The sequence below is a fragment of the Chlorocebus sabaeus genome, chromosome 7, assembly GCF_047675955.1.
Source record: "Chlorocebus sabaeus isolate Y175 chromosome 7, mChlSab1.0.hap1, whole genome shotgun sequence".
Classification (NCBI taxonomy): domain Eukaryota; kingdom Metazoa; phylum Chordata; class Mammalia; order Primates; family Cercopithecidae; genus Chlorocebus; species Chlorocebus sabaeus.
In genome coordinates, this window is record NC_132910.1 from 56,022,431 (window position 1) to 56,094,519 (window position 72,089).

Genomic DNA, 72,089 nt, shown 5'->3' on the forward strand with positions numbered 1-72,089 from the left:
ATTTATTATTATACTTTAAGTTCTAGGGTACATGTGCACAACATGCAAGTTTGTTACATATGTATACATGTGCCATGTTGGTGTGCTGCACCTATTAACTCGTCATTTACATTAGGTATATCTCCTAATGCTGTCCCTCCCCTCTCCCCTCTCCCCACAATAGGACCCGGTGTGTGATGTTCCCCTTCCTGTGTCCAAGTGATCTCATTGTTCAGTTCCCACCTATGAGTGAGAACATGCGGTATTTGGTTTTCTGTTCTTGCGATAGTTTGCTGAGAATGATGGTTTCCAGCTGCATCCATGTTCCTACAAAGGACACAAACTCATCCTTTTTTTATGGCTGCATAGTATTCCATGGTGCATATGTGCCACATTTTCTTTAAATGGAGTCTCACTCTGTCACCCAGGCTGGAGTGCAGTCTTACCATCTCCGCTCACTGCAAACTACGCCTCCCGGGTTCACGCCAATCTCCTGCCTCAGCCTCCGGAGTAGTTGGGACTACAGGTGCCTGCCACCACGTTGGCTATTTTTTTTGTATTTTTAGTAGAGACGGGGTTTCCCCGTGTTAGCCAGGATGGTCTCGATCTCCTGACCTCGTGATCTGCCCGCCTCGGCCTCCCAAAGTGCTGGGATTACAGGTGTGAGCCACGGCGCTCGGCCTGAGGCAGCTCTTTCTTGGAACTTTGTTATAATCCAAAACTCATCCTACCCAGCCTTCCATGGTAACCTGTTTCCTTACACAGGTGTCAGACATCCGTTATGTCCTGAAAGCTTCTCACAAACTTTTATGCTCCTTCGTGCAATAAATCTCTTGCATCTCTTATCCTTTCCTATTATCTGCTTCTAGGTGGACTTATACTAACAGAAAAAGTAAATACAGCCATAGTTTCCATAGAAGAAAAATGGGAAATGAGGCTGGAAACTACGCTCTGGAACTGGTTTCGCACCTTAAAACCCAGGCTGAGGAATCGTGTCTTAACCTACTGAGAAAACTGGTGAGATTTATAGTTAACATTTAACATAAACAAAATTTGTTGTCAGTATCATAATTTGGGCTCAAGGGCAGGGAAATTAAAAAAAAAGGGTTGTAAATCAAACATTTGAAAGTTGCTTAACATTTCAAAAATGTGAGGTATTGATGCAAGTGTTTAGTGTGGGTGTATGAGATAGTTATATTAAAAAGTTTGACTAAGCAATGGCAAGTAAAGGAGCTCAATAAGTCAATAAGTCTCTCTCTCTCTCTCTCTCTCTCTCTCTTTTTTTTTTTTTTTTTTTTTTTTTCCTTTGCTTTGGACCTGTTTGAGAAATGTGAAGGCCCAGTTAGGAGGCTTTTCCATTTACTTCAATTAGCAGTGCTCTGGTAAAATAAGAGATTGGACAAGAGTTCATTTAAGTTAAAGAAATGTTACCAGATTGTACATGAAAAGTTAACACATTTGCAAATGAATATCCTGTCACCACAGTTCTGTTGATGCCTGACAAAATACGATTAAGTAACAATTAAAGGAATACTATTTGCCATTGGATAAAAAATATTTCCAGGGCTGAAGTTGGGGTGAAAAGGATATCTCAACAGGGTAGGCTTCTTTCAAAGTTGTTAAAGTTTGTTCAGTTTAGTTTAGTTTTTTTTTTAACCCTCAGTACTTTCCATTACTTGAAATTCTTTTTTTCTTTTTTACAAAATGCATAATTTATAAATACATCAATTATTTTTTTAAAGCAAAATAAATTGAAATTAAGTCATGCTGATATCATCAACCTTTAACATTGATGAGGCTTATTCAGACGTATGCTTGTTTGGTGTCCACTTTCTTTAGAGTAATATTTTGAGAAAAATCATATTTTATGTAGTTACCTAAGTTTGTGACACTTGCTTTTTGTGATATGAACTCTAAAAGGTTACCTTTTCTGGGATAAATAATGTAGTTGACCCACTTAGGTGACTTTTCATCCTAAAGAGGAGGTGTACAAGTAAGTGACTGAGTATTAAATTAAATATTATGGACCAAAAAAAACAGCAGTAGCTATATTTGAACTATCCACTATGAAATGTTATAAGAATCCTTTCTGTCAATTAATCAGTTAGGCTTTTAAGATGTACATGTTTTAATGTTATCAATGCTATAAACATAAAGTCTTTATTTTAGGATGCCACTTCTTTTTAAAAATCAGTGTTTATGTAATGTATGCATGTGTGCCTGTATGTGTATTATACTAATGAGTCAGGAATTAACAATTTGAAAATTGTAAATATGAATATAGATCCATTAAGTCTAAACTTTAAAAAAAATTAATCTGTTTTATTTAGTTTGAAAGCTTTCATTATCACAAATAAAAGAAACCATGAATTTCTTACAGGTATATTTAAATGTTATACTTCTTACATTTCATGACAATGTCCATTGGATCAAACTTTTCATTTTATCTGTAACAAAGGTCTGCCTATTTTAATCCAAAAAAAATTCTCCTAACTGTTTGAATATAAAGAGAAACCTAACTCAGAATTCAATAAATTATTCTTTCTTTGCATTACCTATTTTAGGTGTTTTATTTTTACTCATACATTTATAATTTATTTGTCTGTATTAATATAAAAGGCCAAATTATCTTAGATTATACAGTTATTTTCTCCATTCTAAATTGGAGAGCAAGAAGGAACAGTCTTTATGTGTTCACAAGAGTCAAATATAAGCCGTATCTTTATAAAGTGAGCATCTTCCTTTAGTTATTTTTTTCTATGTTAAATACTGACATGTTGGGCAACAATTAAAGTATGGATTCAAACACTTGAGAATACTGCTTTATTGCTCCAACAGTATCATAGGCTCCAGTTGCTGTGTAGTTACTTCCTCTTTCTCTACTTAATAAATTAAAAAAAAAATAAAATAAAATAAAAAATAATTAATAAATAAATAATTTTTTTTTTTAAAGAAATTTAAGTGCCAGGCACATTATGAGTTTCTATTTCCCCATGTAGTGGACAGTGAACTATGTTTCCCTGCCCTGTGTATATTCTTCCTTATTATGGTAACAACTTTCCACTTTTTCTCCTTACACTGGCCCTCCTCTCTTCCCAATCCTGTTGGGTCAGGTGGGCTGGTTTCACACCCGTAGCCGTGCGGGGAGGGAGGGACTGAGCACATTCCCCTCACCTGTCCTGCTTGAAGACTGCATTCTGTCTCCTTGATCAGTGATTCAGGGATAGGTAAAAACATTTATGATGAGCCAAATGAGGATTTTTTTTTCTCTCTCTCTCTCTCAGAAACATTTTGCTGAGTTGCAACTGAAATATGGTATGACTGGAACTGCTGGTGACCATGTTGTCACTGAGAGTGAGACTCTGCCTGAAAATGATACTAAAAAGAGTGAAGCACAGATGAGGGACAGAGGGAAAGACATCTGACAATATCTCCTAAGCACCCAGACTTAGCCTTGCTGATTACTGGACTTTTCAGTTACATAGGTCAGTAAGTTCTTATTTTTCTTTAAGCCAACTTACTTAAAAGTGTCATTTACTGCTTAAATAGGCCATTTTAATTAGGTTCCTCTATAGAGAGTAAGATAAAAAAAGACAAGGAAATGATACTTAAACCAACCTCAGTGGAACTACAGCCATCTCTGTTAAAACTCTTCAGGGTAGGGATTTTTTCATATGGTAGAGTGGCATGAAGTCAAATGCTTTCCTTGCTGCCTTATGCCCAGTGGAAGCTGACATCTGTCAGTCAAACAAGCCACATATGCCTGAATGACCAAACATTATGTAAAAGGGACCTGAACTGCTAAACAAATTGTTGTCTTTATTTTCTAAGGATCTTCTGACATTTGCTTTTTAAATTAGAACCAAGTCTTTCAAAAACTTAGTTTTCCATTTTATGCATGTGAATTTGCTACACCCATTCTTTCACATCAAATATTATGTGGCATTACTTCAAAGTACCTTTTGTATACTGGATTTTCTCTTTTTTCCCATCCTATTTCAGTTTGGGGGATTTCTAGAGACATTTCTTCATGGTCATGGATTCTTCTTTCCTCGGCTGCGTCACTGAAGGCATTTTTAATCTGTTACTGTGTGTTTCATTTCTAATATTCCTATTTGAGCTTTCCTCATCGTCTCCATCTCTCTACCAAAGTCACCAATCAGGTCTTGCATGTTGTTCCCCTTTTCAATTTTCTAAAAAAATTAGAGCCAATGTTTAGGTACATCTTTTCTTGGTAAGTTGGGGCACAACACGTCTCTTCTCTGTAGATGCCTCTTCTTAGGCTTGGGGCCAGTTGGTGTCATGTGACATCAGCACTCCCATAGCTCAAGAAAAGTCACGAATTTGCTGTTTGTCTAGGTTTTTTTCATTGTAAAGTTGGTAGTGATACTCTAACCCCTTATATGCCTAAGTGGAAGCAAGACTTGTGTGTGCGGGATTTAGACTTTGACCTTTTCAACAACAGAAAAAAACAAACATATTAAGCCAGCTAGCACTATCAGCCATGGTTTACTTCCTCCAATTCTGCCATCTTTGTCTTCATAGCAATGTTGGTATAACTATTTACATATTGGGTTACATATAGTTTTATTATCTGATAAAATAATAGCATAAAATAGGAAAATAATTTTGCTGTCCCAGAAATAAGAAATAAGAATTTTCTCATGAGCATAATGTAATTGAGTTAAAGATGAACAACATTAAAGTATGCTGAAACTGGTACACCTTTGGCTTCAATCATTCTCATTGGGTCGAATCAAGCAAAGTGTAGGTTCAATCATGAGGCAGCAAATACAATTAAAGAATCTGTGTAAAATGCATGTTAAAGTTGGTGGCTAAAATTTGATTTGTATTTTAGGATGTTTGATCTTGTCTTAGTTCTCTGGAAAAAAAAACCTTTCATATGTAAACCTACTGCTCATCTTCTATACAATCAACATTTGGACACATTTCTATAAGGAATAGTGTGATCATAATGGATAGAATTTTGCCAAAAAGGCTATCAAACTCATCATAAATTGTTTTCTTCATCCCAGAAATAGTGTTGTGTTCATGTAGACTCAATCATAGACATAATGGTATTGTGTATGCCTGTGGGTTGTGTGTGTGTGTTTATGCATATACATGACTAATTAATAAAAATAGATCTTTCAAGTTAACCAAATAGAGTTATCATACAATTATACAGAAATTAATGATCCTATTAGAATTCCAGCTAAGATCTCAGTTCTCCGCTTCCTCCCTCCTGCTGCGTCCTTGTCTATTAACCCTTCAATATAACGTGATATAGGAGCCACATATTATTTCTCTTTCCTTCCTTCTGTTTTTTCTTCCCTCCTGCTCTCTCTCCTTCTCTCTTCCTTCTCTTTCCTTTGTTTTCTCTTTCTTCTGTTTATCCCTTTTAGTTCTTTCTTCCTTCTTTGCTTCATTTCATTCATTTTTTCCTGCCCACTATCAATTTTTATTTCTGTTTCTAATAAACAAACCCTGGTTTTCCCTGGAGAACTACTTTTCTTTCATTCTCAGTAAATGTCATAGGAAGAGGCAGTACCCTCTGGCCCAATTTTAGGGATAGGCTAAGATTAACCAAATCTTTGCTTAGCCTCCTTTGCAGCTAGTTATGGGTTGAGCACATGATCCAATTCAGCCAAATGGATCCATCCAGTATTAATTCTGAGATTTTTTTCTGAACTTGTCAGGAACAAAAATTGTTCCCTATACAGAAATCATTAGCAATGGAAAATAAACTGTCAAAGTGCTAATGGCCACAAAAGACATAGATAAAGCCTCAGAATAAAGCCAACTGAGAGTACTGAAAAGACAAAGAAAATAGGATAAAATAATATGAGTTTTACTTTAGTCTTTCCTCAGGACATTTCAGTCATCTGAGATGCAGTCCCCTTTGTTGTTTCATCCATTGTGAGTAGTTACACTTTCTACCTTTTTAACAGAATAACTTAGTATGAAATAAGATATTCTAAACAGCTTCATTCTCATAGAAACCATTTACTCTTCTAGACACCAGGAAGGCTGGATATATGGAGTTGAACCATCTGATTTAGTGGTTCTATTTTAGCACATCAACAAAAGACCGGTAAAGTTAGGAATAAGGTTATAAAGATAAGGAAAAATTCGCTTTCTATATTATCTGTTTTTTCTTTCATTCTTTCACTACATAACTCTGATGTAAATTGTAATCTGACTATAAACCTCAAAGTAATGAGTGACACACTTTATTTCCTTTTAAATACTTTAGGACCTGTAGTGAAATGCCTTTTCAAACTATAGCCCATCATTTAAAAACCTATTTACTCACTCACTATTCTCTAAACAAACCTTTAAGTACTCTACTAAATTAGGTTCACCTGGAAGTCATATGTTACTTCTCTATTTAAAAGTAAGTAGATGGAATACTCACCTACAATATACGCATCAAAATGATCCAAAAGGTCTGTTCAAGGGACTCTCCAGTAGCATTGAACAGCTTTATTTTCTTAGCGTTCATAAAGTAAGATATATTAACTTAATGTCATTAAAAATGCAAATTTATCTTTCAATTACAATTGATATTTTAGAGTTTACTGTGGGTGGCAGCTGTAGAGACAATTAAAGAATTCTATTTAAAGCTACTTCAAGCAAATAACAGCTATACCAGATTTCCCCATCGAATGGAATTTCTTTTAAAGATAGAAAGGATCAGCAGTCATTTTTTATCTAAATCAAGAGCAGGTTTATTTACCTATTATATGCCACTTCCGCTAATAACATAAGGAATGTATACATAGATTATGAAATGAAAGATATAAATGTACAACATTGGCAGCGTGTACGATGATTACCCACAAGAATTAATCAGCATTTCTCATGCCATACACAATGCAGTTAGAATAGAAACAGCAAATCTGTTCAAGGAATGCAAACAAGCTGCATAAAAGGCTAAACAAGTAAAAGTATATCATCAACTATGACTCAAATTACATCTTTAAATTGTGTGCCAGCTTCCTTTAAATTAGCTATTGAAGAACTTGGTCCACGATAGACTTCATAAACTGAGAAGTATTCTATGTTCTCAGGTTCACAATTTTGTTATAATGTCAGTGTGAGAATTGCTTTTAATAGTTCTGCTTGTAAATTAACTCTTACTTATACAAGTGATATATTGCTGTGGATGTTTATGTATTTGTTAGTTATGGGATCTGTTGATAAGCCTCAGAAGTTCTGTAGTCATCCGTGGTGACAATGTGGCCCAAGCTCCTAAAGAAAGTGTAGATTGTAGTTTTATTCCTTATTTTACAACTCAAATTTTTTCTTTCTTGATATTTTTGTAACATTCTTAACATTTTCTACCAAGTTGCGAAATCAACCATTCCAGTTTTTGTTGTAGTCATTGCTTCTTTTCTTGTTCTGGATATATTGAGGTCCTTGGGATTTTAATGGGCTGCAGCAATTACTATTCAGTTATTTGGGATTTGGAGCTAGTCACTCTTTAGTCCTCAAAACTCAAGTGGTAAGGATTCGACTGACATCTTGTGCTATGTAGAGATTCTGTCCGATAGCAGATTTTAAAATAAAACTTAAGTCTAAGAAAATTAGATGTAAAATATAAAGAAATAATTATGTACTAACCATTTCCCCTGGAATGCATTTTGGCTATTAGTGAAAATGTTTATGATAAACTCTGTAAAGTCTAGAGGGTAAAAGAACAAGAACAGTAATTAGTGAAAACACTGTATTCGAATATTTCAATAGTCATGAACCAACTTCTTCCCTTGTAAAGGAAAGTTTAGGCGAAACTGAAAATCATATTATGCCTTTGTTGTGATTGGGAGTACACCCAAATTCATCTCAATTCTCAATTTGTAGTTTTTAACATCTACCCACTTTTCTGTTCAAACATTTCAGTGCTCAGAGATGTTAAATAGCAATAATAATCTCATCTCCTTTAATGCAATTGCCAACAAAGAATATAAGGACAGGTAGATTGTGTTACACAAAGTTTAGTAGAATTGTGCTTAATTGTTTAAATACACAAAGTACACTCAGCATCAAACTTTTAACTCATGTATTTATATATGCATTGAGAGAAAAATATTGTCATGTACAGTGTAATTATTGCATCAGAATGTTGTGTATGGATAAACATAAATAAACAACTACGTGCTTTTACATGCAGTGGAAAAGGGATAAATTGAGGGGGATGAATATTTAACCACCTGTGGATTAGAGTAACTAATAGTTAAAGGAATATGTGTTACCAGGAAAAGGAGGAACTGAAATAATTCACTTGCAGAACTTTTCCTTGAGTTTCCACTTATTCTCTACTTTGTTCAATAGGGGAGATGGGCAGCAACCATGTGATGATTATAGAGGGGGTGGAGGTACAATTGTTGTAGGTGAGCCCCAGGTCTAACTTTGACCTTTCTCCCTTGTATGTATCCACAATCACTTATTTAATAATCTCATCCAGGCTCATTATTTTTAAATACCATCCATATCTCCAGTTTATAAATGTACCTTTAACTCTAAGTCCATATATTCAGCTGTATACTTGGCATCTTCACCTGAGTGTGTTAGAAGCAGTTTAAATTGTGTATGGCCATAAACAAAATTTAGTCTTCCCCATCTCAGTAGATGGCAACTGCATTTTTATAGTTGTCCGTGTCAAAACCCTGAAGTCATTATCGATTATTCTCTTCTTTACATATGTAAATCCTGATTTGTCTACAAATCCTGTTGCCTTTATTTCAAATTATATGCTGAACTCAACCTCTTTTTGTTTTCTACAACTTCCACTGCTAACACCCTATTTCCACTATCTTCTTTCACTTGGATTACAGAATTAGCTTCCCCAAACTGGTATCCCTCTTTTCCCCTTGACCTTTGATAGCCTATTTTTAACACAGTAGCCAAGGTTGTCCTTTCATAATATACATCAGATTATGTCTTCTTCTAATCAAACCCTCCAAAGATTTCCTTTCTCACACTGAGTATAAGTCAAAGTGTTTAACATGGCACTACGCAATCTTGTCTTTTCTAACCATATTTTTTGCTATTCTCTTACTCACTGCACTTCAGACACAATGGGTTCTTTCTGGACCTTGAAAATTCCAGACCCATTCTTGTTACGAGGTCTTCATATTTGTTAATTCCCTTTGCCAGTTAGGCTATTTCTAAGGTATCCATGTGGCTTACTTCCGTGCTTCTTTCGTGTCTTATTTCCAATGTCATCTTCTCAGCTAGGTTTTTCCTAACTACTTCTTTAAAATTCCAACCATCTTCCTTACCTTCTCAGCTTACAGGTATTCCTAAGCAATCTCATGTCCCCTCCTAAATTGCATTCATAGCACATATTACCATGTGACATTTGTATGTATATATATTTTTATATACGCATATATGCATTTATATGTGTGCATGTATATTTACTTACTACTTAATAACACCTTTTCTTCCACTAGAAAGGAAACTATGAGTTGCCTAGATAAATGGAGAGCACATGGTAAATATTTATTGAATGAAATAATTCATCAATAATTGCTACGAAGAGGTATAAGGTACTTCGAGAGCATATAATAAGTTTTGGCCAAGCATGGTGGCTCACGCCTGTAATCCCAGCACTTTGGGAGGCCAACATGGGCGGATTATGAGGTCAAGAGATTGGGACCATCCTGGCTAACACAGTGAAACCCCGTGTCTACTAAAAATACAAACAAACAAACAAACAAACAAACAAAAATTTAGCCAGACATGGTAACTGGCGCCTGTAGTCCCAGTTACTCGGGAGACTGAGGCAGGAGAAGGGCGTGAACTCAGGAGGCGGAGCTTGCAATGAGCCTAGATCATGCCACTGCACTCCAGCCTAGGTGACAAAGCAAGACTCTATGTCACAAAAAATAAATAAATAAATATAAATAAAAGTGAACAAAAATAAAAATAAAAAAAATTAGATGAGTTTTGGCAGTCACAATAATTAGGAAGGGATTTCTTCTAAAAAAGGAATCAAAAAGTTCTGAAGAATGAAGAGGCATTATCCAGGAGGAGAGAAAAGGAAAGGGAATTCTAGGTATTAAGAACAACATGAGTAGCCAGGGATGGTAGCTCATGTCTGTAATCCCAGCTACTCAGGAGGCTGAGGCAAAAGGATTGCTTGAGACCAGGAGTTGAGCTATATTGCATCACTGCACTCCAGCCTGGATGGCAAAAAAGAGCACCGTGAACAGAATGTTCTGAGGTGGGAGGGAAAGCCCATCTTGTAAATGTGGGAAACTCCAGTTTTTATTTATATGTATAAATAGGACTTGCAGAGACTGGAAGAAAGTCCAAGTGGCTGGAACTTAGAGAGAAAGGAGTGACATGATATGCAATAAGATTACAGAGCCAGACCACAAATGGCCTTATAGATCACATTTTGGGTTTTATTCTAATAACAATGGGAAGTCATTGATGATAAACATGGAATCACATAAACGTGTGTGTGTTGTGTTTGTTGTAAAAGGTTAACTCAAGCTGAAGCATAGAGAATATGCTGAAGACAGATAAGAATAAATGGAAGGAGAATATTGTGGTAGCTATGAAAGTAATCTCCATGAGACACGATAGCAGCTCGGACTAAGTCTTTCTCAGCGCTTTGCACTTATCCTTTTCTTTCCCGCCATTCCTAATCTCTTTGTCTTTACTTCTAGGAGTATTCAGGTTTTACCTCCTTCTCTCAGTTGGAAAGTGTTGAAATCAAAGAGCTTCACTCTACTATTTTCTACCACTCCTCCACATGTTGCCTGCTCTTTTCATAACAAATGCTTTCCACAGTTAATATGTATTTGTACATTTGTTTTAGCCATTTGGTTGAGTTCCATGGTGATGGTAGAGTGTTGGAAATCATATTTTGTTCATCTTGATATCCTCAGTAGCTGCTACATTGAAGACACACGATAATATTTGTTGAATAAATGACAAATTACGTCAATTGGTAGTCTGCCAACACAACAAAATGTTCCTAATGTTCTTCTCAGTACTGCTCTGTAGATATCATAAATTCCTTTGAGATAAAGGCTTTTTCTGTATAGTCAAAGCATATATGCTCTAGATAAAGTTATATGTTAGTGTTGGATGTGCACTCAATGTTCAACTATACAAACAGCCCAACAGAATATAAATATGCCCCAAATGTTCAAATTATATGAAGATAAAGAAAGTATTAGGGAAATAAATTTTACACATAATTTTCAACAAAATTCCTCAAGAGGCTAAAAATAGCATACAGTGAATTAAAGTGGCAACTCATTAAAGTATACTTAACAAGCCCAAAAGAGTTTATGTGGCCTCACCAAATTTTCTAATTCCCAAGGAATAGGTCAAGCATTATAAAATGTTGAATCATCTAATTTAATATCAACTGTACAATAGCGACAGAATCCTTTCCCCTAGAGATTCTTAATAACCTAGGCCAGCCCTCAGCTATTCTAGAGCATGGCCTAAACTCTGTTGAATAAAACACACACATATATACACAGATTGATCTACCTACACGAACACACACATTTGTGTGTGTGTCTATATATGCACATACACACATTAATTCAATATTAATGTTTTAAATAAAAGTATAAGGCAAGTCATGGAAACAACTTTTTAAAAAAGTTGTTAAAAGATAAAATGAATAAGAATTTTTAGTTACATTTGTTTTAGGATACTATCAACGGTTAACTAGTACCATTTAAATGTTCTTTACCAATTTCCCTTACAACTATGCAGTTTTCTGGAAGCTGTAAGATTTTAAATGGAAGATTACCTTTCAGAAAAGTTGTAAAGAGAAGATCATAACTCCAGTCAGGCAAACATACCCTCCTACTATCTAACTGTTAAAGAAGTAATGCAACTCAGTTCAGTATTAAAAATACTTTATACTTATGTTAGACATAAGAATAGTTTTTAAAGTAGTGTTCTTGGAAAGAGATACATACATTGCTTCCAATTTGTGAAAGTATAACACCTGTTAACCAGAATGATTTTTTGTCATAAGTAACATATTGTAAACAAAGCACAGACCTATCTAAAAAGATAATTTGGTTGATACTTCATTTTATATAAATACATTGAAATTAAGAAACATTGACTTATAAACTGGCCCCAAAAATCTGAATTTTAAAAAGCGCAAAGATATATCACAAGCTATTAGAATAAAAGATTAAAAACAAAATTTTGAAATAAGCAAAAATTTTATGTATAACTATGCTACTTATGTAGCATATGCAAATATAACCTTAAATTTGTGCTCATTGTGTTTACTTCAAATAATATTTTCTTCTCCATTAAAAAAGACATAGTGTCCTTAACACACACAGGAACAGAAAACCAAATATCACATGTTTTCATTTATGAGTGGGAGCTAAATGATGAGAATACCTGGACACATAGAGGGGAACAACACACACTGGGACCTTTCAGAAGGTGGAGAGTGGGAGGAGAGAGAGGATCAGGAAAAATAACTAATGGGTACTAGGCGTAATACCTGGTTGATGAAATAATCTATACAACAAACCCCCATGACACAAGTTTATCTATGTAACAAACCTGCACACGTACCCTGGAACTTAAAAGTTAAAAAAGAAAAAAAAAGAAGAAAAGACAAGAGTGGAAAAAAATGGAAAGCAGTTTCTGCAGAAAATACGGAAACAAAAACAGCTTTCACCAATAAACACTTGAAAAAAATGCATGTTTGTGCAAAGTTCATATGAAATTATCATCAGACTCAGTATTTAAATAAGTTACAGATATTCCTTGCCCCACTTGTCTTTTTGGTTTATTCAAACTCTCTTGAAATATTATTGTTTTATCATTACATATGAACATCCAAGTATTTGTATCTTTGATGATTTAAATTAAAAAATAAGTATTACCTTGAAAATCCATTTAAATCTATTTGTCATAATGTTGTTGCTTATACCAAAATATGACACAGAAGCATAGTGACTTACCTGAAAATTACTGAGTATTCAGGAACCCGCATAATAAAAAGTATCTATCTTTTCTCACCATGTATATTCCAATTCTGTTGCCTTAGCCCTGATATTTTATATTTTTGACATTACACTAACAGAACACATGCTAATGTTTAATAAATGTATAAAAATGTTCTAATACAGTGTTATATTCTATAGATATGAACTCTTTCAATTGTATGAAGTTCTGTGTTTGAAACCATATTAAATATTTCCAAGATATAAAACCATGTTCTACATATTTTTGTAGTTTATAAGGCATCAAAAAAACTGGACCTTGTACTGAGAAGCAGTGAAATAAGTGTTAAGCACATTCACTATCAACTAACCTGTGTGGACCACAATATTCCATAATAAAAAAAGTAACACAATAAAAATTTCATCTCAGAATATTGCTGAGTGTGGCTGAGGACAGAATTCCAGTGTTTCGTATTTCTTCATGCACATTAATGCTTTCAAGTAGCATCACCAAGACTGCATTCACGGGAAAAAAAAAAAAAATGCCTGAGATGTTTTCTCCCGGCACATTTATGATGCAGAAGGAAGGAGAAATGTTTGGGTGCATTCAGTTCTTCCTCTATTTACACGTTTTGAGTTTTCAACAGAAATATATTCTCTAGAAACTAGGATAAGGAATCATGTTCTTTTTTCTTTTCTTTCAGTATATGAGAAAAAAATATATAAAGAGAAACAAAAAGAAAAATCCCTGGAGTATTTTATGAAAGACTTATACAAAGCACTCATTCTACTGACATAAGGGCAAGTGTAGGATTATAAACTTTTTTATCATAAACAAAATTAAATTTTTATGATCATATGCTCATTGCTTAAAATCCCACAAATGAAAATTTATCATGGAAAAATAGAGATATTTTGAATACTAAAGTCCTTTATTCAACAACACAGAAATTTCACAAAAACAACTTTACTGGGCAAATTGAATGTGATTTTTTTTTTACTTTTTTTTTTTTTTTTTTTTTTTTACAGTTTTGTACATGCCCCATAAGTAATTTTCTTTAATAAATACACTGTTTTCCAAAACCGCTTTTTAAATAATTGCACAAGCATACATACACCTTACACAAATATCTATTAGAAAATTTAATAGATAACTGCACAGTTCAGAAGAGGAGAACACTGTGAAAGGAGTACATTTTGTGGCCCATGTTCCTGAAATATTTGTTTTGCAATTGTGAAAATGGAATCCCTCCTAATATAGTAGCTGTCTTTTATTCACTAGGAATACAGATCTCAGTGTGAAATGCCAAATTTAATAAAAAAAAATCGGAAACATTTAGCTGTAACATGAGAACCAACTGTTTGATATCACTGTGAATCTAACCATGATCAAAGACCCACTACGGCTTGTTGCTGAACATATTTGACCCTGAATACTGTGTTCATTTAATGGCTTTCCTTTTTTCATTATTTGATTACAGATACTTATCAGCTTAAAGACTTTATGTGCTTTAGCATTAATTGCACAACTTACATATCAGGGTTTCTGATTGAAAGGAACAGAACATTCCTTTCTTTTAGTGATTGCTTAATATTAATTCATAATAAGCCCACCATCCCTCGTTCCCTATAAATGTGTTTAGAAGAAGGAAATTGAGTGTTGGGAATTAAGCAACCAGGAGACATCTTTACATACTCCTACAGTGGGGGAAGACTTCCTATTTTCTCTCCCAAGGATGGAAACATTTCTACTTTGAATCTGACTCCACCTGTAGACAGACAGGCAGAGTCCATTGGAAAGCCACTTTGGTCTGAAGGCCTAGTGAGAGGTTTGCATTAATGATGTTCTTCGTGATGTTATGGTGCTGAGTGACAATTGAAAAGGAAATTGGCTCACTGCACTATGTATCAATGCCTCAAGTATTTACCATGCTCTCCCCAAATGCTGGCAGATTATGGCATCTCTCTATGCACGCCTAGGGAGGACAAGATCCTGTGTGCGTAAACCACTCTTACAAAGTTTTTTATTCAGTTTATCTGATATATAATTATTAAGTTGTGTATAGTTGTCCACACAATCTACATTCTGAATTTTCTTGACGGTGAATATAAAGCATACAGCGAGGAATTTTTAAAAGTTACATTTCATTGGTATTTTAACATCATGAAAAATGTAAACCTTCAAATCACTGCCTTAGGTTTATAATGATAAGCTTTACAAGTTCTCAGTACATGGACATATGAAAAAGAAAACTAGAGAAAGGCCAGAAGAGTCATCTCTTTCTTCAACATCACCAGTGAGAACTTTATATGCACCCTACATTATATAAATGGAGTTTAACCAAAAACATTAAAAAGTGGGTGGTATAAAAGAACAATATCAAGAATAAAAAACATAAGAGAATGAATGAAACGCTAAACTTTCTCATTTAAGTAATCAACAAATTTTCTTTCATTAAAAAATGAATTGACATGTAAAACACCACAGTTTACAATATACAGATTCATTCATTCTTTTAAAAAGCAAACAAACAAAAGAACACCAAGACATGCAATACTAGAATGTATTTTAGACTCTCAGTATACTGCTATGAGATCTTTATGTTATTGTATGCCTAATATAGCCTGACTAGAAGTTTGTTTCACTTCATTAATAACAATCATCATTTTCCAAAGAGCAAGGCAAGCTTATTCAAGTGTGAAAGTAAGTTTTCACTTACTTGTAATTAATTAGCAAATTGGTAAACAAAAAACAAAGAAAAATAAAATAAAATAATGGAAAAAGAAAAAAAAGAAAAACTCATACAGCTCTCATTGGTCCCACAGCAGAAGCTGAAATTCTAACTAGATTGAAACCCTGAAAGAAATATACATCAAGTAGAAAGCTATCTCAAAATTAATACAGTATATAGCACATTTTAGCTTGTAATCAGTTAATTCTCATCTCTAAACATGGATGGATGTAACACATCATGAGTTTTTCTTGAAAATGCTTGTTGACCATAACTGTGGACCATGTATTCATACTCTACGTGAGGTAAGTCACACTTGATTTTCAAATTGGCATGTGTACATGCTTTGTCCACCCTCCCCCAGTACTTTCACCATGAAACACTCTTTCTGCTTTTTAAAAAATCTTTTCTGTCCTATCATATCCCATTCAAATCTACAACTAAATTTTTAAAAATATTCACTTACTAGTCTTACCTAATCTTTACAGCCTCTTTCATTGTACCATACCCATTCTCTTCTCAAATTATCTTTCTTCGCGTGATTTACTTTGCTAACATTTTTCAGCAAGCTAATGGATGCAGTGGGTTAAATCAACTGGCTAGTGGACAAAGAACAAAAAGTTGCAGTAGGCAACTTTTATACTCTACATATTTTTGCTTAACCCTGTTCTACTCCTGAAATTGAAAATAGTCTTTATAATTGAGACAAACAAAAATAAAATGAAATGTAAATATTTGTCCTGATGGGATGGTCTTAAGAACTCTGACTGTGATAAGAAAACCAACTCCTACATGAAAAGGTAGCACAGGTTCTATGAAGCATTAGATCCTTTGTGTGTAGATTGTAGGGGGAGGAGTATGTCTTGCATTTATGAAATTCCACAGACTGCAGCCCTGCCTTCTCAGGATGAAAGCGTCAAGTGACAAGGATGGAAATGGCAGCAATGGAGCATTTTACTGAGGGACTAGGGGAAGACCACTAGTCCAACTGGGTGGCTATGAGAAAAGAAAATAAAAAGAGATAAAATGCCTCACTTTTATGAATATGTTTAATTCTTTGTAAATTAAAAACATATCAAGTCCTGCCTCAAGGCAGAAGCCTTCAACATATTCAAGTGTTAAAACTACCCATTTAATATCATACATGAAATGAAAACATTGGGGTAGTTTTTATTAAGATTTTTTTCCTACAGAAAAAATAAGAAAACAATTAAGAAACAATAAAATGTATACAGCCCATGTTGGGCTGGGGAAAAAAGTCAGTTATAAATTTCCCCCTCCTAAGATATGATACTTTATTCTTTAGCCTAAAAAACACTGTTTTTATATTAAAAAAAATTATACAACTGATTCTGCATTTTCCAACTACTCTGAGTACTCCGCCTTACAGTGCAACCCAGGACAAGTCAACTACACTAAGTATTTGGGAGGTATACCCTTCTGTACAGCTCGTTTGTAAGCAATGCAAGTGCATAACCACTACTCTAATATAGTGCTCAAAAGATTAATTGAAACTTTCATAACATCTTCCCCTCTTACAACAATAAAACTGAAGGTACATGGTGGATGCATCATCATCTTTTAGTCTTGTAAAACTTGGCATCAAGTCTCTATGGAAAGATGCATGGCAAAATGGTGCCAGTGCTGTTGCTGCTTCTAAACCACTGGCAAAAAATAGTTAAAGCTAAAATTTATTGCTCCAGATTTAACTTGCAGAACCATACTGTTGTGTACAAACTGTTAATCTCCATAGATGCTCAGACATGATTGTCTCCTTGTGTCTAAACACACAAAATACAAGCTGCTATCTGTACAGTTTACAGTACTGAAACACATATATTTGAAAATGAAGTATAGATATGTACTTTGCAAAGATACATGATTTTACAGCAGGGGTTTACCCAAACTTATTTTTTACAGTCACTTTCAAAATAGACAACAACTTCACTACTATAGCTAAATTACATCAAAGAAAGAATCAGGGTATTGAAAGTAAATAGACTGGCCAATTCTCCAAGCTCCCACATTATTTTTATGTCTTTTTTTCTTTTCCTTTTTTTTTTTTTTTTTTTTTTTTTTTTTTTTTTTTTTTGAAGAAACCCCTATATGTAAAGTGAAAATAATTTCTGGATATTTTCTTCAGTGGTGGACTAAGCAGTTTCTTAAAACAAGACATTAGTTTGCCCTTCATTTCCAAATGCCTTGAAAATAAGATATACTACTGCTTTAAAAGAACCATCGGAATGCTTCAGCGCTGGGAACAGGTGTTCTCTATAAAAAAAAGAGCAAGAAAACAAGTTAAGCTTTCTTTCTATGCCAATATAAAATTAGATTTTTCTCCTTTACACTTCAACAATATTTTTAGCTACCAATATACAACATAATGACTTGTATATTTCAACATTTAATAAAAAGAAGAAATGCTCAATCTTATAACATGGCAATAATTAGAATATTGAATTTAATGCTAACTTGCTGAATATACTGATTAAAACACATTGGTTTAAAAATATAGGAAATGTAGCCTGAAACACACATAGGAAGCAGAATAAAGGGAAAGTTCAACCTCTTAACCAATATTAGGAAGACCAGTCAGCACAGGTACTTAAAATCTTTATCTGCCTTGCAGAATGCCTACATAATTTTGAGTGGATCATCTTACTGTCACGATAACATGCACACAGAAGGCACAATCACATCATGAAAAAAGAAAGGATTCACTTTTGCTAGTTAGCTTTCTACATTAGTCATTTCTAATGATAGATATTTATTTTGTATTTTTGTATTTCTAAAGACACAATCAGCTATGCACATGGTCTTAAACATGAGTGAGACATGTAAGCATTCTATGCAGTGAAAATGACTATGATTAAATTACTGTGCCTCTAACCACCCTAACAAAAATGCAACCGAAAACTGAAACTGAAATTTAGGCCACTGTTTTATGTACAAAAATCACAATATATACATACATATCCAATTATGTAAAGCTGATGTTCAAAATTCAGTTAAGTAATTTATTCTGAATATTTTCTTAAATGACAGAATAATAACAAATATCAATATTACCTGCAATACTTATCAATTATTAAATTCTAAACACATTTTATAGTCAAATGAGAACTATACTGATAAAACATATCACTGTTTCAAAGTGAGTTTCTATTTTCAACAAATTAATATATATAAAAAGCAAACTGATTACTAACCAGTGATATTCAATGAAGAATAACCACCCTATTGAATTGTAAACATACTATAAATGGTTTCTCCAAAGACGTATCAAGCTAGCACCAAAGTATAAACAATCCTCCTAACAAAAAGCTTACAGTTACTACGAGGTTTTCTTGTGAGGTAAATGGTAATTAAGCTTGAATTTTCTATGTATATTAACATCCAATAATTCCTCATGCCATATCCTTCTTTAAAATGTATTCTAATGGTATACATAAAACAACCACATGAATATACAGTGAAAATATGCAAGAAACAACAAGCTAAGAATACATTCTCCTGTAAAAGAAAGTTGATTTTATTCCTTAGACCAGCCCAACAAGCCTGTATAAATCGTAAAATGGCTGCTAAGGATAAATAAGTATATAAATTGATGTGCTGAATGTAAGTGCCAATATATTTACTAGGTAAACAAAAACACATGAACACATACATATACACACATTTCTTGTAATGCATCTTAAAACATTGTTAATAGCACTTGACTTTTGGATTTCAGAAAATAAATACAAAATTCTACTAAAAACCCTCTAATAATTGAGGTTAGCTTTTATTTACTTTCTCACACGTTATTTGGTTGACATTGTCCTATTGTAATTATGTCATCTAGTAATAAAAGTATTGATTAGGATGTCAATTAGAAATCAATAAAATATTTTGGAAAGCAAACCTGCTTTTCACTATCTTTACTAAAATAAGTGTTAAAAAGCCTGTCCTAACAACAAACATAATAAATTTCAAAATGACTGTATTAAGAACAAATCATTGATAAATGACTATCTTCCTACTCCAAGTTTGCATATACGTATACAGAACAAATCTACCCGAGCAGAGTTTCCTAAAAGCACAAACAAAAAAGTTCACTATTCCCATGGAAATTGTACTGATATTATTAATATGTTACACCTTACTCCTGACGGTTTCATCGGTTTTCTCCGTTCCAGCTCACTATGCATACCTGAATCTCTATCATTTGATTTAGTTGGTAAGAAAAACCTCTTCACTACTCTCTAAAGTTAACTTTTGAATAAAGTTAATAATTATATGCTTTGATTACATTAATTTAATCATTATTAGGAAGCTATATGAAGTAATAAGAAAGAACATTCCCATTCTAATATTCATGCCTTATACACACACAAAAGCAATGAAAACTTAAAAGTTTATACCAGATGCTAACTCACTGGCTGATGCCAACTAAGAATAAATTTTATATAAGTATGCACACTTATATAAATGTAGTCATTTCTAACGAGATAAGTTAGATCCAAGCATATTCATGCAATTATAGATCTATGGTTACAGATTCACATATGAAAAATAAACATGTGCATATATATTCATATATATTCACATTTATGTGTATATGTATGACACAGAGATGCCAACTTACTCTCAGATGCCAACTGGAAACAAGATTATAAATATATACTTATGTAATCTTGTATCTTGATAAACATATATGTTTACGAAGATAAACAGCAAAAATATATGGAGTACATTTTTTAAATGAGATGAAGTCCTTATGTCTTAGATATACTTTTAAATCTCTTTTCCAATTCTTGCTCCTCCTGTGCCCCTTTCAGTTATTCAATTTTATTTGCAACATTTAGAAAAAGCAAGCTCATCAAATGCCACTTAGGGTCAAAGGTCATTGTTGTGGGAAAAAAAGATAATCATTTCTCAATACCTGTTAGCAGTAAAAATTAATTAAACAATGCCAACATGAGAAAAGCAGAGCAAAGGTTTTCTACACTTACTTGATATTACTGTGCATCGTGATATTACTATGCATACATTGAGACCAGTATGCATCCCTAGATGTAAGAATATGGACAGTTTATTGCAGGAGAAGTGAGAAGGTACGCAGGGAAGCCTCTTTTAAAAATTATTTCTTCCTTATGTTAAGATCCTTGAGGTCAAGAAGCCTAAAAATGATTAGTTGGGAAATCACCAAATAAAATATGTGAGAAAAATTAGGAAAACTACTGGTGCAGTAATTAGAAAATAATCAAGGCACACACCAGATATTTGTAGTAAGGTTTGTGTAACTAACAGTTGTATTTCAGGATTTTAAGTGTCAAAACTCTTTAGGGCCTGTAGTCTACCCCGAACAGATGTATATTTAATCTCCTGCCCACTTTTCATCAGGAACAATGGAAATGTACTTTAGGACTGATTGAGTTTGTTTCAGCCAAGCTGGGTGAAGCATGAGTTTGTTTCAGCCAAGCTGGGTGAAGCAACAATGTTTTCATAGATAAAATGTGGAGTTAAAACTATAGGTGTCTAACTAAGTTTATACTAATTTGAGGACACGTATTTTTTCATTCTGTCAACTAATGAGGTTATCCTTGTAAGAAGACTTCTTTTTAAATGGTGCAGGGGCTCAGCGCACCAATGTGGGAGATTAAATACCCTGACCAGCTAGCTACCTTTGGATTATATAAATTCAAAGTCCCAGCTAGGGATTCACACTCTTGATGAGATTACAGTGACTTTCTGGATCTCAGTGTTGCTTGCAGGGGATCTTTATCCTGAGTGACAGGAAAGCCAGATTCCCCTGAAGAGAAGGGGGTGGGGAGGTAAAGAATAGAATTGAGTTGATCAGCATTGTTTAAGGCAGCCTTCACTGTTCATGCAGGTGCAAACACTGACACACAGCCATCTTGCTCCCAGGAGGCCTGTGGAGAAACCTGCAGCCCCAGGTCTCTTTCCGGTACCGCTGTAAAGCACAGTGTTTCACAGAACTCATCCCTACACAGGCCAGGTACAACACTACCCTCAAGTCTAAAGGAGTCTTTGGTTTCTCCCTAAATTACATGAAAAATAAGGGAATTTCCTTGAATAAAAGAATGATAAAATCCAAGTCCAAGTACATTTTATATTTACTTTAAAAAATAAATTTAAAAATTAATAATGTTCCTGGAAGATATATATTTCAGTTTGATTTTCATTAAATCAGCAGTGAAGAAATAATTAAACAACCTAAAATAATAAAGAATACGAAAGGCTTTCACCTTAAGGATTTTAGCATGTTTCTCTTTTCATACCTGCGAAGCAGTCACATGGAAAGTGGTATCTTCAGGTGTAGAATGCATCTACATATTCTTGTTATAAATATGTCAAGTCTAATAAAACATCAGCTCCTAAGAGCTGAAAATGGGGTATCTCTAACTCTGTACATATGAGGATATGTGGATTGGCCATTCATATCTAGGTACAGTGTGTAAAATGTAGCAATGTTTACAAAATTGCACTTAAAACTTTTAACAATGTTAGACCTGAGGTTTCAAAAAGGAAATTAATGATAACTTTTGATGCTGAAATTCACCTTAAATACATACAATTTTAAATTGAGATCATGATTATGACCCTAAAAATGTCTAGAACTAGAGTTAAACCTATCTTTCCAATATTTATTCATATACTTTCAAATCAAAAATTTCAGTGACTCACCTAGGCCTTCAAAATTCTACTGTGAAACAAGACGGCTCTCATGATTTCCAACTGGAGGTCACTATTTGGGGATACCGTTATTTCTATACTAATCAAAAATAATTTCCTGTTTTCCCATTTCTTATTAAAGAAACAAAAGTCATGAAATCATTTTATGATTCCCATATAATCGTGAAGCATGCTTTTATCCCAACCAAACTTAGGGTCATTTCAGGCTGTAGTTAGCCAACACCACCTATTGTATAACCTTTTGAAATACTGTTTTCACTATGAGGAGGCCCACTATAAGTTTCTTAGACTCCTGGGCATCTGAGGCCTTGCTACTGGAAACCTTCACTGTATTCAAGTCTATCATTTCATACTAGAATGCAAAGACCTTAATGAATCACTGAAATTCTGCAGTAGAAAGTATGCAAATAAATATGACAAAACATAATAATGGACCCCATTGTTTGCCTTTAGTTATTCAATTATATAGATTTCATTTGTGGCTACATATAAAACTTTCAAACTTCAGAAATTTCTGGATGAACAAATGCAAGAAGTTCCTTATGGTGGAAAAAAAACTACCTTTTTTTCTGATTTGATTCATGCAGAATGCTAAAACATTGTTATACAGGTTCTTGATTATATTACTGACAAAATATCAAAATCTACTTGGAGAAATGGAAAGTTGTATTACATATATAGTATTGTGAATATGAACAACCAGACTGACACAAGTTAATGCATAGTAATATGAATCTTTGAATAATTAATAATTATGATATAAAATAATACCAAGCAAAGGTGAACACCTCCCCAACAAGTTTTTAGCAGAAAGATGTTTCTATATTCCATTTGTAAGTGATAAATTTTAGAAATCATAGTCTAGTAACTAAAATAGAGTTATTAGAAAACACTGGTAAAGTATAGGCTAATAATATAAGAGAACCATTAATGATAATCACACAGTCCAATAATTTATTGCTATTATAAACAAGATATTAATAATATCTAAATTTAATATTTGGAGTAATGTAAGTATATACTCTTTCCATTTTTTAAATTATACTTCACTTTTTTCTTCTGTGTTGTAATAAATCCATATTATGTATTTAATGTATAGCAGATTAATTTTTCTCATAATCCAGATTCATTTATTAGATAACTGTATGTCTTTGGTATAATCACACCTTATTTTGGTCATTACCCAAATATAAACTAAAAACAACTTTCAACATCATCCACTAACTGGAATATTAGACCCCCATTTAAAAAGGGGGAAGTACCAAATAACTAGATAATTTTTATGACAAAACTTTTGGAGGCTTTAAATATTATTATAGGAAACATTCCATATTTTGGTTTCCAAATTGCCATTTGTGACCAAGATTTCTCCAATTAATGATGGAGAACTAGAGATGGCCTTTTCATTGATAATTGATTCTCCCTTGGCTGTTACTCCTGTTGCTCTCTTTGCCTTGCACTCCTATACTGCAACCACCACAGTCACCATCACCACTGTGACAACATGATTTTAGACTGTGACAGTGTGACTTTAGGAGGTAAACCTAGCTAACTTCTGAAAATGGAAAGAGGACTTTATATATTATGTTGTAAAGGCACTAAGTCAAGTCCATATGGTGATAAAGCTTGTCATGAAAACAGATGTCTAAAGGAGAGTGTGTGTACAGGGTGGGAGTGGGTTGGTGGGAGGTAAAATGATAGACAGATTAACACCACGATTCACACTGGTCCAGAAGTGACCAAAAAATATACCCAATTTTGGCCATAGATCTAATGTAACTAGTTAAGCAAGTCTCTTGATAATACTATGTGTGTATAATTCTATTTCAGTTAAATTTGGTAAAAATACTTCAAACCACATCATTCTAACAAATAAGTAAATTTAGTGTATTATAAATGGGTACTTTAGTGGTTAAAATGTTCTCACCCATATAAAAATAAAACATAGCATGGTGGTACCATGGTAAACAGAAAGAGGAAAATCTTTCAATAATTCACAAATTTAAAAGGTATTTATCAAAACAATTTTATATATTTAACCTTATGTGTAAGAGAGAATGTAAAAGAAAATTACAAGTAAAATTAAGATTTATAAAGTAAAAATTAGGTTAATAAAATCAATACTACACCTTCAAGAATGGTTGAAAATATTTATATATATTCCTATGTTCATATTTCATTTGCATGGATACATATGTATAAATATATGTGGTTATAGACTCTAAATAAATATGTGTGCATATATATGAATATATATGTGTGTATAAAACTTCAACAATTCAACTTCTTCTCAAGTAATTCCTGTTGAATGCAGCAATATTGCATTAGGTGAGTTCATTGTGAATTACCCATTGAAAAACAATGAGTAGTCTTTTCCAGACCAAGTGGTTGGACACTTTTGAAGATCTGGTTAATTTTAAAGCAGTCAGTGTAAATATTCATATAAAATACTAGAAAATGAGAAGTCACTTTATCTTCGGAGGCGATGTTTAACCTGACTATCAAAGCTATGATTTGGACACCCTCTAATTTATATGAAAATAAAGTAGTTACACTTCACCTCCATAAGCAAATCAATATGGTGTATCTCTTTTACTATTACAGTTCCGAGATCTGAGAAATATTTATTTCTTAATTACATAAAAGCGAAAATAAGTTTAATAGAAAATTTCCTGTTAGGCTAAGTAGCATTTTGGATGTAGTCACTGAACTTCATGTGGCTCAGAATCTGTTATGAACCATACAACAACTGGGACAGACTCCGCCTAAAATTCACAGCATGTTTTACGTTTATGAACTACTGAAAGGAATTTAGAAAACATTAATTCTAAATATTTCTGTCAACTAGATGCTATCACCAAAATAATTTACTTTGATTAAAACTATAGTTCTAAGAATAACATGTAGCTTTTGTTGTCCCTCCTTCCCTCCCTCCTTTTCTCCTTCCTTCCGTCCGTCCTTCCTTCCTTCCCTCCCACCTTCCCTCCCTCCCTTTATTCCTTCCTTTCAATTGCCATCATATGGAATGCTCAAATTCACAATCACTCTGACTTTGACTTTTGGTCTTTTCTCTTAATTATCTTTTAAAATAATAAAATTGAAAAATATACGGTCAATAATAATTTAATTTTTATCAAATCTTTACATGTTTCTTAACTGTTTAGAAATATACTTTGGTTCATCTATCTCATCAAGAAGATAAATACTATTAAGCATTTTCCACTACCATAACATCATGGTAGGCATTTGCTCTTATGCTGGAACAAATTCTCAAGTATTTAGATTCTAATTTCTCCTGAGGAAGTTTTCATGAACTACCTCTTTTTCTATAAGTATCATGTGCTCCATCCAGAGTATATAAATCTATGTAGAACACAGCCACATTCAGATAGTCAAATAACTAACAAAGGAAATTAATACGTTTAATTTTTCACCATAGGATTTATAAGATGTAGTGATTGATATCGTTCACATCATCATTCTTCGGTAGCCTTTTTTATATACATGATTCTGTATTTTCTTAGAAATTCTCCTTATGATTACTTAAAAAGTACACTGATATTTTGTACTAGCAGTTCATTATAGGAGTTGGATAGCCTCGAGCTCCCTAAACACTGTCATTAGTTTCGAGCGCTCATTTTCCCATCTTGGCCTTTCTATGTTTCTAATTGCAGATTGCAGACTTGAAAATTACTTTAAAAAATATTTTTTAAAAAACCTGAAAACATACTTAGTTTTCCTGAAACTAGATTTTCCATCATGGTAAATGAAAAAACAAAAACAAAAACAAACAAACAAAACAAAACAAAAAGCAACGCTTAGTGGTTCTAGTGGATCTAAACCCAGATCCATGACACCTTTCCATAAATTCTGAGACATTAACTATTGCTTCTCATTTCTTATTTAAACCAGACTCAAGATGACCTTAAGCATGCCATTTCTTTTTGCCAATATGCCCCTTTCTGATTTCCCTTAAATAGTAGCAATCCTGTAACCTTCCTGTACTTCCTTCCTCTCTTCCTTGCTTTTATCTTCCCTCCCTCCCTCCCTTCCTTCCTTCCTTCTTTCCTTCCTTCCTTCCTTCCTTCCTTCCTTCCTTCCTTCCCTCCCTTCTTTCTCTCTTCCAATATAATCTTTTCTCTTATTCAGGTAAAACAAAGCTTTCCAGCACTCTGTAAAATATGCCTTGAAATAAAACAGAAAATATAATAACTACAGAATCACATGCGGTAGCAAGGCAGAGATCATATTAGTCTGTGTTACTTTTCTAGATGTGGAGAACTAAACCAAGGATAAGTCAAGGAATTCTAAGGCTTTTAAATAGGTGTGAGATTGCTTACAGAATTTTCTAAAATTTCAATGTTAGTTTAAATGTGGCCATTTGTCCATTTCTTGGACTGAAAATTTAAAATATAAATAGGGAGGCCGGGTGTGGTGGCTCATGCCTATAATCCCAGTACTGTGGGAGGCTGGGGTGGGTGGATTGCATGAGGTCAGGAGTTCAAGACCAGCCTGACCAACATGGTGAAACCCTCTCTCTACTAAAAAAATACAAAAATTAGACAGGCATCATGGTGCACGCCCGTAATCCCAGCTGCTCAGGAGGCTGAGGCATGAGAATAGCTAGAACCCAGGAAGTAGAAGTTGCAGTGAGCTGAGATCATGCCACTGCACTCCAGACTGGGCAACAGACCAAGACCCTGTCTCAGGGAAAAAAAAAGATATATACATATATATAGTTCCACATATATATGGACTAAGGACTAAGACCTAGAGCTAGAGAATTACATGCGTATTGTAAACAGAGCAGGAATAAAGAACATTTAAGGTTCTTTAAGCTAGGATGTATGTGTGTGTATGTATATGCATGTACATATATATTGGTATACATATATGTATGTATACATGGAACTTAAGTCTTGGAAGATAACAGTTCCACCTAAACATTTGTTAAATTGAATTGAATTTATCAAGGGTTTACTATGTGCTAATTAATACCATATATTCATGAATAGGCAGCATAGGTATAGACCTGCCTGGAATACGTAAAAGTACACTATTTGTAGAAACATTTCCATTTTACTCTGTATCTTGTTAGCATTGGTCAAATATAATTTCTTTCCTTGTACAGACTTGTTCAATAGTGATGCTGCTGTTGCTAGATTAGTGTTTTTCAAACTTGACTGCAACCAAAAGTTATAAATACATTTTACACAGCAACTCAGCACATAGATACACATACATTTCTTTAAGTGTACATAACTGAAACAGAAGTTGAACAGTACTTGCTATTACTACATGTGATAAGCTCATACATTTTCTGCCCCATTCTATTCCAATCTACTTTCTAAAAAATCATGATGGTAAGTTAAAACATTGGTTTCATGGACCACCAACATACTGTCACCAGCAGTTTGATAAACACACCTCCATACTATAGAAAAATGAATTCATGTGAAAAGAATCACATGAGGAAAATCTAAAACCACTCCACTTCATGATGAATTTAACTCTACATATAGCAGCATTACAAAGAAGAGCTAATGTATTTTTCTTATGATGGAAACAAGCCAATATTCTCTCTCATGTTTTTCATGGACTAAAGGTAGAGCACACAAAAATATTTCATGTTTAATGGAAGACTCCACAACTTTTCACTTCTTATACATCTACATATGACTGTTAATTTTATCTTTTTTTTCTTATCTTCACTCCATTAAAATAATCACTTCTCTAATTTAACCTAGTTTAAAAAAAAAATTGCCAATAGAGAAGTTATTCCCAAGCATAGTTATTTTTCTACCCTGATTCACCCACACTAGTTCTTGCCATTTCAAAATGATTAAATTCATATGGTCTTCTATTCACTTAAAAATGTATTTAATCTTGTCTCATTCTCTAAATTTTGGAGAAAATATATCTTCTCTGGCATTTGACAGATTTGCTGAAATAGAAATGTCCATAATTTTTCCTAATCTACAAACATATATCCCTTTCTCTTCTCATCCTTCTTGATCCCTATCATTATAGTATTACCAATAATCCAGCTGTGGTTTGGTGTGGGTTTTTTTACTTTTGTCTTTTAGTCTTTGGGCAAGAAACAGCACTTTCAGCACCGTCTTTCCCATAGTCTGACACTTTACTTTCTCAAGAATGTTTTCTAAAATATGAATTTTAATGCAGAAGAGACACAAATGGGATACCATTTTCCACCCATCTTGGAAGTATTCTCTTTTAGTTACACTTTGGAATTATTCTACCAAATGTTTCAAATGCATAAGTAAAAATAATAACATCAGCTATAACACAATCTGTTTTTCCTTATCTCTAACTCATCTGCCACTCCACTCAAGCCTCAGCTGACTCTCATACCAAAAGTATTGAGTCGTCATTAAAAAAATATATCTTTTTAAAAAATATTTTCTATCATCTAAAAAAACTTTTATAACAGCTGAAGCAAAGCATAAATCCATAATTCCATCTTGTCAAAGTTCTTTCTACACACTGCATTGGATTCTGGCTTAAATATTCCTTTCTCCTTTGTTTCTCATCTTTCTTGGTCAGCATCACAAATCTTTTGGGGCTTATCACTATTTTTCCCCAGAAAAACACCAGCTATTCATATTAATGCTTAGTAACTGTCCTCATTTTAAAAAATATTCTGTTTTTAGCCAAAAACAAACAGAAAAACTTCATATAGCTACTTTACTTTTTATGTAAAATGATTATCTACCTGTTTTATTTCCTATGTATACTTATATGTATATACTTTCCAATTTTCCAAATTTGTTAAATATGTTCACTTTCCAATATTTGTTACACAAGTTTTCCAACTGGAATTCATTTCTTTCTTACAAAAATTCTCTTGACTTCACAAATTCACATTTAGAATATCTCTGTGTCTTGGAAATAAAATAGTCAAATAAAAGTATTGGGTTAGTAACGTGAAACATACACACACATCTATTGAAATATATAAAAATTAATAGTGGTGATATGTCTGTGGTAAGGAAGGAGAAAGAGCACTAAATAGTTGAAATTGGCTCACCACATTGACTGACTTCGCTGGATAATATGCTCAGTTTCCTAAGACATTTGACAATGCAAGTACAGGAACAAGGAAAACATGTTCAATTAGATTTATCTCTTTCCAAGTAAACTCAAGCCATATCTATGCCAACTGCGTGATTAAAACAAATATTCAAAAACCACACATCACTAATGGACATCTGGACTTTAATGTCTGAAAACTATAAGTAACCTGTTGGTTTGTTATCTATAAATACGGTTGCCTTATTCTCCATTTTTATTGATGGTTTTAAAATTGGACTGAGAAATTATATAGCATCTTTTAGTTTGCCAACAATATTAAACTACATATCATATTAAAACGTTATAAGGTAGGTTGATATTACTCTCATCTTATTGATGAGGAAATAAAGTTCAGAGAAGTTATGCTGATGTACCTAACATTGTTCAACTGTTAAGTTACTTGATACTAGTGGCTCTTTTTACAATTTTTTATCTATCTGGTCACATGGAGCACATATAATTTTAAATAAAAAGAAATTAAAATCTAGGAGCTTAGTCATCTATTTCCTGAATATAATTTATGTCGTTTATTATAAACCAAAGAAATACATCTTGAATACGAGGTCTTTGAAAAAGTAATTGCTTGCTTTGCCACAGTCTCTTTAGTAAAAAATGTAGTGGGAAATAAATGGGTTAAAGATTAAGGAAGAGGAAACCAAAACATCCAGCAGGCTTGATTTCATACCTAGCTATGGATTCTCATGTTCTTAAAATAAATTAAGAGAAAGCCCAGAAGTTTCACAGAGGAAAAAATATTTCTCATAATGTTTTACAGTAGAAGTTAACAAGCCTGCTGGGATCCTTTTAGCCCCTGCAGAGCTAAGTCTTCAACATTATTAAATGGCTGTCGCATCTGAAGTATGGTACAACATAACTCAATAAACAACAGAAAACATAAGATGCTGAATGGAGGGAGGCTTTTCGATTACCCCAAAGAATAATTCAATTTCAGGACAGGTGTTTGCACGTGATGGAACAAGATATGACTCAAGGATAAAATCACTCTTACGCCCCTCCCCCAATATTTTGAAAATCCTAAGAATAATAGCAAAATGCTAGATTTAAAAGTATGTTAAAAATAGGCAGAAACACTGAAGCACAAACGAAGGAACAAAATTACACATGCACAAAATTCTCAAAATTTACATGGATTACAAAAAATATATACTTTCTTGAAAACAATTTTTTATAAAAGATTATGCTTCCTAGAACACCCTGCTTCCCCACCTAAGGTCATCTGACATGTTAATCAGTGACTAAAAGTCACATTACTAATAAAATTTAGATTTTATTTTCAGTTCATTTTTGCTTTTTTGCAAACTAATCTGGGAATATGAGAGAAGCTATAAAAGAATTAGTCCTTTCTCCAATTTGTATATCTACATGGCCCTTCAAATAAATCTTGAATTTAACTCATGACTTTAACTAGATATTTCTATATGACAAATGCAAGCGTTTATTTTTGGTATTTTGCATAATGAGAGTAAAAATAAATTTGAGAAAAAAGCATATCCACTCATATTGAACAGTAGGACATTAGGTCAAGCTTTTTCAGAGCAAATTAAAGTGAAATGTTTCCTGCATATTCAGACAATCTGTCCAATTGAGGTTGAGCAATAAATTCTAAGAGCACCAACAACTTTAGACAACTTTCTGAAAAGCACACTTTCAACCTATGCCTGATAAATACTCAAATAGTATAATGTTTTACTTTGTATCCAGAAAGATACTTTGTATCCAGAATATTCCAACAATGTTTCCACCCCACCATGGATCTTCAGTCTGGAACCTGTTAAACAATGTTCCAACTGGAGCAAACATGGATCAAATGCCTGTTCTTTTTGCATGCCTTTCAATTTTCAATCTCACAGGCTATTTTATTAAATTGTTCTGTACTTATCAATCTATAAGTCTGACTATGCAAAACTTAACTATTAATTCAGAAAAGTAGACGACTGAGACTAAACAAAATATAGAGAAATACTTCAGCAATCAATTATTTAAGAATTTGAAAAGCCAGGCAACTTGTATTTCTTTCATCACTAGAAACACTTTTCATTCTTAAAATATCCAAATATTTTTCTCGGATTTATTTTTTTAAAATTTGCTCTTATATGCCTTGTGTTTGCTTGTTTATATTTTGTTTGATGATGGTTGAATTTCAAACATTCTTATGGCATAATTTACAAATTAATTTTAATTGCTTTATTTTACTATTCCTAATTGCCATCTAAAACATGACTTAGAATTTACATGATGGTTGGATGGGTGAGGGTACTGTTTTCAATAAGGAAGTATTAAAAATGTACGCTTTGTAAGTTTTTAAACTGACAGTTAAAATTACACGTATTTACTGTGTGTACAACATGATATTTTGAAGTATATAAAAAACAACTTTAACTCCCATGTATTAAATCCAGTGATGGAAAAATAATCTCATTGAACTTGTATTGCAGTTTGATGCCTTGGCCACAAGTTCATTTGTAGCTTTTGTCAAAGACAAAATTTTCCAAGCTTTTTCTTTATTATTTACAAAATTGAGGTGCTTTTTCCTATATTATTTATATGTTACATTCTAATGTTAATATACTATCATTTTGTTTGAATTGTATTGAAAAAATTCCTCTTTCCCTTTCATATTTAATTATATATTTGCATTTTTTGGCTAAAATAAAAATATTTTTCTACTGGTAATTTTCTTAATCTTGAGATGAAAAATTGAGGACTCATTTTTTAAAAAATTATGACATAAAAGAAAAATTGGTGGATGTCTCCATTTAAGACACAAAACATTTGCATTTTATCCATAGATTTTTTTAAGTTAACAAACCTCAGAAATGTATATGTTCAATTATTGACTAAAAGCTCTTAGTCTGAGTGACACACCTATTTTACATCTGGTCTACAAGTTAATTTCCTCAGGAGGCAGGTGCCACCTTCCTGCACCCATTACAGACGGTGCTTTGTCCAGAGTTTTACAATTGACATTTATGGTTGGGGCTCTTAGAACTTAACAGCATATACAACATGTCCCTCCTCCCCTATTACACTCTTCTGAAGTAAGTTATCAAGTTTGAGACAGTATTCGAATTTTTTTTCCACCAACCCCCTTAGAAGCTCAACCTAACTTGCAGAAAAATTACGACTGGCCTGTACATTCGGCAGATAGATTTTTAAGAGATAAAAGAAAGTAAAGAAAAAAAGAATGGAACCATCCTTCTTCCTGACTTTCCAGTTTCTCAATGTCTTCACTATAACCTGCCCTCTCTAGTTTCTTCACCAGCTCAAGGAAAGCCTCAGCGGTGGCAGTGTGAAACTTACTGCAAAGAGAGCCAAGATTGGGGGCAGGGAAATCTCCTGAGGCACTGCTTACTAATGTAATTCCATAAATCAACTAATGGGAGAGAAACCAGATCTGTGTGGTCTCTAATGCTGTCCCACAGAGATCAATCATGTCACCTGAACAATGTTCAGAGACTAAGAGGCTGTGGTTGCCCATGGGACAATTTTATCTATTGAGCCATATCAGATTGGGAAAAGTTAGAAGTATCAGAAATGTAACTGTTGCAAATATAAAAACTGAAGGATTATCTTTGCAAGAGACAAAGTGTTATCATGTAACTTATAAGGATCTCCTATATGATCACGTTTATTAAAACATCTAGGAACTTAATATTTTTCATTTAGGATACAAATTTTTAAAACAGTTTTTGTCACACAAGGGGCAGACAGCATTTGTAAGGACTGCTTTGAACAATTAGTGGCTATTTTTTAACAGAGTAATTGACTTACTGAACAGTGGTTATGCAAATACATGGTGCACAGTATAACAGAAAAACTAAATGTTTTGTGTGCATTATCATATCAAATGTGATCAAGGGGTGATTTTATAAACACATTACTAGGGCATCATAAGATGCTCTTAAGGTGAGACTAAGCAGAAAAATAGAAGGCAGTTTTAAAAGGAACACTAGAGAGGAGGCTTTGAAAAAAATCTGGATGAGAGTCCCAACATATCCATGCGAGTATGTCTTAATTTTCAGTTTTCTCACCCTGAAAAAAAAAAATGACTATCTCCAGTCTTTGGGATGAGAACAAGTCACTGGGAAGAGTGGCACATGAGGCTTGAAGTGATAAATAAGAATATATGTTATTATTACGATCCAGATGTTAATGGCATCCATAATTCAAAGCCAACAAATATTAACTATGGAGTTTACATCTGGAACCCACAGGTAATATCCACAATGAGTCCCCAGATCACTGCCCTCAGCCAGGAACCCATCCAATCTCTAAAACATTTTCTGAGATGAGGATGAACCAAATTTAAGAGAGAAACCAGGTCAGCAAGGGGATTTTCACCTCCCTGCAATTCCTCTTCCAGCTTTAGCTCAGTCATGGAAGCCCTGTCACTCTGACGTGTGCTCAGCTGGTTTCCTACAACCATAACTGTATTTGCAGTTTAAGGCAGTCATGATGGCATTGTCTTTTTTAATGATCTAGATAGAATCTTATACAATTTTTTATTTCTTTTCACCAAATAGTATTTCGCTAATAATCTTAGCCTTGAAACACGACCCAGGCTCTGATAGAAGGGGTCTGAAGTTAGAAGATCACCTTGAGAGTTCAAAGGAAAAAATCAGCTTCCTCTTCCATCCATACCCCACCTCGTGAAGATTAACAGAATTTTTGTGCATGATAATTTTTAAAAAGAAGAAAATGGAATTTTGTGGGATTTTGTCATCAAAATGCCTGAAGAATTTAAATATCACATCAAGCTTGTAGGAAAAACATCACATAAAAAAAATTACACCAGCATAGAAATTTGTGCAGAAAACCTACTGGTACTCATATCAAACTCCTCCAGGGTAATTATTTACTAAATAAATCAGAATTACTCAGTTACTACATATCCTAAATTGGGATGCAAGTAGTGCCATGAGTCTAGCTAAAGATGAGGCCTAACAGCAGAACCAAACTTATAATTCTAGATACTACATTTCAGGAGGAAAAATAAAAGCCATGTTGTCCTTATCATTTGGGAATAGAGTTTTTCAGTATGAACTGAATTTTAATTTCCCATAGTCCTTAGAAGTTACAATAAATTCATCCAGAAAGGAAGATTCAAAAGCTATTTTTTGCCACCTAAGAAAATACGTGGACCTGAATTATAGTTGCTATTCTCTTTGCACAAAGAAAGTTGCCAAAGAAAATACAATAAACCATCCAGGAGTAAAGTTAAACTTTCCAAAAAGAGCTGATGCATCTTATAAAGAAAAATAAATGCAAATGCAATATTTTGATGAAACTGATCATACCCAATAGTGAGCATCAACATAATTCTGATATTTTTAGAATCCTAGAGTGCTATCTAGTTTGATTTACACAATTAAAGTTTTAAAAAAACCTGTATATTCTTTGTGTTCGAACCTGTACCAAAGATCTTTAACCCTTCTCTTTATTATTTTAAAGACTGCTTCCCAGTTCATAAAGAAAACTCCTTTAAGCAGTACTCACAATTTTTAAAATAATTTACAGATACCCCTAAGATAACTTGTGAGAGCCACTCTCATCCTGCAATTCACCCCGCAGAATGTTAAAATGTTAAAGCACAGAATGCTAAATCCACCACCTACAGTCTCGTATATATATGAACATCTAATTATCTATCCTGTAAATTTTATCAAGAGACTATAACTACTTGTCCACATTTCTTTGCTTAATATACCATCAAAGTCATTTACCTGTGATTTTTCATTTTTCTCCTTTTTTGTTTTGATCAGGACACAACACAAAATTTGTATCCAACGTATCAATCTCTGTATTTAGCATAATTCATAGCCTAATTTAACAATTACTTTAGTGAGCATCTGTACAATATCTGTTTTAAAGACCTATAGGTAAAAGAAACTATTATTGACCATATAAGGTATCAACCAAAACCGTGCTTGGTGTATAGACCAACTTTGTAACCACAAAATGGTTACTTTGTCCAATGCAGAGCCCAAGGGAAATACTTTTTTTTGTAACTGAGTTTTAGAAATTATTCATTCTGAAACTATATAAAATAATTTTTTAAACAAAATCACTCTCATCTGCCCTGAAATTAACCAATTGTATCCCTTTATTCTATGTCACATCTCCTTAAAATTTGCAGGTGGAAATCCGCTTTCTACACAGTTTCAACTTTCTCCAAAAATACCAGCTATGCAGAAAATGAAATAGGAAACAAACATTCTGCCTTGATGAGTAGAAAAACGATTCTAGAAGGGGACAGGAAATCCCCTTCTGAATCCAGGTGTTTCAGCTTCAATGAATACCGTTGTGTGGTTTGTTATTGTTTTGTCAATGAGAACAGGCTTGTGTGCCACAAACTGTGTCCTCACTGTTATAACTGGGCCACTAACTTAGCCTGTAAACTTGCATAGGATGTGATGTGTCCAGTCCTTTGGTCAAAGATGCCCCACCCTTTTTAATAAGGAGCAGGAGGCATTTTAAACCACCAAGGGAAAACATTGAGCATACTGAATGTGAAACTTCTGATTCTTCAAACCAATTACATTATTTTTCCCCCAGGGATAAAAAGGAGGGCACTCTATCAGAAGGGCGGTGTCACGTGAAGTGCAGCTGGGGCGGGTGGTGGAGAGGCCAAGCCTTTCGCAAACCACCTACAACTCTTACCACCTGAATGAAGTTTCTGAGAAGGGGTACTGCATCTTGAAGCCAGACAAGAATCCCTGAAGGGGAGAGGGAGTGAGGAGGGAAGGGGGGAGACTGGGAAACAAGAAATCATCTCCTCTGACCTCTAGTGAAGTGCCAGGTTTTTTCTTTAGCTCTTCACATTTTCTAAATTTGCAGATCTGGTGTCCTGTTTTGCGATTCCTGCAACTGCTGCAAACGCCACAGTTGATGAGCCTCTTGCAGGGCACGCAGACCCCACACCTTTTCCTCTTCTTCTTGGCTGGGTTGGCTCCGCCAGCTCCCCCTGAGGAGGACGAGGAGGAGGAGGAATGATTCTGCGGGCAGTCTGCCAGATTGGCAATTTGAAACGCACTGTCTGTGACGGCTGCTGAGGCTGCTGCGGGGGAGTGAAGGGCTGTCATGACGATGACCCCTGGAGGTAATGAGATGCCCCCTAAAGCCGGGATAGCGGAAAAAGTCCCCACGCGCTCGGGGAGATTCATTATCTCTGCTTCAGCAGCGCCGCATTTGAGCTTGTTCATGCATTCCCCCGCCAAAGGTCTGCAGTGTTCAGGGGATAAGGTGGAGAGGAAATTAGTATTTGCCATTTGCAACGACGGCTCTGGCGGGCAGCCAGCTTTCCCCAGCCTCTGGGAGTCGTTTCGGTGGTGCATGCTGGTCCTGCTGCCGCCGCCGCCGCCGCCGCCGCCGCCGCCGCCACCGCCGGCGGGGAGGATCGCCGAGGAGGAGGAGGCGGAGGAGGAGGCGGCGGCGGAGGAGGATTTCCTGCCGCCCCCCCCGCCCCCGCCCCCGCCCCCGCCCCCGCCGCCGCCACCACCCCCGCCGCCACCCCCGCCGCCGCCCCCACCCCCGCCGCTGCCCCAGAGCATGGCGGTGGCGGCGGCGGCGGTGGCCGCGTTGTCGCAGTTCCAGGGGGACATGCCGATGCGCGCGGCGGCCGCGGCGGCGGCGGCGCTGCTGGGGAAGATGGGGGTGGTGATGCGCGCGATCTTGGCCGCCTGTGGGAAGGCGCCCCCGTTGGTCTTGTAGAAGGAGGTGGCAAAGGAGCGGTAGCGCTCCATTTCCGAGTTGTAATCCACAAGGCTGTTTAGAGCCCCTTCGGGCAAGTGGCTTTCCTTGGGCAAGCCCGGGGCCTCCGGGCTCGGCCCGGGCTCCACGCAGACATTGGTGTTCATGGTGCAGGGGGGGAAGAAGGGGTGCAGGGTGGAAGTGGGGACCGCCTGGTCCGACACCTGGGTGGAAAAGGGGGAAAGGTGGGGGGGAGGGAAGGGAGTGATGGTGGTGTTGGGGTGGGGGCTGAGGCGGGAGGGGAAAGTGGGTTCGGGTGGGGAGAGCAAGGTGAGGGCTGCTTTATTCCTCTCTGGGGCTCATTTCCACAGACGGTGAATTCCCAGGCAGCGTCTTCCTTTGCATTATCCTCCAACTGTTACAACTAAAATAAAGAAAGTCATTCCAACGAGCTGCACGAGGAAAAAGATTAAAAATAAATAAACAACCTCCCTCACTAACCCACCGCAGACAGCGAAAGCTCCCACATTCTTCTATCAGGTCCTTTGCATAAGAATCACCAAGATGTGACCCCCCCCCAGCCCATCCCCCCAACGCTCCCAACCCCCCTCCCTCCCTCCCCACAGCAAACCACAGCTCCTCCCCCCTATTCTTATAACCCTCCTGAGAAAATGTATTAATAGCCAGGATACCCAGGGAAAGAGGGAAGACGGGGGTGACAAACGCCTAAGGAAAAGGGCAATTGGAGTGCTAAAGACATGCAAATCATGGGTGGGAGGGCGATACTACCTAGAAGCAGAGGGCATTTAAACATTATGAAATGTGTGAACAAGTGCTGCCTGGGCATGCAAATGCTGTAAAGTAGAAAACAGCAATGGCCCTATGAGGAAAATGAACAGGAAATTAGCAAATGAAGTACTGAGAAAGTCTACAATACATCCGAGTATAAACTGTAAGCAAACACAATACAACTGAGAGCTAAGAGACTGCCCACATACAATCTGAACTAAAGAGGCAGGGAAAAAAGAACTACCAGCTGCCACGGTGTCCTTCTGTGTCTGCGGTCATTAGTTTGAATCCCAGCACAGCTGGCTCTGTTAGGGTCTTAATTCAATGGACCAAGGACAGGTCTCAATTGTACAAGCCATTTGGTGGTGGGGTTTGGTGGGGGTAAGAGGGTGATGTTCTACTTGATTTTTTTTTTAAGGTAGAAAATAAAGATAAGCCACATAATTACATAGATACATATTTGTATCAGCAATGTCTCAGGTTTTGAACCAAGTGCCTGCAGCCTCTTTAAGAATATTCCTAATTATTTCTAATAGAGATTGCTGTCTCTTCCCAAGACAAGAAGAAAGCATGGCACTTTTTGAAAAGGATCTCTCACAATCACTGATTTTTACATTGAGTAAAAGGGGGGGGAGAGCCCTTAAGGTGTTCTTTGCCAGAGAAAAATAACCATTAAAATTATTTTTAAATTGTGCTCTTTTTAAGAGGAAAGTTTAATGTTAACTGGGTGTTTGCATTCATCTCCTTGCTTACAGACCATTATTATGCTTTAGGAAGAGGTATTTTAGTTGTTTATTACAGAGGGAGAAGTACATCACAACCTTTTAAGAAGTAAAGCAAAAGCATAAAGTGTATATTCACCTCAAAAACCAGTTTCTTTGTTTCCAGATTTTTTGGCCATAATATCTTTTTGTGACATCTTTTGAAGGCCATAGATTGGTCTAGAATGTCGAGTTCAGGGAATTCTACATGGGGGCCCAATAGTCTCAGTCTCAAATATTCAGAGTTCAAAATGGTTATCAATTATAGTAATTATGCTTATAATTAGGTTAATGAACCAGTTTTGCCCAAACTCCAAGTGCAAAAACTTCAAGACCTACTGATGAGGTGCTCTAAAAAGAGGGGTTTATGTAAACAAATCCCTATTAGGCAAAGTAAATCAAGATAAGGAACCTCACCCCAGGCTGGATTAGAAGCTTGCAGGCGTCTTTCAATCACAGCAAGTCCCTAATCACTCAGGAACCACCTCTGTGGTTTCGCATTAGGGAAAACTGCTCCCTTCTGAGGTCTGAGGGCAATACAAAAGGTGCCCCCAAAATGCTCTTGGCTAAATATTCTTGATGCTTGGAAGGGGTGGGGGAAGACACAGCAAGAATATGCATATAGCTTCAGTTTCTGCGAATCACATTGTAACTGCAAGACCATAATAACTGCTACTCAGTAAAAACTAGTTATGTCAACCATGCATTAGATATCATCACATTGAGTGGAGGGAAAATTTTCAACGTTTTAGTCTTTTGACCTTGTTCCAAATAAAGAAATAATTTAATGTCCCTTTTTTAGAGTCTTAGAGTGGTGTTTCCAAACACAAGCTTTCCTTGCTTTTCTATTGCCATCACCACCCCCCTTCCTACCTCAAGGTTTAATACCACCAGAAACTGGAGAAAATGATTATGCCCAGTATCCAGGTCATTATTGTTTAATCAATGCATCTCTGGAGCATGAAAAAGGTATCTAAGCCACAGCTATTGTTTGGATTTTATTAAAAAACAAAATAAAACACACACAAATAACTATAGTTCTATGCCAAAGCTAAATTAGAGATGCATACTTCATGATCCTGTTTTGCCTTTAAACAATGTGACTGTACATGCCTAATATTGTATGTCTGGTCTACCAGAGACATAGAGATCAAAGGTCATATTTAACATTCAGGAGGAGGGGCGGGTGCAGATTAATTAATAAATTAATACAGCGACGCTTTTTCTTGCTGGAGTCCAGCATTAATAATCTACTTTCACAATCCCAACGGACAGCAAACATTTAAGAGAAAAAAAAGCCAGAGAAAGAGAAAGAACAATCACTTACCAGTCTCTTTTTATTTGGGGAGCCTTAGAATTTGCAGACGCTGCCAGTCTGCCTTTAATTAGTTGCACATCACCCCCTAACACAAAGAAACACAAATCCAGATGTGTCTTGGCAGCTCCCAATTACAACTTTAATACTTGTAAACAAACTGTTGGGGAGGGGGGATAAATAAATATGCGGATCAAAAAAAATACCTGTAAATGGCTTTTTTTTTCTTGTTGCAGAGAGAAGGAGGAGGAGATGGTGTTAGTGGTGGGGGTGGAAGGAGGAGGAGGTGGGGGGAGAGGAAAGAGTCGAGTGTGAGTGTATGTGTGAGAGCGCGGGGCTGTTGTCGGTGGTCTCTCCTCTCCCAGCGCGTTGCTCTCCGTCCGTCTCCAGTCGCTGTGTGCGAGGGAGGGAGGGAGCCGGGGAGTCTCTCCTCTCTCTCTCTCTCCTCTCTCTCTCTCTCTCTCTCCCTCTCTCTCACCCTCCCCCCTTCTCTCTCTGTTTGTGTGTGTGCGAGTGTGCGGTTGCTGGGGGAGGGGAGCGAGAGAGAAAGGCGAGGGAGGAGGTGTGGAGGCTGGGGGCGGGGGCGCGGGGGTGGGGGTGATTGGCGCCGAGGTGAGGAGGACGCAGGGACGTGGACACCTACTGATGATTGGCTGCAAATTACACGGGGAACAAGAGGCGCACGCGGGCCAGCGCTCCTTTTCACAAACCCTCTCCTCGGCAGAGGAGCCACGTTTTCCCTGCTCGCCTGCGGATCGCCCTCCCTCCTCGCGCCCGGCTCTCCGGCTCAGCCCAGCACACAGGGCTGTTGATTATTTTCTTTTGCTCTCGGAGATAATTGTTTGGAAGGGTTGGAAAGAGGGCGTTTCTGACACTCTGCGTGTGGGGTGTGTGTGCGTGTGCGGGTGTGTGTGTGTGTGTAAATAAACTTGTCTGGGATTTTTTGGCTGGGTTGAGAAGAGCAATACAAGAAACAGAAAAGGTCATGTTTGTTTGAAGAATGCTCTTAGTTCGTACCCAATGGCGTGGTGTTAAATAAATTTCCTAGTGTACCCAGGAAGACTTAAAAAAAAAAATTACCATTTAGATCTTTAAAGTAAGGGAAAACGGACTGGTGTGGTTCTTCAGACCCTCGAAATACTAGAAATACTATTATTCCAGAATGTAAAAAATCGGTGCTATGATGCTTGGCCAATCTCAAAATCCATCTCAATCTCTGTCTCTCTTCTCCTCTACTCTTCTCTTCTCTCTCTCCTCCCAAACTCCTCTTTTACTATTCCATCTGGTAGTTACAAAGAATAAATGAGATTTTTAACTCACTACCCTATTTTTTAATTTCAAACTTTACTTAAACAAAAACTTTTGTATTTCAGTCTATTTTAGAATAGTAAGTGATTAACATTTCACTTCTTGCCACTTGGGAAAACATAGTTTATGAATTGAAATATAAATATTTTACCGCAGGTCAAATACAAATAAAGCTCGTTCATAAATGCAGCTGTAAATTAACCTCTTCACTGCTGCCTCAAATAAAATATTTGTGGACACATGCTATCCTACTATTAAAGTATACTCCAGTGGAAATAGTTATAAAAATAAGATACAGAATTATGAATACTTTTGAACAATTTTTTTCTAAGAGAAAAACAGTGGCTAAGGTAAGTTACAGAGTAGGAAAGAAAAAAACTTAAGATTATTTAAATTGGTGTTATCAAGAAGAGTGAAAATTTTGTATTAAAATTAAAAGTGTTTATAGTAATGCAATATTAATTTTTCAGATAAGCGAGGAAAATATAATGTTTTCTTTCTTTAATAAGAAAAAAATGCTGAAAAGACATTTTAAACCATTTTGTATTTGAATTTTCAAAAGATAGACTTTGACCATATCAAGACATTACCAACTATGGAGGATAAATTGTTGACAGCAAGTTTAAAACTGTGGTGTGTGTATGCTTAAATGAAGGTGTTGTTTCAAGAGTGGGCAATAGGAAACTATTGCAATAGGAAACAGGTGTATTTTGTGACTCATTGATTAATATACATGTTTTTTAATTTTTTAAAGCATAAGCTGTTTGATTATTACTGGTTATTTGACATAGACAAAATAACTGGATGGCTATTAATTATTCAAGTTAATAAGATATTTTTATACTTGTGCTAATGCCTTATAAAAACAAAAAAAAGAAATTTTCCATTTGATTTTTTTTGTTTTAGCTAAGCTTCATAGGAAGTTTATCAGGAAAATATAGTCACTTTTTAATGAGTGAAAACATGCTAGAAAAATGATAGATTCTTAAACATCTTTTCACAATATTTAAAATATCAGTCCAATGTTAGAAATTTTGAAGTTTATAAATAAGCAATGTTTTTAATCAAATAAAGACATCATGCTTTCTTTTGCCAAATTTTCTTTTCTGGAAATTTTCCTTTTTGGAAATTCCTTTTCTCATGCTTTCCTTTTTGAGACTCTTTAAGCTTACTTTCAAAATGAAATCTTAAATACATGAGAGAAAATATGTTATAAATTCCAATGAATTTTACTTTCCAGCTGAGAAAGGAAAACTATAGAATGCTTGGTCTTAATAATTAATAATAATAGCCCCTATTAATGATCCATGAGTGTCAGATCCTGCGCTAAGTAATTTGCAGATATTCTATTTTGTCCTTGCAATAATCCTGTGAAGTGGCTATTATTTCCACTTTACAAACAAGGAAATTGGGGCCCAGAGAAATTAGGTAAGCTGGATTAGGTCATAAAGTTAGTATGTAAAAAGTTTGAAATTTGTACCCAATCCAGTCTATTTCAAAGCCTTATGTTTATAACCTCTACCCTAGTCTCACTATCAATAATTAATCAATCAATAAACCTTCTCTTGATACTAGAACCTCAGATTTAATTATGATTGTAGGCCCCTAGTTGATATGGCATCAATTAAATTTATAAAATAAATTATAAACAATATACCTCATGGCTTTGATATAGCATTCTGTTGCCTTTCCACTAGGGAATTGATTGTATACTTAGCCAAATATGATCAGGGGAAATATTTTTTCTCATCTATCTCATATCCATTAATTTTTTATACTAGTGTAGACACGTATATGCACCATGCCTCTCACTAGTCTATGTCTGTCTTCTTTAAAATGACGTATCGGGGTTTTAATAATAATACCTGAGAACACTCAGTTCTCCGATAACTCTCTCTAAGTCCACATTTTTGTGTGATACACCAAAAAGTGAAGTTGTTTTCTCTGCAAAGTGCCCATGACAGCTTCCAATTACCTGGAAGTGGTTTGTGCCTTTACCCTGATTTATGATTTTTTAAAAATCTTAACTAGGAGAGAGTTCAAAGCTTTCATAGATAACCTGATGGGAATTTTTTAAAAGCCCATCTTGAGCATCACCCGAAAAAAGTATCCCCACTCGGCATACATTTTTTGTTCTGCTCTGAAATATCTTTAAAATACTGCTACTTTCCATCATAATCATTATCAATATCCTCATCATTATCCAGAATCTTCAAAAAGGTAGTATATTCTGTTGAAATAAATAGACCTCAAAATTTAGCAATGCAAAATCCACAGCAGTATATGTTTTCTCATGGAACAGTCCAGGGTGGGAATTTCAGATCAGAGACCATTCTTCTCTATGAGTGATCCATAGATTAAGATTCCTTTTATCTTGGGACGTTTTTCATCTCCAAAGGACAGCTCATCAACTACATGAAGCTGGCAGAAGGGCATGAAGGAGCTATGATGGCATCTTAAAGGTCTTGGTCTTGAAGTGGAACATAGCACTGTGGCTCACATGCAATTGTCAAAAACTCATTACATGCCACACCTAGCTGCAAAGATTACTGGGCAGCCAACTCCAAGATGCAGCTTTATTACTATGGGGTAGAGAAACAATTCTGAGGGACAGCTGGCTGTCTTCCACATAGAGTAACACAGAAGGTGAATAATCTGATGAAGAGATTAAGTAGACCACACAGCCCTGAATGTGACCTTGAAATTCCTCTGCTCCCTGGAAGTTATTTTGCTGATTACCACTGAAAAGAGTCTTAATGACTTTAGGGAAAGTTTGGCAACTGTGAAAGAACTAAGCTTTCTTAAATACTTGTAGGATAGCCAAGGCAAGGTTAGAACATTCAAACAAGAATTTACTGAAGAAAAAAGACAGCAGAAGTAACACAATCAGAGGAAATAGCATAAATAAAAAATTAACTGAGATAAATCTTGGTGACTGCAACTTGTCTGCTGGTGTTTTCAAACCAAGAGGTAATTTTTAACCTCCCACTAATGAGATGTTTACTATTAGTCATAAGAAAATATACAACATGAAGGTCAGAAAAGGTGTGTGGAGCTTTCTTACCCAATATCCAAGGACTCACATCTCAATGCATGTTCATGGACTCTGCGGACCACCTCTTTTGCCACAGTAATTCACTATGAATATAGTAAATAATCACACTCATTATGGAAGGAATATTCCCTTAAAACAAATAGGGAATAATTCCTTTAACTCTTTTGACTGGCCAAAAATCTACCTAGGATTTTTATTTACCTGGCTCCTTTACCAGAATTTGAGTTGGTTGACATTGGGAATTGTGTCTTATTCAACTTTGTGTCCCACCTCATACCTACTATGCCTACCACATGGCAGGTTCCAAACATTCTGGATCATGCATATTGAAATAATGTAGTATACACGAGATGTATGGAAGTAAATTCCCCATTGCCTATAGGACAAAAGTGCAAAATTTATAAAATTAATTTCATGAAGCCCTTCTCCAACTGGTTCCATCTTTTGAATCTAATCTACTATTATTCCTTCTAAGAACCCACTATCCCAGCAGATCCACTTAGCTCAGAAAACTTCATTTGCTTTATGACCAGAGGGGGAGAAATATCTTTAATTAATAATGAACTGTGAGCTAAAATGAAGTACTATTATTTCCATAAAAGAAATCTTTGCATGTAAAAAATTATTATAGCAAAATGAAATAATATTTTTAAATCCCTTGATTTAACATTTTCAGAATGTTTTCAGAAGTTGTCTTGGTGTCTTAACGATTGGAATTTGATGAAGCTACTTCTTAAAATCAATATTCTACACACCTGTTGTTTTCTTTCACTTCTAATTAAATATTGATACATTGTTATCACAATGCTGACCTTCATATTCAAAGCTGGTACTTTTAACCTGCCAACACAGTAGGTCACGTGCTTTGAGCTGTTTTTCCAGCTATCTTTACTTTCTTACCTTGTCTTTTAATGACTAATAGGAGGTACTTATGGAATGGCTGGCCACTGTTAAGGATAAAAACTGTGACAATTGAGGATAATGAAAATAATGGGTTCACAGGGTTAAACCCATTACGTTGGCCTCATTAACATCATATTCAAATCAACTAAGCTAATCAAGAACCACATATTCACATATTTTCATATACAGTTTGGACACTAGACAAATATGTATCAAGTATTATTCTGGGCATTAATTTTTAGAATTGTTCTTTGCCAGACCAAATCTGGTATAGCCCCATTTTAATTTACTCATGATATTTTTTCTTATTATATAAATTCCATTTCTATAAACTATAGCTCTGATACTCCATGGAAAGTGCTATCCCCAAACACAAAAATCCAAACTTTCAATGGTAGGCTAGAAAGGGAAAACTCCAGAGGAATGTTTTTTCTTCCATAGGCTCACTGACATAGCTTGATTTTTATTAGCTGTTGTTTTCCTTGTACTTTCCCATAAATATTTGTTATCCTTTGTTCATTGGATTATTAGAAAATATAAACAATAACATTCCAGATTTTGTCAAAGTAGTTACTCATGAAGGAAACAATGGATCACTTTTACTACAAAACACCAAGTGATGGTAAATAGCTTCCAGGCACTAACAAATCTAAACACAGATTTGTAATGTGGGCCCCAAGCTGTTCTTTGGGGTCTCCCTTTTCCTTTGCCTAACAAAATCAAAGCATCCCGTGCTGGCCTTTGTCCCAGCAAAATTCTCCTTAATCACAGAACTACCTGCGTGCCTTCTGGAAACATAAATCTCTTCAGATAGCTAAGTAATGGTAAAGTAATACAAAGTGAGGAAATCCTGTGGTGAAATTTGTAGTTAAGAGCTAACCAGGAAACACTTTGTCCACAGTCCTCAGTGTGCCAATAGTCCGTGTTCCCCTGACAGCAGTCCAGAATGTGATGGTGTCACTTCCTTCTGCTCTCGCCCATTCTCTTCTGCACACAAGTCTTCTTAGATAGAATTTATAGGACACTGGAAGTCAATAACATAGTCCCCTATCTCAGTTCTTCCTATTCTCTATCAAAACTCCAAATTCAATAACTTAGGTAACCAATGTTCTATTAATACTCCTCTCAACAGGAAGAAGTGGACCTTTTATTTAAGGCAAGCTTACATGCAGGCACTGGACATTTTATTAAGAGAGGCCTCTGAATCTTCAAATTGCTAGACAGGACTTACCCAGTTAGAAAAAATAATCTTCAATTTTTAATAACAGAGTTACTTCAAGAATGTACCTTGTGAAGACATAAAATTAGGTTTATAAAAGTCATATTGTTAAGCTCTGTGAAACTCCAAAATTAAATCTGTCTTAAACCATTTCCTATTATATAATGTCACCCTTTTTGAATTTGCCATTTTTAAGTAGAATAAAGAAATTTTTACAAAATGATTGTGAACACAAAAATTATATTTTTTTCCCTGGAGATTTTAGACTTCCAGTGTAACCTAGATATCTGCATTTGCAAAAGTACAGGTTTCTTAATATTAGTCTCAATATTTTATTTGAAATCAAAGCCACTCTTCATGCTTGTTTTTTAAAAGTGTGTTTCCATTTAGTTTATCTTCAATTAACTCCCTTTTTTAAAAAGGAATTCTATTTTTCTTTGTTGAGAGGAAGAATTCAAGATAATATCCCTGAGTTGTTAATGTTCAGTCCAGAAAGGTTTTTTTCCTTCCCAGTGCTGACCTTTGTTATGCCGTAGTTATAGCAACAAGAAGAGTTCCTTCTGTCTGTCTGTTGTGTTCTCTTTCCAAACTAATGACAGTCTTTTATATGCTGTTGTGTAGTATGGGGAATGCTTTACGTGCATTGATTTCTTGATTTACTGATGCATTTAGCTAAACCAGCAATTTGAATGGAAATTTTTAAAATAAATGCAGTTAATTGAAATGGAATTTGCACATTATATTTGTTATTTATGGAATACAGATCATTTATTTAGGCATTTTTCTAGTTTGTCTTTGAACTTCCCTGATCAACTTGCAGTTTAACTTCTCAGTGACCAAGTTTATTTATCCTATCATTATATCTTCTTAATCAAAACAGGAAGAGAGCAAAGAGAAAGAGAGAGAATTACTCCCCTAGAAGGGGAGTAACATGATGTAAGAACACGTAGTTTTTCTTCCAACCTGGGTCATACAATCATTATGACCTTAGGCATTCTACCTCTCATTTTACCGATCTGGAATATCAGTTTAATTATAGTAATTACCTATCTCACAGGGTTTGTGAGGTTTAATTAATGTTAGCAAAGTGTTGGAGCTATTTAGTAGAACAGTACTATAAAAAGCAAACTACCTGAAAATCACAACTATGTTCTCCCTACATAGTACTTAATTTTACACACTTCTTTTCTTTTTCCTTCAGAGTTAATTTAACATTTATTGCTTCTTTTTTTCTGTCCCCTCCATATCTACGTCTATGGTCTTTGCTACTTGAGACTTACTTTGGATGTAAAACATAGCCTCTGTCCCACTTTTGTTAGATTGCACAATCACCTCCAGGAGCTCAACATTTCTGAATCTAACTGGATTGGGATTAACAGTAGTATCTGAGCAAGTAGCTGTGGCTACATACTTCCTTTAATTCCAGTTAGAAACTGCCAGTTAACAATCTGAATTTGATTCTCAAACACCTTGTGTTTGTATCCATGGTGTTAAAACAAACTGAATTAGACTTCCAGTTTTTTATTGAAAGTTGGAAGTTCTGTAAGTATTGTGTCTACATTCCATCCTGGAAATAGTAGCTGTAGCTATTATTAGTGATGGAGTCTCTAGTTTGCTGGCATTTTTAGCATTCCCTGCTATCTAACACTTGCCCACCTAAGCATTGGAATTTGTAACTTAAGGCAACTAAGTACACTTGTGCTAGCTGTTCACTGCACAACAATGCCTGGCCAAATGGGCAAGTAGGAGCTGGAATCCAGCCCATTGCTCTGCTTGCCAAGCCATGTTCTGGTGGGTCTAATTTGCAAAAAGGCATTCTAGGGGCTAGAAATGGCCTTATCAGTATCCCCATTATAGGTCAATTAAGTAAAGCAATGAACATTGCAGCCACCTTTATTTATATTAAAAAGTGAGCATCTCCTCTTTGAAATTATATCCCACAAGATTAGATTAATATTAAAATCATATTCAATTTTATCTATATCCCTTTTTTGTGAACCGATTTCACCTAAAACATATTCCAATATGAACTAATTTTCAAATAGAATGTAAATAATGTGAAATTTTCAATTGTATGAACTCATTACCTCTGAATCAGGAGTTATATTCCATTGAATATCAACAAAATGACTAGTAATGTGAATTGGATAGTCGTAATAACATTATATTTCTTTCTTTGGGAACAACTACTCTTTAAAAAGAGGGAGACACTGTTCAGACCCCAGTTCCTTTCTGTTATCTGCTAACATTTTATAGTAGTAGGACTGCTTGAAACAGCAGTCGTTTTTACCTATTTGTTACTTGGCTCTTTTAAAATGCATGATGATATGATGGCATTTCCTTTAAAATGTTTCTATTTTAAAAGATATCCTATTCCTGTAATTCTTGGCTACTTTATATTAGTGAAAAAGAAATAACTCTATTACCCAATGGGAACACTGATTGATTTACATACCTTTCTTTACCAAGTATCAAGAGTCCAACATTTGAGCAATGTCCTGCAAAAGCTAGCCTCTAGATATTTTACTGCATGCTAATCTCCTTGCAGAGGAAATCAGACAGGTATATTCATTCGTTAAAGAAAACAACATAACTTTATTCTTTAATAAAGAATACATAGAAAGAAGGTTTTGAGAATTCTGAGTACATGTAAGAGAAAATTACTCAAACTGGCTGGCTTAAATGATGAGGTCTCTTGTAGGGCAGACTCCAGGCAAGGAACAACCTGTGTGGCTTATAGATGTCACACATAATATAGGTTTCTTCCATCTCTTTGTTCATTTTTCCCATTATCTTATTTTTTCCTTCAAGTAGTTCCCTCACAGTTACTGCTCCAACATCATATTCTACAAATTAAAAAGCATTCAGGAAAAGAAAAGGACTTTCTTTTTTTTTTTATGTGTTTGTGTGTTTAGAGAGAGGAACTTTCCTAGAAGCACCACCACTGACTTCCGCTAAGATCCAATTACCCAAAATTGGGTTACGTGATGACACATAAACCAACCATTTTCAAACAGAATGAGATTGTCTTATTCCTAATAAGTATCTACCAGCCCTGGAACTAGAGGTGGAATCATTCTGAAACACGTGACAGTGTGAAGGATAGGAAATTCCTGAACATAGCCATGATTTGGTTAAGAAGGAAGAAGAAGATAGGGAATTGGATGGTTGTTGGTGAGACCAGTATCAGTGTCTGTTGTCTTATATAAGTCTATTATCACTTGATTTCTATTGTCTTAGAAAAACTAACCAGCCCTAAATCACATGAAGCATGTCAGATTACATATAACAAGAGAAAGTCAGTTTATGGATGCCAGCTCTTTATTATGAGTTAATTAGTGAATTATAATTTCAGCTATGAATGCCTATAAGCAGGATTTATTTTTAGCAACATGGCTTTCCCAGCAAAGTTTTGATTTACTGACCTATCTTTATTGAAACTTATCTCATGTTCATCATTGCAGACATTTTATACTGTGTTACATAAATCAGGGAGTATCTGAACTTGATCTATAAGATATAGGGCTATAGGATGTGAGGAGAAAGCAAAGAGAATGAGGAAGTTAAAAGAAATTAAAAGAAACAATTTAAAAATGGCAAGGTACATCTATTTCCATAATTAAGTATATCTTGAATATTTTCCTCTTATACCTTCTACTGGCCGTTAAAACTATTACCTTAACATATTTGCAAGTAATCAGAAGCAAAGTAAATAGCCAGTCCTTAAAATTTCAAGTTGATCCCCAAACTGACTCAAATTTGCAAAAATCTGGCATAATTTAAAAGTAAATAAATAGAAGCAACACTTAGCAGAAGGTTCCTAACATAAACAAAGCTGTGCACGTTTTGTTTATTTATGGGATCCATGCAAAGTGTCATATTCATTTAAAAATATTCAGCACGAGAGTGATTGATTTTAAAAATTGAATAGAATTAAGGAACATAGGCATTCTTTAAAATTTAAAGTTCTGTAACAGAAAGAATGGCTATTTTTTCTAGTATTATACTTGGGAAAACATTTTTCTCCTTTATGTCTGTTCTGATTTTTTTAAACGTTGACTGTGAGAAAAATAGCCGCCATTTTATTCAAAAGTGCATTTTAATTGTGAGGTAGCCAACCCCACTATTCATGTAATACCTGTATGTTGCTCAAGATTAAGTGTTAAATATTAAGTATGAAATCTCCTAAATTAATCTTTTTTATTCAATATATTTTTATAGCATTCTTAAAAGACAAAACATGTTAAAATCCCTATCTTTATGGAACTTATATTCTACTGCCATGTCTTAATTCAACTAATAGCCATTTACTCTTTCTTTCCAGCCTAGATTATTCTCTAGCACGTTTTAATTGAATAAGTATTTTTTGAACACATTATGTGCATGGCATAATGGCAAGTACTGAAGGAATGAGAAACTTCCTTGAAAAACTAACAATTTAATAGAGGGTACTCAGACAGGAAACACACAAAGACAGGTCTAATATTATAATTATCTCACCTCTTCTATAAAAAGAAGAATTTAAGTAAGTAGAGTGTAATAAAAACCAGACCCCAAAAATATCTATATTGTAAGTATCAATATAGTGTAATAAAAGCAATGAGGAAAGCCTGGATAATTTGGAGGTCTGGGATGCTCCAGAGGAAAACCTCACAAGAGAAGTCTTTGAAGTGTAATGACTAACAACTAGAGAAGGGGAGAAAGAATATTTGGCATAAAGGACAGGGTGTAAGCAAAAGCTGGGGAAACACAAGTGCATAGCAGAGCCCAGAAACGGTATGTTGTTGATTGTGGCTGCAGTAATGAGACATCAAGAAGACACAAGTGATGGGAAATGAGACCCAGAAAGAAGAATACTGTTAAATTGCATACAGCCTTTAAGGTTATGCTGAGGAAAAAGACCTGCTTAGGAGTAAAAAGAAGCCAATATATGTTGTTTATTTCAATATATCTGTACTCACTTGTGTGTTTTTGTTTATTTTTGTTTTAAAGTATCCTTCTGACTTACATTGGAGAAGATGATTTAAAGGAGGTGAGACATTTTGTCCCTTAGCAGCATTTTAGATAAAGATCCCAGCAAGAGGATGGAAGAGGAGGGAGACAATGAAGACAATTTGAGGAAAACCTACAGTTTGTTTGAAGGAAAGACGAACTTCAGAGGACAAGAAGGGTGATTCACAAAAAGTTATCTGGAAGGGAGATGTTAACCAAAAAAAAAATTCCCGAAAGAAAGGATATTCCTAAAGTGAGTGAACCATTGATGCTGAAAGGTCTACAAAGGCTTGAAAGAAGTTTCTAGGGGCAATTCTAGAGTTGTGCTCAGAGCAGTTTTTAACCACTAGTTGGTTTGGGAAGAGATGGGAAACTCTTATTTCTACTGCTGCTTGGAGTACAATGCCAAAATTGGCTTCTGCTCATTTGTGTGCCAAAACTATGGTTATTTCATGATTTATTTTATGGGAAATTATTATTTATTTTACGTGGAAAACCTGAAAAACTAGAGGCTTTTGCTACATATTTGACCTTGCCCCTGATTGAAACCAATAAATGTGGCAATAAGAAAAACTTGTCAGTAAACAGTTTCCAAGACCTAGTGGTTACATGGATAACTGCGCAGTCAAGATCATCCCTTTTCTGGTCTTCATACTGCCATCAAGATGATTTATGGGAGAAGAGAATCCCATAAATTCTAACCTTTGCATACTCCCCAACACTTACCTCCTCCACTACTGGCCAAAGACCATTAGGACTCATCTCTTTATATACTTTATTACTGTTGTGTCAGTCACAGCCATAAACCCTGGCTTCCCAGAGCATTGTTGATTTTTCACATTCCAGTTTCTATATATAGCTCTGTATATCCACCTTCTAGTAGCCATCTCCTGACACTGTTGGTTTTGGAGACTGAGTGTCTGCCATCAGCAAAGCCCCCTGTGTTCTCAATAGCTTCTCTGAAAATCCCCTTCATCTTGCTCTTGTTGAAATGTGGTTCTTTGGGAAGTACTTGCATGGCCTGTAGTGCTGTCAAATTGTGATCCTGGGGAAGGTTCATTCTTGCTCTTCATTGTCATTTCCAGACTCTTCCATGCTATTCAAACTCTGTTCTCCACTGCTGTAACAGTAATGTCATAAGACTACGCTCCCTACTTCTGTTTCTTGTTTAAATCATCTAAAGGCCTGAAGGGCTTTCTTCAATCCATGAAAACTTTAGCTGTAACTCTTGGTTCACACCACCACAACTCTTTCCTTGATTCTGAGTATTTTCAGTATTTAGCCATACAATTCTTCAAGTCCTCTTGCCTCCTTGATCAGCCCCCTTCGATTATGTTTTTCTCCCACCTCCCTTCTGTCACTAAACTCTGTGGTCACCCTCTGGAACCACTGTCTACTCATCACTTCCTGTATTTCTGGATCACTTCCTCAAATCATTGGCTCTCAAATATCCTTCAGTGGTCTCTCCCACTGAACCTACAATCCATTGATCCTGCCACTGTTACCGTCATCTTCCCATGCCTCTGTTTCCCTACGTACTCAGCTTGGTCAATCATTATAAACACTCCCTTTCAAACACTCTGAATTTTCCATGATCAATCATTTTGAACACTCTCTTTCCTAAACCTCAATTTATTTAGCTATCTCTTGGGTAAACCCTTACTTTGGGATTTGTAAGCTGTGTTTAATCAAAGTAAACACAGTAAAGGAATGCCTGCTCCATTCCCTTACCTGAATAGCCACATATGGCTGGAAAAATATTTACAAATCTAAGTCTCATATTAGCTTCATGGTAGTTACTCAAGTGGGCCTTTAATGTTGCAGAGCAATTATATTACATTTACTCTTCCTTTTTCTTTCTGTTTTATATCTTCTTTTCTCAAACCTCTAACACCATCTCCCTGTTCTTTATGCAAGTTTCTCCTTCACTGAGTTCATAGAAACTACTAGAATAGCAGTTTCCATGAGCTCCTGCTGTCATGTCTACTTACCTTCTAATATCTGTATATAGACATTCTTCCTTTCCTCCCACTGGAATACATTCTGCATGTTTCTCTTCAAAGACACACTCTCCCATTCTCACTGGACCACACATAGAGTCTCACTCCAGCAATTCTCCCCTCTTTGTCATCATCAAACTATTCCTCTCAACTGTAGTATTACTATTAGAATACATTTTTAAACAATTTAAACCATACTTTCTCCCTCTACCAATCACCCATTCACTCCTTAGATAGTTAATTTTTTTAAAAGAATGGTATATACCAATGTCATAATTTGCTTTTTTCCTTTATCTATTAAACTCACATTAGTCCATCTCTTTTCAAGGTTTCCAGTGACTGTACCTTGTTAAATTCAAACATCGACTTCAGTCTTCCTCTTATTTTACCCATCAGCAACATTTGATGTTCTCTTTCCAGGGCTTTTAGAAAACCAGTCCCCTGATTTATCTCCTACCCTGCTACCCTCCTAACACTGAAGTGACCCAGGGTTTAGACTTTAGACTACTTTTTCTTATCTGTTTACACTCACTATCTTTCTGATCTTATCCAGTCTCATGGCTTTAAATTTCATCTGTGCCCTAGACACTCCAAAATGTAAATCTCCAGTCAGGACTTTTATATCTAACTACTTTAAAATTCCACTTAAATTATCTACAATTAAACACCTCTCTCCCTTAACTACCCTAAAATGCACTCTTAGGTAATGGCAACTCCATCATTCTAGTTGCTCAGATCAGAAATCTTGGGGTCATTCTTGTTACTCTTTATCTATGTGATGGTTAATTTTATGTGTCAGAATGACTAAGCTAATAGATAGCTGGTAAAACATTATATCTGGGTGTGTCTTTGAGGGTGTTTCTGGAAGAGATTCACATTTGAATCAGTAAGCTGAGTGAAGATTGCCCTCACCAGTGCAAGAAGGCATCATCCAATCCACTGCTGAATTGAACAAAAAGCGGCAGAAGGTAGAATTCTCTCTCTTCTTGAACTGGGACCTGGGACATACACTTTCTCCTGCCCTCAGACATCTATGCTTCTGTTACTTGGTTTTCTGGACTTGGACTGGGAGTTATACCATTGGCTTCCCTAGTTCTGAGACTTTGGGGCCTGGACTGGAACTATACCACCAGCTTTCCTGGGCCTCCAGCTTGCAGATGGCAGATCACGGGACTTCTCAGTCTCCATGATCTCAAGAGACAATTTCTCATAACAAATCTCTCTCTCTCCTCTCTCTCTAAAAAGGGAACAAAAATGGAAGCTAAAGAAGCAACGAGAAAATAAGGGAATAAAAAGGCAAATTTTGAGGTGCAGTGATGAAAAACAGAATTCAATTCTGATTACCTATGATTACCTGTATTGTTTCATTGAAGCAAGAGGTGAGGAGTATCTGGTAAATGTAAGGGCAGATTCAATGCATAAAATCAGTGGTAAATATCTGAAACATTAGCTTTGGAAAGCAAGGAGGGAAGTCTAGGACTTAATATAATATATGTAGCATATTAAATGCTCAATGAGTATGTGTTGGCTTGAATTCAATTAAGTAAACAAAAGAAGGGTAAGCTGGTTGAAAGCAATATTGATAGTTCAATATGAAAGAAATGAATGTATACCTTTGCAGTGGATTTTCAGCTGCTCAGGAGCAGAATGCTAAGAAATGTGTTCTTGGATTCATGCAGAGTAGATGATATGAGTGTGGTCAAACTTCATGAAGATGAGAGAATTAGTATATGTTGATCTGCTGCTAACAGTAACAGCAAATGCTTAGCGAGCTCTTGGGCAAATATTTCATCTGTACTCATCTCTTCATGTTCACAATAGCCTTACTTGATGCATACCTTACTTAACAACCCCCATTTTCCAGATAAGGAAAATAAGATTAAATAACTCCCTCAAGTGTAGCTGAGATTCTCCAGTGTTTTAAACTCTGTTGACATTTGGTATGCTTTTCTGGTTCTGAACTTCGAGGAGATGAATCAAAATTCCCTTTATTCATAATATGTTAGCTATAGGCTTTGGGTTCAAATTCTTAAATTTCTTCTGTGGTAATTTTGGCATTTAAAATATACCCTATTTAATCTTCACAACTTTTTAAAATATTTTGAAGTTTTATAAATATAAAATGAATTATGTTCCATAATAATCTGATATTATCTTTTAAAAAATCTTACAAAGAATGTATTTGAAAATATATATAAGCCAGGATGTGGCTGGTAGGTCAGAAGAACAGGGTAGAGTAGGGCCAAAATTGATGATAAAAAGATGAAGTTTAGTTACACAAATTATCACTATGCTCAGCACTCTCTACATATAAATAATTATTGGTCAGTCAGGATATTTTATTTCACTTATCTAATAATGTATACTGCTCATGTCTGTTTCTGGCACCCCATTGATTTTTCTCCTTTTTGTTATGAAATATAACAGGTATGTTAAAAATAATAGGGAATAATATAATTAATATCATATAATCTTTACATATATTTTAAAACATCAATTTTTTTCCATTTCTTCAGAATTTTGAAAAGTAAGTGAAACAAAAGTTACAGGTAGATTTGAAAGCCTTTTTATATTCACACACTCTCTCTCTCTCTGGTTGGGTACATGATTCTGTACATATTCTTTACATATATGTAGCAATACTATTATATGGTGACCATAATTCTGCAACTTGTGATTTTAGGGTTTTTCCATCTTCAAATTTTCCAACACACTTAACAGGTTCATTTCTTGAGATTAACATTGGTTATTCCCTGTTCCAGGAGCATATTTCTTTCCTTCAGGTTTCAGCATGGCTAACTTCAAGTCTTTTCTCAAATGTTGTTTTTTCAATAAGACCTACATTTTCCCACTTTTTATGGAAAGTCCAACCCACTACTTCACCTCTTCTCACCCCAGTTCAGGCATTGTGATCTTGCGCACATAATTATTTTTTCCCTATAGATTTTATCAACATTTCAGTTAAAATGTGCTGCACTGCCTAGATTTTTCCTTTACTCCCCAAGGAGAGTCACTCATTCCTCTATTGCTGGTGGTGACTTATAAAGCTAAACTAAGTTCCCCTCCAATAATTGCCCTGAACTAAGAGAGCAGCCTCACTGAAGGTTATGTCCCTCCTATGGGGCAGCCTGCATACAATGATTAGCCTTTGCAAGAGACTTGATTGTCTATCCCCCATGCCTAACGTTGCAATAACTATAATGGGCCAGCCAAACTCTAGAACATCCTGTAGGATCAGCTGAATCTTCTGTTGCAACTGCATCACAGTTCAGCTTCTGCTTCTGACCAGTTCTTCTCCTCTCATACCTCACAATTGTTTCTGAGATCTCTATCCAATACTCCTTGTGTACACACCTTTTCTTGGTATCAGAGTTCTTTGGAAATTGACCTATGACTTTTGTACTAGAACTGATCCTAGAAAGCAGAATCTAAAATGGGATGTCTGTAGGTTCATGATTTTATTTGGTCAGCTGCCAATAAAAACTCCTTCAGTGGAGGTAGATGGAATATTGTTAGGTCCAGATATTTGGTTGCAGTGAAATTATTAAAATTTTCAGTGATGTGGAACTGGGAACAGATAGGCATTAAGAGCAATTCACTGGCAGGTAAGCTGTCCTAGGAGTTTGAATTTTTCAGGGATAATAGTAATTTTAAGAAATTTGGAATTAGATGGCTATTTCTTCAGGCCAATGATACATGGAGAATGGCAAGAGAAGTGTGAGTGTTTTTAACAACTAATATAAAAAGGGTCTCCTGTGGCCAGAGGAGAGCAAAAGCTAGAGATTCAACACCTAATTAAAGAGCAGCACACTCTTTAAAAAGTGGAATCCTCAACTCCAGGATCTGCCATGCCAAGATTAGGTCCCTGATTTGGAAAGAGTAGAACTTTGAAAACTGGGATGCGGATATCTGGATTGAAGCACTTCCAAACTTTAAATCTCCAGATTCTCTTGAACTCTTTGAGACTGTCACAGTGATACACTCCTCTTTGCTAATTAATAGGCTAGCCTACCTTTGCTTGAGATGTCTTCCTTGCGAGACCAATTGTGCTCCCTTTAGGATATGCCACCACTCTCCATCCCCCATGTCCCAAACAGTAAGCCAATAACTGGGTTAAGTCATAACCTAATCCATCAGGGGAAGTGCTGAAGTGGCAAAGGGATTGTAACCTGAAGGAAAAACTAGCCAGTGTATAGTGGCAGCATCCAGAAGAGTATACATGGGACTGGATTCTGAGGATGCTGGATAAAAGAGAGTTTATTGATGTGAGAACACTCTACAGGTTACACGATTTAAAACCTATGCAAGGTCTCTGGGATGTGGAGCAAGCAAGGTACTAGGATGACTCCTAGAAGCTTAGAGAAAGTAATGGACTGCACTCTGTGAGGTTGAAGTGCCAGAACTACTTTATCTTACAGATGTAGAGGGATCAAAGGGCTCATAGAAGTGGGCATGCTAGAGTGGTTACACTAACTAGGTCAGAAAACCTACCAGACCACTATGATCCATGAGAGGAAATTTCATTTACCAAAGGAAAAACGCATATGCTGGTGAGAAGGGCATGGGCATTACTGAGAAGCTCAGTGGTGGCTGTCTTCTATCAGCCAGGGATGAGGGTAAGAGATGCTCTTAATAACTGGGCTCACTGATAACAATGGGACTCATAGGATCCCTAATTAATAGAGACCAGGTGGCAGTGCTGAACTGTCAGACACCAGTTGGGGCAATTATTATAATGAGCAGCAACATCAGAGTGGCAGCCAGGAGAGAGAACCTGCGGAGAGCTATAGAGGTGGTTAACAGAATACAGCGTGTCTAGGTACAGTAAGACATATGTGCAGCCAACAAAGGCATAATGTATACAACCAAAATAAAGGATGGAAGATGAGGATGCTGAGGGAAGTCACCCAAATAAAATGTTTCAATCCCTTTTCCAGATTCCAATGCTGAGCCAGTTTTGCAGACCTTGAAATTGCTGCTTGCAGGCTAGACTTTTGCCTCAGAAGGAAGAAACCTGCCACACCACAGAAAGTACACAGTAATGATTCTCCCAGTTCCTCCCAATCGGACCTTGCCATTTACTTGGGTAATTGTACAGTGAAGTAAGGGAGAAAGAAAAACATACTTCAAGATTTGCTAGACACAAGGTCCGAGCTGACATAGATACCTGGGAGGCCCAAAGCAGCAACACTCTCCTGCTTGGGAGAGGACGGTACTGATTAAATGGCGTCAAGTCCCAGGTGTGGCTCATGGTGGACTCACTGGGACCACTGGTTTTGCAGACTCACTTGGTTTCTGAATGAAAAATTGAAATAGAAATAGACATAATTAGGCTTTGAAAATACCCCACATTTGTTCTTTGGCCACAGGCTAAGAGCTATCATGGTGGGAAAAGCAAAAAGTCAAAGTCACTGGGACTTGCCCCTCACAGTGGTCACGGATTAATTGCTATTGAAACCAGGGGAGAGTAAGCAAATTATTGCCACTATTAAAGACATAATAGATTCAAGATTAGTGACTTGCATTATGTTTTCATTTAATTTTCCAAACAGTTCTCTAGAAAATCCAGATGGATCCTGGGTTTATGGCTTACTATAACTCAAAAGGAAACCCCAGGTGCAGTTGCTTTGCTAGATAGGCTATTTCTACTAGAACCAGTTAACAATGCTTGCCATCCATGGTATGTAGTAAGTGATCTAGCCAGGGTATTCTCTTCCACCTCTTCAGAAAAGGAGGGCAAGATACCATTCATATTCACTCTGAATGGACAAGAGTATACTTTTCAGTTTTCATAAGCACTACCTTAACACTCCTGTCCTGAATCAAGAAGTAGTCTGAAAGTATCCAAATGCAGATTCTATCGGCCTCCTTGTCATATTCTTAGAGTGAGAAAACTTCCAACAGGGGGCACAATGAGCATCTCTTAGTCATTAAACTTAGTCATCAAGCTATCATTTTGGGCTACTTGTACCTATTTCCTTCTGTTCGCTTAGTTGTTCTTTCCAAGAGCATCCTCCAAAACACTCCTGAATTGCAAATCACTGAGTCTGACAGCCTGATTTCTCAGGAACTGGGCTTCACCAACTTTTAACCTACCATAGTATTTAACTCATTTATTGCTCTTACTGTTTATTTTCTCTTTCCCTCCTGTAGAATGTGAGGTCCATGAGGGTGAGAATTTTTCTTTGCTTTCCATCCGGATGTAACTCAACACCTACAACAGATTCTGGTTCATTAAATACACTCAAGAAACATTTGACTAAATGTATATTGCATAAAGAAGCTTAACTTATTAACATTAACTTTTGGATATTATGACTGGTGTCACAACTGATGCCTCTGAAAACCATTTGTCCTTTAGAGCATCTTGCTACATGATTTAAACCTTTGGAAATCTGCTCTTTGAAAACTTAAGGCTTTGTTTTAATCAAGTGACCTTGTCATTTGCGATTAATTTTTAGTTTTGGCTTGGCGCAGTGGCTCACGCCTGTAATCCTAACACTTTGGGAGGTCAAGAGGTATAGATTGCCTGAGCTCAGGAGTTCGAGACCAGTCTGGGCAACATGGTGAAACCCTGTCTCTACTAAAAATACAAAAATTAGTTCAGCATGGTAGTGGACACCTGTAATTCCAGGTACTCATGAGTCTGAAGCAGGATAATCGCTTGAACCCAGAAGGTGGAGGTTGCACTGAGCAGAGATCAAGTGCCTGAATGACAGAGTGAGGCTCTGTTTCAAAAATAAAAATTAATAGTTTTATAATCCTTAAAATTATCTAAACAATACATGTTTATTTTTACTCAAAGAACATAGAGACACATAATGGAAAGGTAGTCACAACTTAGAGATAAATACTATTGGATGACTATTCCTTAATACTTCTAAGTATTATATTGATGCATTTTAAAGTTTACCGGTATAAAATATTATGTATGGATTCTTGTTATTAATATCTTTCCCTTTTGTTTTGTTTGGTTACTTATACTACCTCCAGCCCAATTGCTTTCCCCATGATCAAGGTTATATTCTACTTTTCTCCATGCATATGTAATCATTTCCAAATATGGTTATACCTTTTGGGTTTTGGTATACTTTGTTTTAGGTATTGGGAGGGACAGAGGCGCCACCCAGATTGCTGCTCAATGAAGGACTAAAAGCTGGGCGGTGGGGGTGCTATCAGTAGATGCCTCAGTCCCTTCACTGATTACTAGCTTCAGAGAACTGCCTCACCCATGGTCACACTATTTCCTAAGAAGCCCACATCAAATGACTAATCTAGTTAAGAGTGTGACTGACTGGCCATTTGGACCTGATGCAGGGACACTCTGATGGCCGTTTTAGCTCTAGACCTCCCCACTGGGTCAGCCAAAATTCTCATCAGGCTTGCTTCACAACTCAATTTCACCCTCTGCCCAATTTTGCTTTTTTCCTCCCCTGTTTATAAATGTTAATTGCAAGACACTTCCAAATAAATATCTTAAACTTCATCTCAGATTCTGCTTCCTGGAAAATCTAACCTGTGTAAGGGATCATACCATGTATTCATTTCTGCTTCTGCTTTTCTCTCTCACTATAATCACAGACTCTGACCCAGACGATTGACATAGAACTAAGGCTTTCTTTTGAATGACTATGTAATTTTCCAGCATTTTCATGCACCACAATTTGTTCAACTTTCCATACTAGGGAACATTCTAGTAGTTTCCAAATTTTATTTTTAAACATACAAAAAGTTCTGAAATAAATGTCCCTGTCACAGATCAGTTTAAACTCAAAATTACATGATTACTTGCTTCCAAAGTTGCTATTACATTTTTTTCACTAGTTAGTTATTTTTTTTTTAAATGAAGTTCACATTACTCCCCTTATCTTTATGTACTTTTTGAGAGTTCCAATGTTATCAACACAAGTCAATAATTTTTTAAATCCATGGCTAATTTCTATAGAATTAAAGTCTTCCACAATTTTTTGGTCATTCCTCTTTTCCTAATTTTGTGAAATATATGAAAAAAGTACTATCAGTATTCTTTAACTGGGATAAATCACTCACACAAAAGTAACAAGGCTACATTTAATCCTCTCTTAATCTAATTTACATGCAATGAAAAAATATTAAAAACTGTAAAATTTGAAATCACAAACACTAGGTTGGAATCCTGGCTATACAAAACATTACATGTGCAATATCCAACTTACTCAAACTCTCTCAATTTCAGTTTTCTCCTGTGTAAAATGTGAATGCCTTGCTGGGTTTTAGTGAGAGCTGGGTTTTAGTGAGAACTAGAAATTTTGTAGGTTCATTATCTGGCAAAGTGCTTTGCATAGAGAAGGTAGTCTATAAATCATTATTATTATTTTTTTCATGTTCTTGGATTTTCACACAGGGGTGTGTGTGTGCATGTGTGTGTGTATATGTATCAATGCTATACTCATGTTTTTTTCTAATAGTGTTTTTTTTTTTTTTCTTAAAGAAACCCACATTTGTTCTGCTTTATGGAGGTAAAGAATACTTTAGGTACTTAGGTTGGTGCAAAAATAATTGCAGTTTTGGACCATGAAATTTAAATCCTTATGACTAGGTTCAAACATATCTTTATTAATCAAAATAGGAACCATTATGATCAACACATTTTTGCCACTGAGAAATAAGTTTGCTTATTCCTGTAGCATAAAAATCCATACTTCAGGATTTGACAAACTCTTGGAAAGAATTTTCTGCATCCTCTTGGCTGTGGAAGTGTTTTACATGCAAACAGTTGTGCAGATGCTTGAAGAAGTGGTAGTTGGTTGATGAGAAGTCAGGTGAATATGAAGGATGAGCCAAAACTTGGTGGCCCAATGCGTTCAACTTTTGAAGCGTCAGTTGTGTGATGTGTGGTTGGACGTTGTCATGGAGAAGAATTGGGCCTTTTTTTTTTTTTTTTTTACTATAAGTTCTAAGGTACATGTGCACAACGTGCAGGTTTGTTACATAGGTATACATGTGCCATGTTGGTGTGCTGCACCCATTAACTCGTCATTCCATTAGGTATATCCCCTAATGCTATCCCTCCCCGCTCCCTTCCCACAATAGGACCTGGTGCGTGATGATCCCCTTCCTGTGTCCAAATGATCTCATTGTTCAATTCCCATCCATGAGTGAGAACATAAGGTATTTGGTTTTCTGTTCTTGTGATAGTTTGCTGAGAATGATGGTTTCCAGCTGCATCCATGTCCCTACAAAGAACATGAAACTCATTCTTTTTTGTGGCTGCATAATATTCCATGGTGTATATATGCCACATTTTCTTAATCCAGTCTGTCACTGATGGACATTTGGGTTGATTCCAAGTCTTTGCTATTGTGAATAGTGCCACAATAAACATACATGTGCATGTATCTTTATAGCAGCATGACTTATAATCCCTTGGGTATATCCCCAATAATGGGGTGGCTGGGTAAAATAGTATTTCTAGTTCTAGATCCTTGAGGAATCGCCACACTTTTCCACAATGGTTGAACTAGTTTACAGTCCCACCAACAGTGTAAACGTGTTCCTATTTCTCCACATCTTCTCCAGCACTTGTTCTTTCCTGATTTTTTCATGATTGCCATTCTAACTGGTGTGAGATGGTATCTTATGGTTTTGATTTGCATTTCTCTGATGGCCAGTGATGATGAGCATTTTTTCATGTGTCTGTTGGCTGTATGAATGTCTTCTTTTGAGAAGTGTCTGTTCATATCCTTTGTCCACTTTTGATGGGGTTGTTTGTTTTTTTCTTGTAAATTTGTTTGAGTTCTTTATAGGTTCTGGATATTAGCCCTTTGTCAGACGAGTAGATTGCAAAAATTTTCTCCCATTTTGTAGGTTGCCTGTTCACTCCGATGGTAGTTTCTTTTGCTGTGCAGAAGCTCTTTAGTTTAATTAGATCCCATTTGTCAATTTTGGCTTTTGTTGCTGTTGCTTTTGGTGTTTCAGACATGAAGTCCTTGCCCATGCCTATGTCCTGAATGGTATCACCTAGGTTTTCTTCTAGGGTTTTTATGGTATTAGGTCTAACATTAAGTCTCTAATCCATCTTGAATTAATTTTCGTATAAGGAGCAAGGAAAGGATCCAGTTTCAGCTTTCTACTTATAGCTACCCAATTTTCCCAGCACCATTTATTAAATAGGGAATCCTTTCCCCATTTCTTGTTTTTGTCAGGTTTGTCAAAGATCAGATGGCTGTAGATGTGTGGTATTATTTCTGAGGGCTCTGTTCTGTTCCATTGGTCTATATCTCTGTTTTGGTACCAGTACCATGCTGTTTGGGTTACTGTGGCCCCCTCTATTGACTAGTGCCAGTTGCAGGCATTGCAGTTTTTGGTGCATCTCATCGACTTGCTAAGCATAGTCCTCAGATGTAATGGTTTCACCGGGATTCAGAAAGCTGTAGTGGATCAGACCATCAGCAGATCAACAAACAGTGGCCACGACCTTTTTTTGGTGCAAGATTGGATTTAGGAAATGCTTTGGAGCTTCTTCCCGGTCCAACCACAAGGCTGGTCATCACTGGTTGTCATATAAAACCCACTTTCATCACACGTCACAATCCTATCAAGACATGGTCCATCGTTGTTGCATAGAATAAGAGAAGACAACACTTCAAAATGATGATTTTTAAAATTTTCATTCAGCTCATGAAGCACCCACTTATTGAGCTTTTTCACTTTTTCATTTGCTTAAAATGCTGAGCGACCCTGGAATGGCTGACGTTGAGTTCTTCGGCAACTTTTCTTGTGTGCTTGTAAGAGGATCGGCTTCGATGATTGCTCTCAGTTGGCGGTTGTTAACTTCCAATGGTTGGTCACTACGCTCCTCAGCTTCAAGGCTCTCGTCTCCTTTGCAAAACTTCTTTAACTACCACGGTACGTTCATTAGCAGTTCCTGGGCCAAATGCATTGTTGATACAGAAAGTTGTCTCTGCTGCTTTATGACCCATTTTTAAATTGAATAACAAAATCACGAGGGCGGAGCAAGATGGCAGAATAAGAACAGCTCTAGTCTCCAGCTCCCAGCGCGAGCGACACAGAAGATGGGTGATTTCTGCATTTTCAACTGAGGTACCGGGTTCATCTCACTAGGTAGTGCCGGACAATCGGTGCTGGTCAGCTGCTGCAGCCTGACCAGTGAGAGCTGAAGCAAAGTGAGGCATCGCCTCACCTGGGAAGTGAAAAGGGGAAGGGAATCCCTTCTCATAGCCAGGGGAACTGAGACACACAACACCTGGAAAATCGGGTAACTCTCACCCCAATACTGTGCTTTACCAAGGGTCTTAGCAAACGGCACACCAGGAGATTATATTCCACACCTGGCTGGGAGGGTCCCATGCCCATGGAGCCTCCCTCATTGCTAGTACAGCAGTCTGTGATCTAACTGCAAGGCAGCAGTGAGGCTGGGGGAGGGGCGCCCGCCATTGCTGAGGCTTAAGTAGGTAAACAAAGCCGCTGGGAAGCTCGAACTGGGTGAAGCCCACAGCAGCTCAAGGAGTCCTGCCTGTCTCCGTAGACTCCGCCTCTGGGGACAGGGCACAGCTAAACAAAAAAAAAGCAACAGAAACCTCTGCAGATGCAAATGACCCTGTCTGACAGCTTTGAAGAGAACAGTGGATCTCCCAGCACGGAGGTTGAGATCTGAGAACGGACAGACTGCCTGCTCAAGTGGGTCCCTGACCCCTGAGTAGCCTAACTGGGAGACATCTTCCACTAGGGGCAGACCGACACCCCACACTTCACACAGTGGGGTACACCCCTGAGATGAAGCTTCCAAAGCAAGAACCAGACAGGAACACTCGCTGTTCAGCAATATTCTATCTTTCGCAGCCTCTGCTGCTGACACCCAGGCAAACAGGGTCTGGAGTGGACCTCAAGCAATCTCCAACAGACCTACAGCTGAGGGTCCTGACTGTTAGAAGGAAAACTAACAAACAGGAAGGACACCCACACCAAAACCCCATCAGTATGTCACCATCATCAAACACCAGAGGCAGATAAAACTACAAAGATAGGGAAAAAGCAGGGCAGAAAAGATGGAAATTCAAAAAAAAGAGCACATCTCCCCCTCCAAAGGAATGCAGCTCATCGCCAGCAATGGATCAAAGCTGGATGGAGAATGACTTTGACGAGATAAGAGAAGGCTTCAGTCCATCAAACTTCTCAGAGCTAAAGGAGGAATTACGTACCCAGTACAAATAAACCAAAAATCTTGAAAAAAGAATGGAAGAATGGATAACTAGAAAAATCAATGCAGAGAAGGCCATAAACGAACTGACAGAGATAAAAACCATGACACGAGAAATACGTGACAAATGCACAAGGTTCAGTAACCAACTCGATCAACTGGAAGAAAGAGTATCAGCGATTGAGGATCAAATGAATGAAGTGAAGCAAGAATGACAAACCTGAGAGAAACAAGAAATGGGGAAAGGATTCCCTATTTAATAAATGGTGCTGGGAAAATTGGCTAGCCATAAGTAGAAAGCTGAAACTGGATCCTTTCCTTAAACCTTATACGAAAATTAATTCAAGATGGATTAGAGACTTAAATGTTAGACCTAATACCATAAAAATCCTAGAAGAAAACCTAGGTAGTACCATTCAGGACATAGGCATGGCAAAGACTTCATGTCTAAAACACCAAAAGCAACGGCAGCAAAAGCCAAAACTGACAAATGGTATCTAATTAAACTAAAGAGCTTCTGCACAGCAAAAGAAACTACCATCAGAGTGAACAGGCAACCTACAGAATGGGAGACAAATTTTGCAATCTACTCATCTAACAAAGGGCTAATATCCAGAACCTACAAAGAACTCAAACAAATTTACAAGAAAAAAACAAACAACCCCATCAAAAAGTGGGCCAAGGATATGGACAGACATTTTGGGAGTTATACCTGATGTAAATGACGAGTTGATGGGTGCAGCACACCAACATGGCACAAGTATACATATGTAGCAAACCTGCACGTTGTGCACATGTACCCTACAACTTGAAGTTTAATAATAATAAATAAATTAAAAAAAAAAAGAAGACAATCATACAGCTAACAGACACATGAAAAAATGCTCATCATCACTGACCATCAGAGAAATGCAAATCAAAACCACAATGAGATACCATCTCACACCAGTTAGAATGGCGATCATTAAAAAGTCAGGAAACAACAAGTGCTGGAGAGGATGTGGAGAAATAGGAACACTTTTACACTGTTGGTGGGATTGTAAACTAGTTCAACCATTATGGAAAACAGTATGGTGATTCCTCAAGGATCTAGAACTAGATGTACCATATGACCCAGCCATCCCATTACTGGGTATATAGCCAAAGGATTATAAATCATGCTGCTATAAAAACACATGCACATGTATGTTTATTGTGGCACTATTCACAATAGCAAAGACTTGGAATCAACCCAAATGTCCATCAGTGACAGACCGGATTAAGAAAATGTGGCACATATACAAAATGGAATACTATGCAGCCATAAAAAAGGATGAGTTTGTGTCCTTTGTAGGGACATAGATGCAGCTGGAAACCATCATTCTTAGCAAACTATCACAAGAACAGAAAACCAAACACCGCATGTTCTCACTCATAGGCGGGAACTGAACAATGAGATCACTTGGACTCAGGAAGGGTAACATCACACACCGGGGCCTATCATGGGGAGGGGGGAGGGGAGAGGGATTGCATTGGGAGTTATACCTGATGTAAATGACGAGTTGATGGGTGCTGACGAGTTGATGGGTGCAGCACACCAACATGGCACAAGTATACATATGTAACAAACCTGCACATTATACACATGTACCCTAGAACTTAAAGTAAAATAATAATAATAATAATAATAAAAGATAAAAGAGGAAAAAGAAATGAACAAAGCCTTCAAGAAGTATGGGATTATGTGAAAAGACCAAATCTATATCTGATTGGGGTGCCTGAAAGTGAGGGGGAAAATGGAACCAAGTTGGAAAACACTCTTCAGGATATCATCCAGGAGAACTTCCCCAACCTAGTAAGGCAGACCAACATTCAAATTTAGGAAATACAGAGAATGCCACAAAGATACTCCTTGAGAAGAGCAACTCCAAGACACATAATTGTCAGATTCACCAAAGTTGAAATGAAGGAAAAACTGTTAAGGGCAGCCAGAGAGAAAGGTCGGGTTACTCACAAAGGGAAGCCCATCAGACTAACAGCAGATCTCTGGGCAGAAACTCTCCAAGCCAGAAGAGAGTGGGGGCCAATATTCAACATTCTTAAAGAAAAGAATTTTCAACCCGGAATTTCATATCCAGCAAAACTAAGTTTCATAAGTGAAGGAGAAATAAAATCCTTTACAGATAAGCAAATGCTTAGAGATTTTCTCACCACCAGGCCTGCCTTACAAGAGACCCTGAAGGAAGCACTAAACATGGAAAGGAACAACCGGTACCAGCCATTGCATAACCATGCCAAAATGTAAAGACCATCGATGCTAGGAAGAAACTGCATCAACTAACGAGCAAAATAACCAGTTAATATCATAATGACAGGATCGAGTTCACACATAACAATATTAACCTTAAATGTAAATGGACTAAATGCTCCAATTAAAAGACACCGACTGGCACACTGGATAAAGAGTCAAGACCCATCAGTCTGATGTATTCAGGAGACCCATCTCACATGCAGAGACATACATAGGCTCAAAATAAAGGGATGGAGGAAGATCTACCAAGCAAATGGAGGACAAAAAAAAGCGGGGGTTGCAATCCTAGTCTCTGATAAAACAGTCTTTAAACCATCAAGGATCAAAAGAGACAAAGAAGGCCATTACATAATGGTAAAGGGATCAATTCAACAGGAAGAGCTAACTATCCTAAATATATATGCACCCAATACAGGAGCACCCAGATTCATAAAGCAAGTCCTTAGAGACTTACAAAGAGACTTAGACTCCCATACAATAATCATGGGAGACTTCAACACCCCACTGTCAACATTAGACAGATCAATGAGACAGAAAGTTAACAAGGATATCCAGGAATTAAACTCATCTCTGCACCAAGTGGACCTAATAGACCTCTACAGAACTCTCCACCCCAAATCAACAGAATATACATTCTTCTCAGCACCACATTGCACTTATTCCAACATTGACCATATAATTGGAAGTAAAGCACTCCTCAGCAAATGTACAAGAACAGAAATTATAACAAACTGTCTCTCAGACCTCTAAGTTCCTTAGAACTCAGGACTAAGAAACTCAATCAAAACCACTCAACTACATGGAAACTGAACAACCTGCTCCTAAATGACTACTGGGTACATAACAAAATGAAGGCAGAAATAAAGATGTTCTTTGAAACCAATGAGAACAAAGATACAACATACCAGAATCTCTGGGACACATTTAAAGCAGTGTGTAGAGGGAAATTTATAGCACTAAATGCCCACAAGAGAAAGCAGAAAAGATCTAAAATTGACACTCTAACATCACAATTGAAAGAACTAGAGAAGCAAGAGCAAACATATACAAAAGCTAGCAGAAGGCAAGAAATAACTAAGATCAGAGCAGAACTGAAGGAGATAGAGACACAAAAAACCCTCCAAAAAATCAATGAATCCAGGAGTTGGCTTTTTGAAAAGATCAACAAAATTGATAGACCGCTAGCAGGAGTAATAAAGAAGAAAAGAGAGAAGAATCAAATAGATGCAATAAAAAATGATAAAGGGGATATCACCACTGACCCCACAGAAATACAAACTACCATCAGAGAATACTATAAACACCTCTATGCAAATAAACCAGAAAATCTAGAAGAAATGATTAATTTCCTGGACACTTACACTCTCCCAAGACTAAACCAGGAAGAAGTTGAATCCCTGAATAGACCAATAGCAGGCTCTGAAATTGAGGCAATAATTAATAGCCTACCAACCAAAAAAGTACAGGACCAGATGGATTCACAGCTGAATTCTACCAGAGGTACAAGGAGGAGCTGGTACCATTCCTTCTGAAACTATTCCAATCAATAGAAAAAGAGGGAATCCTCCCTAACTCATTTTATGAGGCCAACATCATCCTGATAACAAAGCCTGGCAGAGACACAACAAAAAAAGAGAATTTTAGACCAATGTCCCTGATGAATATCGATGCAAAAATCCTCAATAAAATACTGGCAAACCGGGTTCAGCAGCACATCAAAAGGCTTATCCACCATGATCAAGTGGGCTTCATCCCTGGGATGCAAGGCTGGTCCAACATACACAAATCAATAAATGTAATCCAGTATATAAACAGAACCAAAGACAAAAACCACATAATTATCTCAATAGATGCAGAAAAGGCCTTTGACGAAATTCAACAGCCCTTCATGCTAAAAACTCTCAATAAATTTGGTATTGATGGAACATATCTCAAAATAATAAGAGCTATTTATGACAAACCCACAGCCAATATCACACTGAATGGGCAAAAACTGGAAGCATTCCCTTTGAAAACTGGCACAAGACAGGGATGCCCTCTCTCACCGCTCCTATTTAACATAGTGTTGGAAGTTCTTGCTAGGGCAATCAGGCAAGAGAAAGAAATCAAGGGTATTCAGTTAGGAAAAGAAGAAGTCAAATTGTCCCTGTTTGCAGATGACATGCTCGTATATTTAGAAAACCCCATCATCTCAGCCCAAAATCTCCTTAAGCTGATAAGCAACTTCAGCAAAATCTCAAGATACAAAATTAACGTGCAAAAATCACAAGCATTCTTATACACCAACAACAAAAAAACAGTCAAATCATGAATGAACTTCAATTCACAATTGCTTCAAAGAGAATAAAATACCTAGGAATCCAACTTACAAGGGATGTAAAGGACCTCTTCAAGGAGAACTACAAACCACTGCTCAGTGAAATAAAAGAGGACACAAACAAATGGAAGAATATTCCATGTTCATGGATAGGAAGAATCAATATCATGAAAATGGCCATACTGCCCAAGGTAATTTATAGATTCAATGCCATCCTCATTAAGCTACCAATGACTTTCTTCACAGAATTGGAAAAAACTGGTTTAAAGTTCATGTGGAACCGAGAAAGTGCCCGCATTGCCAAGACAATCCTAAGCCAAAAGAACAAAGCTGGAGGCATCACACTACCTGACTTCAAACTATGCTACAAGGCTACAGTAACCAAAACAGCATGGTACTGGTACCAAAACAGAGATATAGACCAATGGAACAGAACAGAGTCTTCAGAAATAATACCACACATCTACAGTCATCTGATCTTTGACAAACCTGATAAAAACAAGAAATGGGGAAAGGATTCCTTATTTAATAAATAGTGCTGGGAAAATTGGCTAGCCATAAGTAGAAAGCTGAAACTGGATCCTTTCCTTACTCCTTATATGAAAATTAATTCAAGATGGATTAGAGACTTAAATGTTAGACCTAATACCATAAAAACCCTAGAAGAAAACCTAGGTAATACCATTCAGGACATAGGCATGGGCAAGGACTTCATGTCTAAAACACCAAAAGCAAGGGCAACAAAAGCTAAAATTGACAAATGGTATCTAATTAAACTAAAGAGCTTCTGCACAGCAAAAGAAACTACCATCAGAGTGAAAAGGCAACCTACAGAATGGGAGAAAATTTTTGCAATCTACTCATCTGACAAAGGGCTAATATCCAGAACCTACAAAGAACTCAAACAAATTTACAAGAAAAAAACAAACAACCCCATCAAAAAGTGGGCAAAGGACATGAACAAACACTTCTCAAAAGAAGACATTCATACAGCCAACAGACACATGAAAAAATGCTCATCATCACTGGCCATCAGAGAAATGCAAATCAAAACCACAATGAGATACTATCTCACACCAGTTAGAATGGCAATCATTAAAAAGTCAGGAAACAACAAGTGCTGGAGAGGATGTGGAGAAATAGGAACACGTTTACACTGTTGGTGGGACTGTAAACTAGTTCACCCATTATGGAAAACAGTATGGTGATTCCTCAAGGATCTAGAACTAAAAGTACCATATGACCCAGCCATCCCATTACTGGGTATATAGCCAAAAGATTATAAATCATGCTGCTATAAAGACACATGCACATGTATGTTCATTGTGGTACAATTCACAATAGCAAAGACTTGGAATCAACCCAAATGTCCATCAGTGACAGACTGGATTAAGAAAATGTGGCACATATACACCATGGAATACTATGCAGCCATAAAAAAGGATGAGTTTGTGTCCTTTGTAGGGACATGGATGCAGCTGGAAACCATCATTCTTAGCAAACTATCACAAGAACAGAAAACCAAACACTGTATGTTCTCATTCATAGGTGGGAACTGAACAATGAGATCACTTGGACTCAGGAAGGGGAACATCACACACCAGGCCCTATTATGGGGAGGGGGGAGCGGGGAGGGATTGCATTGGGAGTTATACCTGATGTAAATGACGAGTTGATGGGTGCTGACGAGTTGATGGGTGCAGCACACCAACATGGCACAAGTATACATATGTAACAAACCTGCACGTTATGTGCATGTACCCTAGAACTTAA

The 72,089-nt window shown here is 36.3% G+C and overlaps 1 protein-coding gene and 1 long non-coding RNA gene across 8 annotated transcripts in view; one reads left to right on the forward strand and one right to left on the reverse strand.

Moving 5' to 3' along the window:
* Nucleotides 1-13,844: 13,844 nt before the first annotated feature.
* On the reverse strand, nt 13,845-40,565 carry CXXC4 (CXXC finger protein 4). 2 transcript variants are annotated; one of them, XM_037990494.2, is made up of 4 exons: nt 40,240-40,565; nt 40,046-40,121; nt 36,262-37,592; nt 13,845-17,938 (listed from the first exon to the last, which is right to left on the reverse strand). In XM_037990494.2, exons 3-4 carry the CDS (start codon nt 37,333-37,335, stop codon nt 17,894-17,896), a joined length of 1,119 nt encoding a protein of 372 aa, XP_037846422.1. In that variant the 5' UTR covers nt 37,336-37,592; nt 40,046-40,121; nt 40,240-40,565; the 3' UTR covers nt 13,845-17,893. The 2 variants fall into 2 exon arrangements, with proteins under 2 accessions (XP_037846422.1, XP_037846424.1); XM_037990496.2 differs by lacking the exon at nt 40,046-40,121.
* Nucleotides 40,566-54,341: 13,776 nt separating this feature from the next.
* The window catches only part of LOC103236063 (uncharacterized), a 237,813-nt gene continuing 220,065 nt past the window's right edge, over nt 54,342-72,089 (forward strand). For all 6 annotated transcript variants that reach the window (XR_012093400.1, XR_012093403.1, XR_012093399.1 and 3 more), the window contains exon 1: nt 54,342-54,478. This is a non-coding gene — a long non-coding RNA (uncharacterized lncRNA). The remainder of the gene's footprint in view (nt 54,479-72,089) is intronic.

What these genes read in the sequence shown, in the direction of transcription:
- CXXC4 (XM_037990496.2), bottom strand. Translation starts at nt 37,335, where the DNA reads ATGAACACCAATGTCTGCGTGGAGCCCGGGCCGAGCCCGGAGGCCCCG. An exon ending in AACCTGGCACTTCACTAGAG is followed by an intron (nt 17,939 to 36,261) that starts GTCAGAGGAGAT and finishes TTTTTTTTATAG; the next exon opens with AGAACACCTGTTCCCAGCGC.